Source organism: Rosa rugosa, chromosome 5, assembly GCF_958449725.1.
Source record: "Rosa rugosa chromosome 5, drRosRugo1.1, whole genome shotgun sequence".
In the NCBI taxonomy this organism is placed as follows: domain Eukaryota; kingdom Viridiplantae; phylum Streptophyta; class Magnoliopsida; order Rosales; family Rosaceae; genus Rosa; species Rosa rugosa.
Genome location: NC_084824.1, coordinates 31,763,243 through 31,835,331, shown reverse-complemented (window position 1 = coordinate 31,835,331; position 72,089 = coordinate 31,763,243). Strand labels below are relative to the sequence as shown.

Here is a 72,089-nt window from a genome sequence, read left to right as displayed (position 1 = left end):
TTTATTTTTTAGGGAATAAGAACCATAAACAGAAACCAAGGGTAAAACATCAGAACAGGTAAGATCCACTCCTAAACAAAAGAGGGACTTGGTAACCATCAAACAGTAAAATAATTCATCTAACGAAAAGCTTAGTGTTGTAGAATAAGAGAACTTGAGAGAATACTGAAATGCTTTCATTGATAATATGAGCATTTTTATATAGAGGATTACATGTACAATACCTTGAAGTACAAAGATATCCTAACCAAATATGGATTCAGAGATCTAGAATATTCTACCCTATTACAATTAGAAGAAGTAATCATATTTGGGCCAGACACACACAAATTGGGTTTCCTTCAAAAGCTTCTCCTAGTGCCATTCAAACATTGGTGCTCTTCACGTTGCCTCATTAAAAACCTTGCCGAGTAACAAGAACCCAGTGGGACAAAAATAACCTCGGCTGAAGTGAAAAATAGTCCAACACACCTTTCACATTTCGAGATCAAAACATTTAGCATCAAACCCCCTCCTAATGCCAACATCTCCCCCTGATGGCGGTGATTATGGGAGTTCAGATAATATCTGTAGACCAATATTTTTCACATGTTTCTCTAATGTGGATTTAGGCAATGACTTAGTCAATAAATCTGCCACATTGTCCTTAGATCGAGCTTGGTTCACCCTGATCTTGAGGAGAATTTGTTGTTGCTGATTGTAGAAGAGTTGGTGAATGTAACATTGCTTCATTTGCTCAATACAAGTAGCATTATCCTCATAAATGCTCATAGGTTCATCTGTGGTAGACTTCAAACCACAAGTACTTTGAATATGCCCAATTATGGATCTTAACCATATACATTCACGAACATCATGAAGAGCTATCATCTCTGTATGATTCGAAGAAGTAGCGACAATAGTAGACATCCAAGATATCGTGGTGTTTTTCATGGTAATTAAAGACATAATCATTTTGGGAACTACCTTTTTACGGATAAGAGAGAAACCCGACATCAACAAAACTCATCAAAATATCAATCAGATTTTGATGGAGGGAGGAAGCACGTAGGCCTGCGGTGGCGGGAGCGGCAATTCTTTGATATCACTACAAGAAAAATGGCCTTTTGCAAGGATTTTTTTCCTTGTAAAAAACCGAAAATTCGTTGCATTAATTCCTTGCATTTGAGTCCTTGCAAAAGAGCAAATACAACAACTTGAAAATTCCTTGCATTTGGAAAATCATTTGCAAGGAATTTGTCCTTGCATTTTACAATTTGGGGTCCACATTACTGACCATATGTAAGGATAATTCCTTGCATATCAGTCCTTGCATTAAACTATATACAAGGAATTTTCACTATTTTCCCAAATGCAAGGACTAATATACAAGGAAACTTCCTTACATTTTTGTAAAAGTATGAGTGTGCAAATATCAAATGCAAGGAAATTTCTTTGCATGTTGGTCTTTGCATTTGCTTTTGCGTAAGCTATTGGAAGGAATTTGAGAACTTCCATTCCTTGAATAATTATTGTTTTTTTTTTCTTTCTAATTAAATATAAATTGATTTTCCAGCAAATAAAAAAAAACAAAATAAGATGAATATAAAAGAAATTCTTCATATTTCACATTAAATAACTGCTTCATATATAATGAACTTGTTCATTTGTACATCAAAAGTTAGAAGCTACTCAGCCTACATTAGCTGCACTAATCTAATTAGATGTCCTATATGTGTTGAGACTTTGGGCTAAGTGAGGCACAAGGTCAAAACTCAAGTAAATCCACCAAAGTTCTAATATACTAGTTATATATGTGTCAGCTTGCATTACTCAAAAAGGACACATTGGATTTGCTTGAGTATTGCTAGATAGTACCATAATCAAGGTAAAAAGCTATAACTGCACAAAAAGGGACATCAGACCAAAAGTCTAGCAAATGCTCACCCAAACTACTCAAGCAAAGTCTTAGAAGTTGGTGCTAGGATGGGGGAAGTCATCCTCATTCATCTGCCCAGGAGATTGCCTCAATAAACATTTCACTTGAGCCTTTAATAGTCCATTTTGTTCCTTTATACTGAGCATGTTAAAGGTAAGTTGGTCGATAAGATCATGCAATTCAGCTACCTCAGAATTGTTGCCACCCCATGCAGATACTCTGCGTATGTTAGAACGTATGTGAGGGACGTTACCAATGCCATGGATCATCCTACCCTTCCTCCCAAGCTCCTTAGCCATTATTGGGTACTCAGCTTCCAAAGTCAGTTTGATAGAATCATGTGCAGTACCCTCGGGTGCCTCTTGGTACAACTTCTCTAAAAGGGCATTCCTCTCAGCCTCCATCTTCTCCTCCACAAGCAGAATTAACTAGATAATGCCTCCCGCGCGATGCCGCGGGTTTGTTCACTTGCTAAACTTTATACATTCGTTGTACAAATATTTACATAACCAGCAGTGATTTGCAAGCACTGGCTTCATTAAAGACTTGAAATAGGAGAAATACACAAAGCAATAGCACACAATTTGCAAGCCCAATTGCATACATTAAATCAAGCACAACATCTATTTCAAAGAAAAGTTCCAGATTTACCAACTATACCTCAAAAGATTAAATTGAGCAGTAGCAAGTTTGAGACTCTGAGCAGGAAACGTATTTCTATTTCTTTTCTTACAAAGTTAACAAAGAAAGAGAGAGTTTGCTTTGGTGACAGAAGATAAGAGAGCTGTCGAGGCAGAAAAACGATTCAACCGCCCTTACACCAAGGTAATCGTCACAAACTGTGGCCTGATGCAGTAAAAGAACACTTTTCCAGCCTTTTTCTTGTTCTACATTTTTTTAAAGAAGAGACACTTCCAGGCGATATATCTAATAATAGTCTAATACAAATGCAAACACGAATAAATAGGTGTAAACAGCCACAAACTATCTCCCTACTTCAAATAACCATACAGAACATCGTCACATTAGTACATTAAATGATTCATTATGTTTCTTTCCCTCTTGATAATTTAGCAAGCAATTAAACATTCTTTCCATAGATGATAATATCATGGTGTCATGTAGAGTCAAAAAGCAATCAATTTCCCTGTAACATGAAAATACATAATGATTAAGCATAGGAACCACATGTTTACAGCTTCAGAGTTTTACTGCTGGAGATTGTGAGTAGCAAAAAGAACAATGTCTTTGCTTCATCAACATCTCTCAGCCTTATTGAGCACGTAAGTTATGAAGGAATCAAAATCCAAATCAAACAAACCCATTTATATCAGTAGCAAAAAGAACAATCTTTCAAAATCCAAATCAAACAAACGCATATATACAAATCCAAATCCTACTGATCTAACACTCCAATTGAAGAAATTAAAATGAATAAATTTCATATTGATGTAACGAACCCCAGTTGTAGAAATCCAAATCAAGCACAGCAATAATTGATGCAACAATCCTAACACAATACAGCCATTAAATGATAATATACCGCAGTCAAGGCGAATACAAAGTGTCACGCCCCGAATTTTGAATAACAAATTCAAATCCGAAACATGAATTTAACAACTTAATCAAATAAACGTTCTGAATTTTTTCTCAGAACAAACACACCACTCGTCACTCAAATATAAAATCTCGAAGACCTCGAGTTTATTATTACAAATTCACTCTCACAAGTAAAATTGTAAAGCTCTAAATGAGCATAACAAACCTCTCAATAGAAAATCAGAATAACCCACTTGCAGCTACTCTACGCAACTCGATCACCTTCCTGATCCTCATGACCTGTATTAGTGCCCGCTACACAGTTTGAATAGTGTACCGGGATTGCAACAACACAAAACCCGGTAAGCTTTTGACAGCCCGTATGAGTAAACAAGAAAGAACTGTTGATTTATTAAATTACTATTCCTTTAACTCAAGTAAACAACCAATAATCTCAACATCTGCAAGGAAACATCAAACAGCACACGGAAATCCACAACGAATACATTTCCACAATCCTCTAACCACAATATCACCACTTTGGTCCTACAATCACTCAACCCCCTAAATCACCACTTTGGTTCATCCCAACAACACGTTAGAGCTCTAACTACGTTGTTACCTGTCACCTCGGCCAAGGTTCAAGTAAACGGTATACATCTCGGTTATTATTTAACCGGCGTTCTTCGGACTTTTCCCCTGTCCTCAGAGCACTACATCTCGGTTATTATTTAACCGGCGTTCTTCGGACTTTTCCCATGTCCTCAGAGCACTACATCTCGGTTATTATTTAACCGGCGTTCTTCGGACTTTTCCCTTGTCCTCAGAGCACTACATTCTCCACCTCTATACATCCCACAATGTCAACCATGAATATCAACATGAACTCATCAATCATCATCATCACATATAAATATGGTAATAAATCATATCTCAATCCATAATAATTAAATCATCACAATTCCACACTCTTCAATGTCACACCATTCCACGTATAATCATGTAAATATATATATACGTAATCACCCACTCAGGAATGACCACTAATACCAACTATAGTTCACACAAGAAAAACGTGAAATTCATTTTGTATAATTAAAATCGTTTTACTTACCTATGGACCGTAGTTGATCAAGTCCATATGATTTAAAACAAATATTTATTCCATAAATATTTTCACACAATTACGACAAAAATAAAGTAATTAAGAGTACTTGGTTCGTAATATGAACCACGTGAGTTTTACTCACCTCGATATTCCCGCTGCGTCTTCAATTTAACACAATTCACAACCGAACTTGCTCACCCAAGTATGACCGTCAATCACCTAATCAAACATGACCTTCACTTAGCCAATAATTCAAAAACATACTCAAACGACAATCCAACGGTCGGATCCTCACGGATCGCCTTTAGGATCACCCTCCAAAAATCATCACGAAGATCCAACGGTCGGATCTTCCTGAATCGTCCTTACTAACATCTTCACAAATTTATACGAAAATCCGACGGACGGATTCTCACGAATCGCCTCCCTAATCACTGTTTTGCATTTATACGAAGATCCAACGGTCGGATCTTCGCCCATGACCACACAAAGCCACTGGGACAGTCATAAGATCATCATATCAAAACTACAAGTCCATCTGACGGTCCTAACTTCACATATCACAAATCTAACGATCGAAATCGATCGAAACTTAAAAATTCATAACTTCATCATACGATATCCCAAAAATTGCGTATAATATATCAAAATGATCGTATTGAAATATAGAATCTGAAAATGTACAGAAACCATATTTTTGATCCCCGGAGGTGGCCGGAAAGGGCCGCCGGAGTTAGTGGCAGAGCCGCCGCCTACCACCACCAATGGTGTCGGGGCCGGGCTGCTCTTCTTCCTCTCATCAAGCCTAACCATTTTCGTAACTAGCATGAACTCTGAAAACGAAAGGAAGTGGTCGGAAATTACCTAGAACAGTTGGGTTTGGCCGGAAATTTTCCAGAAACCGGCGGGTGCTCCATTCGACGTAAAAAGTTCCACCACTCAGCTCGATCCCTTCATGAAACTTGTTCATATCCTCAATCTGAGTTCACCAGTCCAAGAATATTGAAGATTGGTCGCCTAGAACTCGAGATATCGGCGTTGACTCAAAATCGAACTCAAATCGGGCCGAGCTTCCCTCCGCCGCTACAGGCCGCGCCGCGGTGCAAGGCTGCCACAGACAGGTGCGCAAGGTCAAGGCGAAGCCAATGGAAGAAGTCTGATGAGGATTGGTGGCTGGAATCGAGAGATATCGGCGTTGACTCGGTTTTGAGTTCGGATCGGACTCTCTCAGATTCACCGGTTTTCGGCCCGTGCCGGTGGAAACTACCACGTCCAGCAGCTGCAGGTAGTCGAGGCGAAGCCGTGCAGTCCTCAGGGGCGGCTCGCCGTGGCCGGACGACGGAGAAAAAGGAAGGAGAAGCCGACAGGGGCGAAACGCAGGGAGAGAGAGGAGAGAACCGACAGTTTCCAAAAATGGAAATTGGAATTTATGAATTAATTTTAGGAAAATTCAATATATACTAAAATGTAAACGTTTTCTGATGGCCATAACTCCTTCATACGAACTCCGTTTTCCGCATTCCACATATGCACGAGATCTTATCGACGAGCTCTACAACTTTCATGAAGGAAGTTTTCTCCAATTATGAACGTATAAAAAGTCAACTCCTTTGACCTCCCCTAAAACGTTCAGTTTTCGAATAAAAATTGTTCGAACTAATTCCACAACTTCTCCGAGCCTCGTACTCGCTCCCACTATCATGAAATCATTTCTAAAAATCCACGGAAATTAATTTGGATTTTTTTCGGGGTATTACACAAAGTCTCAAACTCGGGAAATTGATTAGTTAAGTGACTTACATATTTGAGTTAAGTGACTTACATATTTGTTCTTGGCAGCCTCATTGATCCATTCATGATTATTATCCTTGTGTTTCTCTCCCCAATTCTATATGAGTGACAACTCCTTCCCACCATCCATTAAACAAATACACATATATATTAATAATCAGTTAACTGAACATTTAAGAGTGACTTTTGAACTTGAAACTAATTCATGTTTACCTTAGAGGCCACCAAAGCATGTTGCACGTATGGCCGTGCACCAGCTCTGTGAGTATGTTGTTACATATACCTGTTAGCAGAATTCTTTTCCGCAATCTCCTTCATTATGCAAATAATTATCAATCAAATCTATAAAAGTTCAGTTAGAATAATTGAATAATAAAATCAAAGAAATTAATGAATCCATACAATGCAAGACTGGTTGGTGTATATGTTGTCACAAAGCCAGTGCCAATGTGAGACAGGTCTCCCATTCCAATGTGACATCAAACCTTTTCCTTAGTTTCTTTGAGGACTGCACAAGCTCAATTTAACGACTTCACACAAATCGTTTCAGGAGGATTCTAATGACCTTAATGTTTCCTTGTACTGAAATAATATGTGCAAGATCAAACAGTTAAATTTTGACACAATAAGTATAAGTGACACTACTAAAAAAAAAAAAAAGCAGAGTAATAATCCTTTGGTCTTTCCTAGGAAGTGTCTGTCAATAATCCTTATCATAAACTAAGCCATGTCGAAATTGGCTGAGATACATGTAATTAAAGTCTAAGCAATCAAAATTATCTTTATTGAAATACCTGAGCTCTACTCAAAGCAAATGAAGGAATTAGCACTTTTCCCCTACTAGCAACACATGAATGAACCTGCATATAGATCAACAAAACAACCACCTTCAGAGAAAAATCAATATCTGAAACCAAGACAAAGCTATAACCAAGAAGTTTTACTAGTGTAGAAAACTAATTAAATGAGAAAATGATTTTAGAGGAGTGTCAATATAACAACTATTATAATTAAGATGCAAACTCGAAGGCTAGCTCTTCGGCGAGGAGCCGAAAGCAAGCATTAAACATGACCCGTTTTGGTCGCTATACTATGTCTAACCATACATGTGCATTTTTCTCCATTACTACTCACATCCTCTTTGATCCACCGGTCAATTATATCAATCATGCATCAATTTTCCTATTATGAGTAATAACTAAATAAGGACTCAAAGTGTGAAACAGAAAGTCAATGCCCCCAACTCTATCTAATTAAATGTTTAAAGTAACCTCTTGCTTAAGGAACCCATCTGTAACATGCAAGGCAGTTTATAAATCAATTGAAGGTCGGTGTATGAAATTCATCAACTATGACCCAGAATGGTTCAATTATAAATTCTGGGAGCCAGGAAAGAATTCCATATATTTATAGTGGCAAAACTCCATCATAATTTTACATTGATCATACTTCCAAAATATCATAAATTGATACTGATATACTGGTATTCATTATTCAAACACATAGCTCGATAAGAAAGTGCACAATTTGTCCAAGAGCAGAATGACGGTAAGCCAACCGCAACCTTTATTGTGTGTTTTTCTTTTCTAGTCTATTCATTTCCTCAGTAATTACAACATCTATCATACTTTGGTCAAAAATATCAAATTTTGATTTGAGTACATACTAATTGGATTACTGATCATGCAGACAATAGAGATGAGAGTGCATATGGACCACTACTGCATGCATATCTTTAAAAGTTAAAATGGAAGAGGAAAACAAAAAACTGGGAGCAGGTGGTAATTGATGTCTAATATTGTACTTCTGGCATATACTCATACATAACTTCAGTTAAAGGAAGCAATCATATAAGCGTAAGTTGTAATTCCGTCATCCCTAAAGCTCAGTTGAAGAAATCGAACACATAGCTCTTCTTGAAGCAAATCCAATGTATTTATCCAAAATAAAAAATTGAACTTTTGATGGAACCAAGATATCCAATTAATAAACCTATTAGGTTCAAAGATGCGATGTTTAGGATTATCCAGCACAGATGGAAAATACAGGAAGACACTAATTTTAATATCCCTGACACCAAAGAACTAAAATCAGCAAGATCCCTCTCACTAAAGTTCATTCTGAAAGTGAGATTCCACAAAAAACCTGGAATAATTAGGAGGCTAAGGAAGACTAAACACGATGATCCAAAGACGTAAAAGCTAGAAAACAGTAACTGAAAGGATGACCCCACAAGGCCACAAGCCAATTATCTTCCCAAGAGTTAAAATCAGATAGCCCGGAGATATATATGGGTTTCTACAAGCAACCTGGGAATCCCACCTATTAAGATGGCATCCCATACTTGCTATGGGTGACAGTAGCTGCTTATTGAGTTGAAAACATGACCAAAGCTCTTCCTTTGAAGTCCAAAAAATCCAGAGAACATGTTCCTATCCCAAAAACAGGGATCAACATCACAGCCAAGCCACAGACTCATGGTTTTGAAACCTTGCCTCTTTGCTTCCCATCAAAATACATCGGCATGTCACTAATACCCCTAAACTGCGTAATTATAGAATGGTATAAATGGACGATAATAGAAAAGCAATTTCAATCCAGCCCGGTCTTTCTTAAAATTCCAAATTCTCTCGATGCTGAATCCTTTATATATGGTTACTTGACCTCACTCTCATTAGTCAATATACACTCCACTCTGTAGGCATCAGACCCTAAAGCACATGTCCCCCTCTGACCAACAACAAATAGTTACAAGACACTAGTGAACAGAATCAACTCAAAAGAGAAAATTATCATGATGACAGTAATTCTGCAATAATTACCTAAAGCTCAGTTGAAGAAATCAAACACATAGACAGAAGCTTTTTATGTCGAGTGGACAGAAGTTCATAGTATGAAGTTTATTTTGTCTTAGCTTGTTTCTTTCACCTAAATATCTTGAACAATTCATCAATCTCAGAATCCACAAGAACACTTCTCATAAATGAAACCATTTTCGTCTTATAAAAAAAAAAATGAAACCATTTTCATTCTGCAACTCCCTATTCTGGTAAAGCCAGCAGACCATGAAAGCCCAACACTTTACCTTAATCCTCCTCTCCAACCAAACTAAGCTTATCTAATTTTTCTTACTTTCCCTCATTTTCTCACTTGATTTTCACAGAGTTCTTTGTTATAGAGCTCTGAGTTTGCAAAAAGGTATGAACTGTATCAAGATCTTTAGCAATTTTCATTCTTTAGATTGTCAAATGATCAATTTTGTATATTTGCAATTGAAAGCTAAATTAACATCGTCAGGCTAATGTTTAGCCAAACTAAAATCCTTTCTTGTTGCTTTTATACAAAGCAAATTCAAAACATTCTCATCACCACCAATCAACAGAGAATCATAAAAATCCCAAATTGACTTGTTAAAAGAGAACCCAGAGCACAAAGTAATTATGTATTTTTTAATATTAATTTTAATTTTAATTTTATGTTAGAACAAATAATTATGTATTTTGTTTTTTATTTTCTATTTTGTTAACCTCCCAACCCAAATGTACCTTTATTACTCTCCCTCTCTCCCCAAAACTGTCTTCCACGTCTCAACATCCATCTGCACACCTCTTTCTCTCTCTTTCATAATTACTGGCCCAAAGGGATTGACCAAGCAAAAGCCATTCGTACTTATCACCAAGAGAAAAACAAAAAACAAAAATTGCACAGATGAGTCCAGTGCGGGTCCCCAGAAATAAGGTCCTTCCTCTTCCTGCTTCTTCTTCAACCTCTGCACCGCCGGATTTGAGTACCAATGGCAAGAATTCCTCTCAAAAACTAGTCTACCCACTATTAATTTGGGTAGGTATTAGTGGCGAGAATTATTGTTTGGTGATGTCGAGGTCTTCTATAATCATATATGAGCAACGAAGCCATACAATGGTTAAAAAAATTTCTCAGCTCTTCCTCCTCAATGTCAATTTGATATTGCAGCAAACTGCCCAGACAGGCCGCCTAGCGCCCAAACCCAACCGCCCAAGCGTCTAATCGCCCGCCTAGGCTGCCTAGGCGGCCTATGCGGCCGATTTTTAGAACACTGATGAAAATGCATGGACATAATTATTATTGACACATCCCTTTCTAATCAAGTAATCACTTAGACAATTATACCACATCCATATGTATTATTTTAATCTATAAAGTTAGTGTCTCAATCTTATTGAAAATGCGTTTTATGGTTGAGAGCTACTTGATTCGGGTAATCGAAGTCCATCAAGGACCTTTATTTATATCTCTATATCTAGATCCCCATAGAGATATGTTGTGATCACATCCATAAGCTCCATGTTCAGTTTTTTAGAGGCTACCAAACTGACAAGGTAGTAGAACGTAATGACGTCCATTATGGGAGAATATGTCTCCTTTTAGTCGATTCCAAGGCACTGTGAGAAGCCTTGCGATCCTAGGAAGATTTTGTACCTTTTAGTCTCGTTTTTCCCATTACGCTTTCTAACAAAGACCAATTTATGTCAACAGGTTTTATATTAGGAGGTGTCGGCATAACTGGCCCGAAAACATTCCTTTTCGTTAGTGAATCAAGTTCAGCCTAGATCGCTTCTTTCCGTTTGGGTCAATCTTCTCTACGTTGGCATTCATCAACAAAGCGGGGTTAGATGACATCAGACTCAATGATCTCACGCGTAACAGAATACTCGAATACATTATCAATGATGTTGGAGTTTCTATCCACGTCCTATGTATACGAGTCTAATTTACAGATATCTCTATATTCTCAAGAATTGGTTCTGATGTTGAGGCGTCCCCAAATGATGTCTGTCGGACATAACCATAATTTGAAACATTCTCATGTGACAGATTTTGAGTATCAATGATCAAAGAATCAGGTTGTGCCAACGTCGCTCTCTTTCTAGAGCGAGTACCCTTCGAACCTAAAGGTCTCCCACACTTCTTTGTCCCTCAATCCTACAGGGAAGGTTCCACGTCCTTTAGTAGGGATGTGTATCCTTGCAGGCATGTTTGCAGTAGTTATATGTAATCTGGTCACTTTAGTAATGTAAGAAAATGCATCAGGTAAAGTATCTGCTACGTTTTGAATCTCGATAATTCTTCACACTTCAAGTTCAAATTGTATGGTGTGGCGATCGAGACTACTACAATTCATGTTGTTCTTGTTGAACGTTGACATTCTTATCTCTCCCTAACGACGGGAAGACTATCTCATCAAAGTGACAATCCGCACAACGAGCAGTAAAGAGATCATTTGTCAAGGTTTTTATGATGCAACAATGGTTGGAGATTCATATCTAACATAATACCCAACTGTATCTGAGGACACATATTGGTGCGCTGTGGCGGCGCAATTGGCAGATAAACCGCGCACACAAATATGCGTAAGTGCGAGATAGCTGGCTCATACCCAGTCACTATCTGTAATGCATGCACAGAATGGTTGAGTGGCGGTAGGTCGTAGACGAATAAACATAACTGCATGCAATATTGCATAATCCCAAGCAGAAATAGGAAGATTGGTGCATATTACCAATGTCCAGGCTACATTTTGTAGTCGTTTAATGGTGGCTTCAGTGAGACTATTTTGGGTGTATATATGAGGAATAAGATGTCAACTCAATATCGATGAACGTGCAATAATTATCGAAAGTGTTTGTTGTAAATTCTCCAGCATTGTCAAGTCGTATAGGATGATCCGAGTAGTGAGCCCGTAGATGAATAATCTGTGCTAAGATTTTAGCATAAGCGGATTACGAGTGGAAAAGAGGGCGACATGTGACCAACGTGTTGATACGTTAACCAATACCATCAAAAGAGTCTGCAAGTTGGTTGAATAGGTTCACAAAAATCTTTTTTGGATTCTGTGTAAAAATAGAATGGTATCTTTTGCATAGGATGGTCTTGGTCTTAATTTTCCTAAGGAACATACTTTGCGAAACGAGCAAGGTCTTAGAAGCAACCGATGAGCGTTTTGGTTGGACCATGGCACCACAAATGGTGTTAGAAGCATTGGAGGAAGTGATGACGTCACTATTGGTGCTAAAAGATGCAGGAAGTTACAGGGGATGGAGGCGGCACCAGGGTGTGCGGCGGTCTAAGTTTCTCTTTGAATCATTTTTCGATTCTTGCTTCTTGTAGCTCAAAAAGAAAGGATGTTTGTGTGAAGTTTTTAGTAAATGAATCATCATGTCATGACCAGGATGACAAAATCTGTCGTGCCAAAGCCAATATGTGACAGAATTCCATAAGTCATCTCTTATGATTGTTGAATTCAATAGCTCAAATAGTGGTAACATAGAGTCCACTGCAAAGAGACATAAGCTTCTTTAAGATGCGTTTATGTCTACAATCATTAGAGTGTGATGCAAAGGAATTCATTCACATTTTCACTATGCATTTTCGCATGAAATCTGTTGGCTCGAGTATCTCAAAAGCTCCAAAGAGTTCTTCTAGCTCTAGGAGCATAGAGAGCTTCGGTGACTAGATCAAGGTCCCATTGGGCAAGAGGAATTGGGTCATTCCACGGCCTTGAATCAAGTTGGATGGGCCTACCATCGTAGTCATGGATGAATATGTAGGCAATATCACCAAAATTAATTGCCATGGAGTAGTGTGCGTAGTCGCACTATCCACAACATAATGTACTTCTCTGGAGTCCATTCTTAAAACGCTCGAATAGAATCGAGAGACAGAATAAAAACTGAAATTTTATTCAGTAAAGCCAACTATTACATCAAAGTTTCTAACTAGAAGTCTAACCAAAATAACTAATGCAAGGAATGGTAGTCACTCAACTTCTTTCGCTAACTCTAAAATAAACACGACCATGTAAGAAATGAGAGATGTCGATGGAGCGAGACTCACTTAAGTACCACTAATGTCAACTTCTTGCCTTGACATCGCAACCAAGGTTTTAAATATCGGTATCTTCATATCTATCGGTACTTTGAAAAATGGAGATATCGGAAATATCGGGGATATATCGGGGATAGAGGAGAAAAATATATTGTTTTTGAAAAAAAGTCAATTTATTAGAAATTTAGAATTACATATAAATACATATGAATGTCAACTTCATCTACATCCAAAAAGAGACTCTAGGCGGTTGAAAAGCCGCTCGCTGGTCTACGAAAATGCAATAATCAGACCAAGACATATAACCCATATAGTGCGAATTGTAGTGATGAACATGATAGTTATAGATCTCTTTAGAGCTGCCGACTGTTTCCCATATAAGGGGATAATAAGGATGAACCCAACTGGATGACTGATCATATACTTCTCCATATTGATTATATCGCCACAAGAACAAATGAGAAAAAGAAATTCTGGAACACAGTCTGGGGTTTAAACCTCCCAAACAAAGTGAAGTTGTTCTTGTGGCGTACGTGCTATAATTGATATTCTCCCATGCTCCTTAAATCTTCACAGGAGAAAGATTAGTGGCACTGCCCAATGCATTAGGTGTGGAGCAATGGAGGAATCTGCCCTTCATGCACTTTCAGAATGTTCCTTTAGCAAGAAAGTTTGGAAGGTTTCTCTTTGGATGAAGTCTGGGAAGCATCATAACTCTTTTCTCCATTGGTTAGAGCATATCATTCATACCAACCCACTTGAACAAGTTGAAGTTTTTGTTGTAATTTGCTGGCAGCTCTGGAATGAACGAAATTCAAGTTGGCATGGAAAGGTAACTTGCAAAAATCCTTACCTCATCATTCAACAAGCTCATCACATTATTGAGGAGTTCTCTGCTGCTAACCATAAGCACATTGAACCAAAAGTGAACAGAAGTTGTACCTGGTCAACCCCTGCAATTGGAAGGTACAAATTAAACTCTGATGGAGCTTCGGAAAACAACGGTGAAAGAAGAGGGTTAGGTGCAGTTATTCGGAATGAGTTTGGCCAATTAATGGGAGCGATTGCCCACCCAATTAGGGGTCACTTCTCTCCTTTAGTAACTGAACTTTTGGCACTAAAAGCGGGCATTTGTTTTGCTCTTGAAGTGGGTATTATTCCTCTTGATATCGAAGTTGACAGTAAAGAAGTAGCTCGTCTAGTGAATTCTGTTGAACTTTGCTGGTCTGAGGAGGGTACTTTGGTAGAAGACATCAAGACTCTCATGCACGCTTGCGGTACCGATAGGGTCGTTTTTCAACCCAGAGAATGTAACATGGTAGCTCATGGTTTAGCTAAGTCAATTTTGTATGAAAATGCTAGTCTCTATTATATAGAGGAAGGGCCGGAATGGCTAATGAAGTCGATTGAGTCCGACTTACTTCATTGTAACTTTTCTTCACATTAATGAATGGTTACTGATTTGATCCAAAAAAAGATTTAAAATATAAAAAATGACTTATTAAGACTAACTCAAGTACATACTATATTATGACTCAATAAATAACTACACAATATAATAACTAGCTAAGAGCAACTCCAACAGCTTTCCCATATTTTGATTTTTCTCTACTTTAGGGAAAAATGAGCATATTTTGCTCCAACAGATTCTCTATAACTATCCCTATTTAGGGAAAGTGAGGAAAGAGAAAACCAAATTCCCTATATTTATAGCAATCTCTAAAAATTTAAGGAAGAATATGAAAATTTTAGAGATTGCTGTAAAATAGGGAATCTGTTGGAGTTGGAGAAGAAAAAGATGCTATAACTTTGACTTTTGCTTATTTATTATAGCTGTTGAAGTTGCTCTAACTAGCAAAGAAAATTGAGAATGCAACTTGCGTGGGATGTACAAAAATATCCTCAACAAGCTAGTAAACCAATGACAAACATTTTATCTAACTAATTTGTTTGGGCGAATTGGAACAATATAAAGTTAATACCAACTCGTGTGTGAGAGTCATTCAATTACAAAACAAATTAAGATAATTAATATTGACCAACGCGATGAACGTGAATTAATATATAATCCGTAGAACACTTCAAAGTTTCATTTAGTTTCCCAAACACCACTAAACCCTATAAGAATTTATTATGATGAATCTATACACAAGGCTTCTTAATTTAGAAAGCCACCTCGATCACACTCAAGTTGATGCATCAACAAGTTGCATGTCTACATGCATTGCTTTCTTGATTGTACATAACTACGGCACACATATGAACATACTAATTTATATACATACATGAATGTTTAAATAACGGTTAGATTTTTCTTTTCTTTGTTAAATAAGAATAAAATTAAATTACAAGTTGAAGCCTTAAGGACAGTTAGCGCCAAATTGATCTTTGCTACTAAAGTACTAAATGATATAATCTTCTCAACATTTAGATCCAACCACTAAATAATCAAACACCACAAGGGCATCTGTCGTAAAGTTTGCTTCTTTAAAAATAAGAATAGTTGTGCTTAATCTAATTGAGAAAATATTGAAGAATCAGAGCATTTCGTGTGAATCAAGTCACGTTTTTTTAGCTAGCATGCATGGTTCTATTGGGTAATACTTCTGGAGAATGCTAGCCAGCTAGCAATGCAAAGTTGTTTATTTCTGATTATTATCTACAATTTGTTTTTTCCCGAATGCATATTTCATGCTTCCTCTGAGCTGCAAGTCTAGTGTAGTGCGATTATTTTTTCTGCGGTCAACTAATTCGATGCTGATTAGTCAACAATATATGGCTTACTGAAGTGAAAAGAAAAGAAAAGAAAAATAAAAAATAAAAAACGAAAACCCTACCTCCTGCGTAAGCAATGCATGCGTCATGCATTGTCTAGTAGAACTGTGGAAGACAGAACTATATATATCGTATGCAAAGTTCACGCGCTATTCTTCTGGAGGGGTTCCTCCTTCAAATGCACAAGGTCTAAACACAATATTAATTAGGCTCAACGACCACGAGTCCTAAATATATATATTAAGCATAATTAATATATATATTTAGGACTCGTGGTCGTTGAGCCTAATTAATAAATTACTAGTTGCTAAATTTCCATGTTGTTGCTAACTGCATGTGACTGCAGTACTACCTTAACATCAGTCGTTCGTTTGAATGTTAATTAGCCATTAGCGGAGTTTAATTAACTACTTGTTTTTGTGTGTTTCTTATTCTCTTTCCTGGAGGTATCTGGTTGTCATGTAATTTGCAGTGGGTATATGATAAACTTAAATGAGCTCAATTGCAATTTGAATATGACGAATAATAATTGATAGTCCTTGCTCAACAACATAAAAATGTTATTGTAAGCATGCATGTTCCCTGGACGCGGCACTCAAAGTCAATACTTTCATAGTCATTCTATAATGTAAAGACTTTTTTGAAACAATAATGTAAAGACTTTTGATCAAAGGAAAGACTTCCCCCAGTTTAAAAAGAACCCGGCCGCGCGCACAACCAGACTATCTCACAAGTAGCAAGCGCTAGTACACCAGTTTCGTCAATCACAATGGCCAGCTATCCATACTATTCCCCGCCACCACCTTCGCCACCATCACCATCACCACCTCCACCTTTATCGTACCCTTACTACTCACCACCACCACCTTCACCACCATGTAATGAAACTACTACAACACTCCCACCTCCACCCCCACCACCACCATGTAACGACACTACTCCAACTATAGCACCACCTTTGCCGCCTCCGCTAGCACCACCACCGCCACCGCCACAATTGCCACTGCCACCACAACCTTCACCGCCGCCGCCGCCGTCTCCACCACCACCTCCATCATACTACTCCCCACCACTACTTTCACCACCACCACCACCACCATCACCCCCACCACCACCTTCATCATACTACTCCCCACCACTACTTTCACCACCACCACCCCCACCACCACCTCCATCATACTACTCCCCACCACTACTTTCACCACCACCACCACCACCACCTCCATCATACTACTCCCCACCACTACTTTCACCACCACCACCACCACCACCATCACCCCCACCACCACCGTCATCATACTACTCCCCACCACTACTTTCACCACCACCATCACCCCCACCACTACTTTCACCACCACCACCACCATCACCCCCACCACCACCACCACCATCACCATCACCCCCACCACCACCACCACCACCACCACCACCACCACCACCACCACCACCACCACCACCATCACCATCACCATCACCCCCACCACCACCTCTATCATACTACTCCCCACCACTACTTTCACCACCACCACCACCATCACAATCACCATCACCTCCACCACCACCTTCAGTTCCACTACCTACAATATCACCACCTCCACCATCAATGCCACCGCCCATATATCCACCACATAAACATCCACCACCACCACCACCTTCACATCCACCACACAAACTGCCCCCACCACCTTCTTCACCACCACCGCTGCCATCATCACATCCCACACCTTCACCATCATCACCGCCACCTAACACACCTACATTACCACCACCATCTCATCCATCACCTTCAATATCGCCACCATTATATCCACCACCTTCACCATCACCTTTACCACCTACTGTGTTGCCACCTTCACACCCACCACCTTCATTGCCACCGCCACCTTCAATGCCGCCACCAAGTCCACCACCTTCACCTTCACCACCCACACTAACCCCACCTCCGGTGCCGCCACCATCAAGTCCACCCCCTCCGGTGCCGCCAAGATCAAGTCCACCCCCTCCTGTGCCACCACCATCAAGTCCACCCCCTCCGGTGCCGCCACCATCAAGTCCACCCCCTCCGGTGCCGCCAAGATCAAGTCCACCCCCTCCTGTGCCACCACCATCAAGTCCACCCCCTCCGGTGCCGCCACCATCAAGTCCACCCCCTCCAGTGCCTCCACCATCAAGTCCACCACCTCCAGTGCTGCCACCATCAAATCCGCCACCTTCATTGCCACCGCCATTAAGTCCACCACCTACACCACTTTCACCATTGTCACCGTCACGATCACCACCTACACTGCCACCATCATACACACCACCACCTTCTCTGTTGCCGCCATCGTCCTCACCCCCGTTTCCTCCGATACTCACCCCAGAGCCACCAATTTGCCAGTGTGTATGCCCAGCACCAAGTCCTTATTATAATTCAATTGCCCCATCACCGCAAAGTTCACCATCTCATAGCCATCGCACTGTTTATCTTGCCACTTTTGTCTCTCTTGGTGGATTGTTCTTTCTTGCATTCCTTGCAATTGGTCTCTTTTGCTTCCATAAGAAGAAGAAAAAGTCAAGGGCAGCATACGGAGATCAAGGTGTTGCTCATGCAGAGGAACAAGGAGAAGTTCACACCTTTCAGAGCATCCCCGCAGCTAACCAAAGCGTATCTGTCAATATAGATGATCAAAATCCGAATGTTGAACCGAAATCTTATGGTGACGGCGGTGAGGAAGCAGAAGAAAATGATCCTGACAAAAGTCCTAGCCGTCGTAAACCTCCTATTCGTCGTCGTACTAGAGCACAAGGAAAAAAAGACTCCAATAATGGTGGCAACATAATTGCTGCAATTGGTGCTGGTTCAAATGAGGAATTAGAATCCGAAGATGACGATGAAGAATCAGATCAATCTAAAGATTCAGATAAAAGTTCTCGTCGCCGGAAACGTGGTTCCAGTGGTCGCACCCAAAAAAGAGAGCCTAAAATAAATCGGAACCGTGATCGTAATGGTGACCAAAGTGTGTTTGTCACAATTGATGATGATGATGAAGATCCGGATGTGGAACTGGAATCGCAAGAAGATGATGATAAATTAAATGGTTCAGATAAAGATTCTCGTCGTCGCGATAAACGTAAGTCTGGTCGTCGTAGTCGTGCGCGAGGAAACAAACACAAAGAGCCTTCCACGTCCAACCGTGATACAGATGACCGCAAAACTTCATAATCTATGATCACCTGCTTCCTCCTTCAAATTCCTATTGATCAAGTGTCTTGCTTGGGTATTGTGAGTTGTGATTGTACGAGCTTTACTACTTTAACGCAATTGTTTACCTTGTGTTTTTATTTTGAACGAATTGTTGTATTTCGTTTATTTATTCGATGTGAGTGAAAATAGGAGCAAGCATTCAACCTCGAAGTTCATTTTAGTTTGGACAATCAATAAATTTTTATTTTTGTACAAGTAAATTGGGGAAATTGGTTTACTCATTTCATTAGATAGTCCCTTTATATAGGGTGAGAATTACAATGGTAATAGCAATTACAATAATGACAATAATGGATGATTGAGCTGTAACCGCTAATTTCCTAATTCCCTCTTCGTCAGTTACTTTGACGAATGCACAAAACGTGTTTTTTCTTTAACACTCCCCCTTGTGCCAAGTCAAAGACGAAATGGTGTTTTTCCTTTAACCGGTCCCTTTACTCTTTCTTGGAGGAGAAAAGCTTGACTCAATACCGTATAACGGTCATTGTCATTGTGAGGCGTTGCCTTACCACTTGACGGCTGGTCATGGACCACAGACTCGTGGAGTCTAGACCCATTTAGGTCATTTTTCCCGTGGGGAGAGTTTGACAAAGTATGGTGCCCGGAGGCTAGAAAATATGTTTTACATATAGTGTACATGTAAATCTTGTTAATTGTATGAAGAACAATAAACAAGTATAGCAAGCAATATATGTGGATCTTATGGCCATGTAACATGCATACTAGATAGTTGCAAGTGTGATGGATGTCCATATAAAATTTGATAGTAGCTCCCGATGAATAGTATGAAGCATTGTGAACTTGGAGCTTAACTAAAGTATGTAACGTCCCGAACCTGAAATTACTGATTTACTAGTCATTTGGACGGTAAATGACAATTACTTTCACTTTTTAATTTGTTTCGATACTTTTAGTGGCCATAAAAGTTGACTTTCGTTCGGGTCAAAATTTGAGAAAATATCCTTCATGAAAATCGTAGAGGACGTTAAACCGAGAGCGTGCATATGTGGTACGTAAAAATTGGAGTTCGTATGTGAAAGTTATGGGCGAAATACGAAAATTACTGTTCATGGTAACTTTCTATATATGTGGAAAGTTACTGTGGGTAGGTTTCTGACCTACCCAGTCACTTCTCTCTCTCCTCTTCCCCGATCTCTCTCTTTCTCCCTCCCCTCCGCGACGACCTCTGTTCTTCTTTTTTCTATTTCTTCGCCATCCGGTGACCAATCGACGCAAAACCGGCTGGGCTAGGACCGCCTCCTCCTCCTCTACATGGCTTTGGTCGTGGGTCTCGACAATTTGGCCGGAAAACCATCAATTTTGGCAAAAACCGTTACTGTAGCAGTTTGGTTCTTCGGCGAAATTCTCCATTTTTCGGCCACCTCCGGCGGTGAAAACAGTTCTATTAGGAGCGCCTCGAGTCACTGATCATCTTCCCTCAAGGCTTCTAGCTGAAATTTTCACTGTAGAAGGAGAATTTGAAGGATTTCCAAATTGGTGAGTTTCAAAATTTCTGGGCTTGTGTTCACCGGCCAAATTCGACCCCTTCAAAGTAAAATTGGAACTTGTTGTAGTTGAGAAAAATGTTAGGTTTGTTGAGTAGGTGGTGCTGCCAAAATTTGGTGGCCATTGGAGCCGGTGGCAGTGGCGGCGGCGCTGGTGCGTAGGGCAGCTTTTTAATTTCAATTTTTTTAGCTAATTAAATCCTATATTTGTTGTAGAGGTTGGATATGTGATTTTGGTGAATTTTGGAGAAGTTTGACATTGATTGTGAATTTTTGAAATTTGGAGTTTCGGATGTCGATTTGTGGGAAATCTGACTTTCGGATTTCCCTTGTTCTCGCTATGGAATACTGTAATCGACGGATTGATATTAGTGGTGAAGTTTGGGTTGAATTCGAGAAGTATTAGAGATGTTGGTTTACGTGGAGTTTCGGGTTTCGGTTTAGAATTGTATTTGTGTCGAATTATTGTATGATTTTGTACAGGACGAGGTACCGACCCATCGCTCGACGAGGATCCTTACGCTTGGGTGCCACGTTAGCCGTATACGGTGAGTGGACTTTTGATTTTAAGTGATGCATGCAATATTGTTTCGTAATTAATTACTACGTTTATTTATTTGAGAATATAAATTGGTTTATTGATTTGGATTTCGGATTTTGAATTTGATCATGATTTATCTCGATTATAATTTCGGAATGATTTTGGCTCTAAATTTTAAAAGGATATTGGAATTTCGAATTGAAGTTTGTTATGATCGATTTTGAATTTGTGATTTATATTGAATTTCGACGAAGTATTTTCCGAGGTGATTTATGGAATTATTTATATTTTCATTCGTCGATTCTGAGATTTCTGAAGGCCGGGTTTTCGAAAATGGGATTTCAATGGAGTTATATTTCTTATTTGTTTATCGACCTTCGGTCTTGGCATTGGGAATGCCTTAATGATGATTTTGCATTTGGTTTTGTTTATGATTTACGATTTATAATTTGATATTCTCGCCTATTCGCTATTGATTTGGGATTATCTTGACATGTGGGACACGTCGTCGATTTTAGTGGAATTATCACGAGATTTACCGAGTACGGTTGGGAATCGTACTCGTGCTTTCTTTGGAGAGGTTTGGGGATGCTTTATGGATTTACCGTTTTTTGTATGATTTTAACCCACCATACCTGGGTCGTCATATTTATTGCTAGCTAGCCTATTAGTACTCCTCCCCACCTACTCTGTGTTTGTGGGTGAGTTGAGCAGAGCATGGGATGCTCAAGAGTGTGGGACACTCCGACCCGAGCCTGGGAGGCTCCCTTACTCGTATGGTGATTTCTTCTTCCCCATACTCTACGGTTGCTTGACTAGCGGGACTAGTCCGATTTTTCTTAACCAGCGGGGCTGGTATGTTTTACAAGACTTTGAGTTTAAAGAAATATGTTTTATAAACGTTGCATGCATCGAGGTTTTTGACTACAACAAATTGTGGGAAAGTATTAAAGCTTTGCTTTATTTAAATTATCTTGTTTATTTATTTTTGTCCACTCATGCTAACGTTTTTATGTACTTTCCCCCTGGGCCCTTCGGTTTCTTTTGCCCAGTATGCAGGTTAGATTAGTTGAGGTCGGGCGTACATGGAATCGAGGCATAGTCATCAGCATAGCTTTCGCGTTTTCATTTTATTTATTTTTTCCTTGGAGTAGAATTGCTCTGATAACCTATGGGATTAATGGTGTTGAGTTGAGACTTGTATTTGTAAAATTAGAGATGATATAATTTTGGGAGCAGGGTGGCTCCAGGGATATAAGATTGGTTTGTTAGAAGTGTGAATGAGTTTCTACAAGTTTTGGGTAGTCCATTTTTAGGGGTGACTCTGCTGAATTTTCGGTAGTAGTTAAGCGGATAGGCGCTGTGTGAGCATGCGGGGCGTCGCCCAAGCAAGTCGTGACCATGCTAGATACCCAAGCAAGTCGTTATCCGAGCATGTTTAATTAAGTCATAAGTGTCACAAGCTTCTAGACATGGCATAGTTTGTTTAAATGATTGATTTAAGCTTGGCATGTGTATAGCATGTATTCTTAGTAAAGTTGCTAATAACATTTTGTACTTGTGTAGACATTAAGGATCATGGAGACATGTTAAGGCATGGCAATAGTATGTAAGCCTAGTAGATGTGCTACTAAAATTTATATAAGTTGGGAACATGCTTGAAGTCATAGAAGTATGTAGATGCATATCAAGTGTGATATATTATAAGCATGCTTAAAAGTAGTAAAAGCATGTAAAGACATGACAATAACTCTAATTGTAAGAGCGTGTGATAGAGACTTATCTGGAGTCGATCGGACGAAGTTTTAATAGGTTGTAAAGAATTGAGGTATCCAATCGTGAGACTTTATTTGGAATGCATCAACTGACCATCTAGGTATTGGTTTCATTTTGAGAAAGTTGCTGAGAGAGATAATCGAACCTCAAGACAAAGTAAACAATTAGCATGTAATTAAGTTTGTAAAACTATTAAATATTTGATATGTGCATTGACCGGGGGTAATTGTAATGCGTTAATAATATGCACGTTTAAGTGGCATGGTGAATGGTGCTATACAATTTATAATGCATCACACTATATAACATGTTTTGATTGGAATGGCCTGCTAGTTAGTCACTAGCCGTATAACGTGTATGTGTAACAATATATGAAGAGAGAAGCATGTTGACTATGTGCCTCTAATTTGAATTTCAAATAGGTAATGAAATTAATTGACATATACATACGTAGACTTTGTAAGCATGTGTGGATGTAAAGGCCTGAATTCCATATATGATCACGTGACGTAATCTCATTTGAATTCGGTGAAGCCAACAATAAATGTGATTTTAAGCAAGGCTATGTAGAGTTTAGTACTCATGCTCATTGTATAATCGACCGACTTATTAATTAAGAGTGTGTGTTGTAGGTGTGCTACAGGTCAGGCATATGGAACACATAAATCAGCGACAAGTGTGTTGTAGATGTGCACAATCAGACAAAATAGCAGATCACGTGTATAAAAGCAAGCATAATAGGCGTGGTCTCATAGTCAGCACACATAGGCATATATTGCTTGACTGACTCTTATTATGATTATTCTATAAGTCAATATAGCGGAACAATGAGTAACTAATTAACTACTGGTTTTAAAAACTTAGCTCATTGGTCAGCTGCGTTGAGCAGTGTTCTTGCCCTAGGATGAGGATTTTGGATCCAGATTCTAATTCTTCGATGAATTGCAGGGGGTGAGAGTGCACTACTACAATAAGTTAATCAGACGACGGGTATTTGTAGTTGTGTGATGACCAGCCTCACTGTGGTCTAAACGAGTGTTGTGTGATTGAAAAATCAGACAACGGTGATTTCACCGTTGTGTGACAATACTTTACTAAACAGAATATCTGTTTCCGTTGTGTGAATTCTGCGCAGGCATGTGCCTAGCATGGCATGCACGGGGATGTGTCGGTACATTCAGCCAACAGAAGAAGGAATTCACCGTTGTGTGAGATTCATAACACACAACAGATATAACTCATTATTTGTTGTCTAAGGTTCATAACACACAACAGATATTACTCATCCTTTGTTGTCTGATATTAATAACACACAACTGAAGTGAAATTATCTCCCTTGTCTGTTGATTACTCAGACAACAGATATGATTTCATTTCTGTTGTGTGTTATGAATCTCACACAACAGAACTTTGTTTTCTTTTGTTGTTGGTTGTTAGTTCACACAACTACTCTATTTGGTTAGCTGTGGTGTGAATATTGTAATCAAATTGGGTGGTAATTACCACAAAAACAATACTCTAATTCATATCATTCCATTACCATTTTTCAAACATCCATACATTCAAGTAACTAGATAATGTACCAAACAAGAAATCATTCCTAGCTGCGTACACTTGAATCAAAAGCTGATATAAAATTATTCCTAGATATCATTCCAACTGCTGTTCCACTGACAACTACTTGGCGACCTAATCTGCAACTGCTTTGATGAGCCCCTCAATATCAGCATCTTCATTTTTTGCATCATTTTCTGCTATAAGATGCCAAAATGACATGCAATAAGCCATTTTGATACATCAAACAAACTTCAATTGATTCACCATATACAATTTTATAAGCATTGCAATAAATTTCAATTGATTCACTGTATTCTTGTTACAAAATTGAAATCACGAATCAAGACATGAACAAAAGTGAGGAAACCAGGAAGCAATTTTGGGTACCTTCCATCCATGCCAATGATCATGATGGTATTCTTCCGCTTGCCAAAGGCAACAATATGTTGCAGACCTTCCTGCAAGTGAAATTTGGCCACTGACCATTCTGAGCTGAAATACTTTGGCAGCACACTTGCAAAAGATGAAACCCAGAAAATGGCAGATCAATAAAACATGTAATGAGGTCTTGAGAGTTGGTAGAAGAGGCAGACTAGATAACTATCAGATTAACCAAAAACTTAGAATTGCAATCAGTTAATTTGTCAACTATACCCTAACCAATCAGAATAGTGGGAAATATTGATGTAAAGCAATGTAAAGGGAAAGTGCCATCATGAGATTGTTTATTGATATACAAGCACAATAAAGATTATGTAAATTTGGCAACATAATCTGCTGCTGAACATTTAAAGATTAATGACGCATGTAAAAACGTGACATTAACTGCAGCTTATTAACAAAATGCCAAAAATCCACTAGCTATAAGCTCCAAGGAGTAATTTTACATAAGAGTATTTATAAGAGTTCCTATCACATACATAGGCCAATAGACTCCAACAAGTTTCATTCATTCTGTCACTAAGGAAATGACAATCATATGCATATACTAATGAGCCTTTAATATTTTAAACAGACCATTAGTGACTCCATCAACCATAAGCTAGCTGTAAAACTATAACACCTAGTGAGGGCAGATCAATAATATATCTTTATCCAGAACTTAACATAGATTATTTACCAAACATCAGTTTAATTTACATGTCGAAGACAACATCACTTGTAAATGTTGTCTAGTTTGATATCCCTGCAACAAGCCAAGATTCAAATAGTTATTTCAATAATTTGAGATTCAAACTCTAGAGTCCAAGGAATAAAAAAAAAAAAAAAAAAACAGGTGAAATACACTGATAAATAGAAATCAAATACAAAATTTTAAGGGCCACAAAGGAAAGGAGAAGAGGGGAGGGGGGGGGGGGGGGGTTAGTTCACAGCTTTATGAAAGGTCAAACTAACTCTCCTATAAGAGCTGTTGCTGCTCCTCAAAGTGAATGCATCACTATGTATCCAGTTGCTTAAAATTAAATATATTTGGCTAGTAAATATATTGCTTAACAGTAAAAACATGTGAGCATGGAGACTTTGGCTAGTAATCTCAGGTTTAACTACTCATACCAATCCAGTAGGACAACAAACACAAGGGCATCAATTAAACTTATAGTTTTACCCAACATTAGCAACTAGAACAATTTCACTACCCAACTAATAGACTAAACTACTAAACTTCAAGAGAATAAGAGCCTGATATTTAGCAGTCTTTCATATATATCACACATCCAATACCAGAAGGGAAGGCACACAACAAAAAAAAAAACAATCTATAACCCTATTTCAAAAGCATGTCTAGGTCCATGTTTCATGAGAAAAGAAGCACAACAGAATCATATACACATGAAGAGACAAAAATACATACCGAAGTAGATATTGTCTTGATCCCTTAAGTTGCATGGATAAGACATCTGTATATCACTATCTTGACCAGCAGTTTTCATTTTATTCCTCTGCACCTTGGAGTTCAAGAATGCTGAAATAACAAGATTGAAAAGTAATTAGCCATTTGAAATAATACTACTAAGACAATTCTCGACAGCATTCTGAGGAGCTACGTACTAAGACAAACAGGTCATTAGTCTCATCTACATATTTGGCACCTGCACTTGCAAAAAAAAGAAGTTAAGGTCATGGCATACAATCATTTATTAGAGAGCTGAATGATGAACTCAACAGGAACACAAACACAAACACAACACTAAAAGAATGAAATCCTTGAAATCAAATAGGAACACAAAATGTCTATATACCACCTCACGAGATGCCACAATCCATTACCTAAAGAAATTTCTCTGAGTTGAAAAGGAACATCTCCAACAGAAAATTACCATTTGATATACTAGTTGCATAGCTTCTTGACCTAGGAGATATCTGCACATATAGCAACATGTCAGGAATTGACATAAGCTGGACATGCACTTCCAACAAAACAGAGGAAGGAAAACAAACGAGCTCACGCATTAAGATATTATCTTACGTGTAGTTTCTATGCACACATATTGTAATGGACAAAGAAGAAGCTTGATGTAAACCCAATAGAAAAAGCATACCACTTTAATCCTTGAGCTACAGATTCAAACTTATTTAAGATCCAAATAAGCCTATAGAAGCCCATATAAGTTTTAAATGGCAGCACAAGGCCTTAAGACTTATTTCAGATTCAAAGAAGCTCAGACCAAGCAAAAAAAGAAACTAAGGAGTTGCTTCTTCAGTCCAGACCATACTAGAGAGACAAGAACAACAAATAAAAGTACTTGAAATTTAAAAAGCATCTCAGAAGTTGATTACTAGGTTGTCCGGACTCACATTCTTTATCCCATATCTGCAAAGGTTTGCCCCTAATTATCCAGAAAAATGCACAGCTTAAGCATCAAAATTACAACAAGTATGATAAACGAAAACTAAAAACACAAGAGCGAAAGACGATGAGGCATACCCAAGGCTGCATAGAATGGAGAGAAACCCAGATTGGAATGTGTTCTTGAACATATTTAACTTGCTTCTAAGTCAAGCTGCAATCAAAGCCATTTACACAATGAACCATTTGAATGATAGAAAAAGGGTAAATAAAACTACAGTAACAAGGTAATAGTTGGATCTAATATCCAGTCCATCTCATTAGAAACAAAAAAAGAAAAGAAAACAAACAAACAAAGCCACAAAAGGTGTCAAGAAACTGCCTTTGGGGTAAATTTCTGCCAACCTAGTCAACTATGGACAACGAAAAGCACTAGACTCCTTTTGCTAGATAGCACATTCTATGTAAATTCATGTAAAACTATAATATAGTTTAAAGATAGAACTCTCACACAAATTTTAATGGCCCATATCATTAATACTCTTATATAGTTATGTGGCAAAATCATACAGCTTTCATTTGTGTTTTCTGCAATGTAAAGTATCAAATTATCACTGCAACCTAAGGGCCTGAATGGAAATGAGGTAATATAGTTTGAAACAAACCCAAAAAGCTTAACAACTAGATTGAATGCAATTCCTAAGTAAAGCTCCAACAATTCAAATTTATGCAATTGATTAAACAATTCCAATCTACCTCTCCTACAATGGCAGAACTAATGCAATGATCAAGAAAATGGTACGACCCATCATTCCTCTTCTTTTCATTTCTGTATTTGTTGTCATAGTGCTTCAATCACTGGGATTCTTTGTTTGATTAATTTGCAAATTGTATGGATTGTAGATTCGCTTGCTCAGTTCTTGGCGTCTGCAGTTGATGCGGCCAAGAAAGCTGGACAGGTCAGTTCCACTCGCAAAGTCTCATTCGTATTCTTTTTGTTGAGTAAATTTTTGTTCTTTCTCGTTCTTGGTTAGCAGTGATTGAAACAAAGTCTGGTTATCTGTTTGTATGTGATTTATTGCAGCTAATTTGAAAAGGGTTCTACGAGATCAAACATGTGGAACATAAAGGCCAGGTCTTTTCACTTCTTTCTTCTTCTTCTTCTTTCAATTGTGTAGTCAAACTGGTGTTAGGCCAATTTGGATTCTATAGGAATTTCATTTTGTATAAGAAGCAGAAGAGAAAATGGTGAAGAAGATGACTAAGATGGTTGAGAGCTGGTCGAGAGAGGTTTGGTTTTCTTTCTTTCTATAGAATCGGAGAAACTGAAGAGTCTTCTGCATCTCTTTGGATTTGGAGGGGAGGAGGAGAGAGAAAGTGGATCTAGGGCACTCTATCTCCTCCATCGCTAAAGAGGATTTGGATTTCAGGAGATAAAGAATAGAAGCAAGGAAGTTGGGGTAGGCGGACCTAGGAGTGGAGGAGGCGGTGAGAGAAGGCTTGGCTAGCGACGACATCTTCCTAGAGAGGAAGGTGGCGAAGGTGTGAGGGAAAGGATAGTGAGAGACTCCCTTGAGAGAGAGTCGGGGAAGACAGAGAAGTTTATTGAAAGCTAGTGAAAGTCAGACAACGTATGGTTAAGAATCTGTTGTGTAAATGTATATAGGTAAAAATTTAGACAAACAAGGGGAGGGAAAATTGCCGCCTATGCCTACATATGTTTGATTTGAGTGAAACTTTGCTGCGCTCTGCAACCAAGTTCCATGATCAGACAACAGATCTTTAACAATCTGTTGTACAAATTTGTGCATCTTGCACAAGGTACACCTAGTACGATTTTTCAAACTTCATACAACATTCAATCACACAACGAATAAGAAAAAACTGTTGTGTGTAGAGTTCAAATTCCATGTTGGTGAGCTTGTTCTGAGAGGGAATTATGAGCTCAGAATGGAGGGAAATCAGCTTCCCATTTACACAACAGAAACGTCTTAACTCAGTTGTGTGATATCTTCCTAATTTTTTTTTTTCAATTTGCTTACATTCACACAACAGAAACAGAATTGTACCGTTGTCTGACAGAGTTTGTGTTAACACACAACAGCGGATTTCTGTTCCGTTGTGTGATGAGTGTTGTGTGTTTCGATTTTTATAGTAGTGGTGGCATGCTCACAAAAGGACATAAGAATGAGCCCAGGTGTCCTTGTGGTAGGAAGACGGTAGCTAGCATCTGATTTTTTTTTTAATTTTTTTTTTTTTTTTTAGAGTAGGGTGTTTTGACATAAGCAACTTGGCGGTTGCTGATCATGGATGTCCATATCAGATTTGGGTGTCTCCGTCAATTGGGCTTGGCCCTGGCGCTGGCACTTTACCGCTGGCGCTGACATTTTGCCGCTGTCTCTGGCACTTTACCGCTGGTGCTGGAAGCTTTGCCTCTGACGTTGGGCGCTTTGCCGCTGGCTCTGGGAGCCTTGCCGCTAGCGTTCGGTGCTTTTTCACTGGTGCTCGGCGCTTAACATTGATGATGACCTATGATTGACGGAGTGCTGAGCTTGGCAGTGACCGCAAGGATTGCTTAACAGATTGAGTTGCTTGCCGTTGGCTGTGCTGGCGCCACGCGGTGCTGGGTTTGTGCCTGGAGCACTGGGCCTGGCTGTCGGCACTAGCAGTAGGGTCCGCTGGAGGTGGCGTTGTTGTTGCTGTTGGCGCCATCGCTATGCGCTAGGCCAGGCAGGCAGGCGCTGGTGTGCGTTATTGCAAAGAACATAATGCAAGGCTGGTGGTATGGTGATGGTTGTTGGCGCCGACTTCACTCAGAGCGTTAAGCGCTGATGATGATCGAAGAACTCCCCAAGAATAGAAGGCTAGGTGTCTAGATTTTGGCGGTGAGTGCTTGGCTGGCGGAGGGGTACCTAGTGGTTGGCTGGGTTTGCTCAGTGACAGTTGGATGAGCCTGCGCTGGCGGTTGCTGCATGAGCGCCAAAGATTGGCGGTGTTACAATCTGCTAGCGATGGTGGTGAAGTTGCAGGCACCTGATGGGGTTTGGCGGAAGCTGTTAACGAGAGAGAGCAAGCTTGTTTGGCGGTGTAAGGCTTGGCGCTAGTCTCTCTTGGCTCGTCAAGTAGCTAGATCCCGCTAGGTGTCATAAGTGAGTGGAGCTTAGCGGTGTCGGGTGTCCAGATTTTATGGGCACCAATTTTTTTTTTTTTTTTGTTACCGCTAAGTCGGCCAATGATGGGATTGGGTTTTACCGCTGAGTGAGTTGCCGCTGAGGATGGGATGATGATCAAACTTGGGCATAAGTTGCCACCAAGTTAAGTCAATGTTTTCACTGGGAGCTGATGATAATTCAAGAAAATTTAATGATGATTAAAGAAGTTGGGTGCTCAGTGAGCGACCAAATTTGATGACTCAAAGAAAAAGAAATTTTTTTTAGCTCCGTTAAGCTGAGTTAACGCATGGTAAGTGACAAAGTCATTGAATCGGCTTCCCACAGACGGCGCCAATATCTAACATGAAATAGGTGAAGTTCAACCTTGTGCATGCATCTAAAGGTACAATACCTCCTTGTGTTCAACCTCCTCTCTAGACGCACACTTCCTAAATTTCTCGAGCCTTGCAGGTGAACTCCTAATAAAGTTAATAGCATTCCTACTTGCATCGATGGAGGAATCAAGCTCTTCCATCCCATCCCTCACAATAAGACTCAAAACATGACAGCAACACCTAACATATAGAAAACTTCCACCTAACACTAACTGCTTCCAATTCCGAATCTTCTCCTTCATATACTCAATTGCAACTTGATTACTCGATGCATTGTCAACTACAATGTTGAAAACTCTCTCAATACCCCAATTAATCAAGCAAGAATCCACAAATTTCCCTATTGTCTTACCCTTGTGATTTGGAATAACTGTGAAGTTTATTATTCTCTTGTGCAGTGCCCAAGTCTCATCTATGAAATGAGCTATCAAGACAAGGTAATTGATATTTTGGACCGAAGTCTAGGTATCGGTGGTAAGAGAACCCTCATATTGTTCCTAGCTAAAAACTCTCGAATCTTTTCCTTCTCAAATTGGTAGATATCCCTGATATCTTCACCAATTGTCCTCTGAGAGGGAAGATCAAATTTTGGTGATGCAATATTAATAAAATCAATAAAACCCTGCCCTTCTATATGACTAAATGGCAGCTCATCCCTCACAATCATTTTAGCACAAGCTCTTCTACATTCATCTGGGTCCTAAGCCCTAACAACTAACTTCCAAGCCCTAGCAACTAACTTACCACCACTTTCAGCAGAATCAAAGGAAAGATACTTTTGCCTCTTAGCCGGTTGGTATGCCGGACACTTCTTTCATTGGTAGAGCATATGAGTCCTCATGGATGTCGTCCCATTTGATCTGGAGTCGCAAGCATACGTGGTGGGACAGTACTTGAACTTAGCCCTTGGTTTCGCCAATGGAGTACCATCTGAATTCTTCATCTTCTCAAAATGGTCCCATGCTACAGACTAGTTCTTCTTCTTCACATACTCAGCTTCACTAATTGGAGCAGCTGCTGCAGAAGATGGTGGGGGAGGAAGCATAAGCGGTGCAGCAGCTTCACTTGTACCAATTGGTGTTGTTCCGATGCTTGACCTAGTTGGTGTTGCATTGAGAGTTTGCGATGCTCCACTTCCCTAACAATGAGATCAAAAACAATATTAGCAGAAAAGAAACAACAAGCAGCAAGTAAACAAAGTAAGAAACAACAAGCAGAAATAGCAAAAGTGCATAACAACTCACAATACAACTCTCAAACAGAAATAGAAACAAGCTTAAATGTCTGTTAATGCTTTGTGACCGAGGGGTCTCTAGTTAGCTTTAGAAAGAGAGGGAGAGAGAGAGAGAGAGCGACACAAGCGAAGTATAGTGGTTCACCTCCCGCCTTAGCGGGAGACTACGTCCACTTGAATGTGTACTAGTGTGTCGAGCCTTGCGGCCTAACAAGATTACAAGAGATGTAATGGAGTGTCTTTCTAAGTGGGAGGAGAGTTCCTTTTATAGGTGAAGGAGTGCTCTTCCTTTACATTTTCTTAGATGTGGGACAAGAACCCACTATTCTAGTATAGAAATGTATATTGTGGAGGCAACTTGGCAAGGCCGGAAAGGTGTCTTCCCGGCGACGGATTTGCGACTTCCGGATACCGTAGCGTAGCTTGAACATAGGGCTACAAGATGCAAGTAGCGGTTGGGTCTCACCATGGCTTGTGGGTGTCCCAAAGAGGGTGTTACTTATGCTTGGTGATGTAGTAAATACTCCATATTGTTGGAGGTATGTACAATGTCCAAAATAGAAACAACTATATCACAACTCACAAGGGTAAATCAAAACAGTTTAACTCTCCTAACCAAAATTAAAATTGAACCAGTTGTTGTAGAATATCAAAATCAAATTCCCAAGTCCTAACCTACAAATTCAAACTCAAAGACAAAATCAAATTCAAATTCGAACTCAAAATCAAGAGCACCAAATGAACCTACTGATTCCATCCAGAGAGAAGAGTGAGCGTCCTTCGTTGGCGTCCTTCGTTGGCGTCGTTCGTTGACTTCTAGAAATGAGGGGATGAGAGACTGAGAGATTGTCGGTGTGCTTGGTTGGCTTCCATCGTCGGCGTCCAAAAATGAGGGGATGAGAGATTGAGAGATGAGTCGAGAGCGGCTAAGGACTGAAAAGAGATCAAAATGACCAAATGAGAGAGGCAGCTAGGGTTCTCTCTCATTGAAGTAATCCAGTGCATCTGGGAGCATGTGTAATCTCATTTCCACCAAAACCAATTCGACAACCATTTAAAAATAATATTAATTAAATAAAATAATATTAATTTAAATAAATATTAATTATCCAGACCGGTTCGGTTATTTCTGGTCAGTTCAGCTTCTAAACCTAGTCCCGAACAGAAAAAATCTGGTCCAGTCCGATCCCGTTGAGTCATTTTTTTAGCCTTGTTTCATCTTGTTCGATCCCTGAGCTGGCTTTCCTGGCCGGTTCAGCCAGTTTTGGAGGTCTGGTTCGGTTTCTACCCCACTCCTAATAATAAAGATGAATCCAACTGGATGACTAATCATATACTTCTCCATATTGATTATATTCATAAGCGTCATAGCCAAATCGATTGTTGCCTTCATGAGATTCATTTGAGGTCACAGCCAAATACTCCTTACCCAAATTCCCTTTGAGGAGATTTCTCCTCACCCATATTTGCTTTGAGGAGATCTCTCCTCACACAGATTTGCATTTAGATAATCATTTCTCACACAGAATTACCTTGAGGGTATTTCTCCTCACGTAGATTTCTCTTGATCGAAATCTCTCTCTTCACACAGATTTGTATTTAGAGAATTACTGAGTTTTTTCTATTTTTTCCATCAGATTTTGCAGATATTTCTTCAGTTTATCAGGGATATATCCTAAATATCTAATATATCGTGGATATTTGATGATGTTGGAGAAATTTATGGAACTAGTAGAAGATAAGATATATTAACCCCTTAAGATATATCGGTCTGTCAAAAAAGAGAAGTTATCGGAGATTAAATTGAAAATATCGCAGATATTTCAATCCTTGGTGACCAACAAACACGAGTTTAATTGAAAATGATCATGGAAGTAACTAATTAAATAGGAACAATCAGGGAAAGAGCTGAAGAGTAAGAAATCACTAGAAAAGGGGGTTTTGGGAAAAACATGGTATGCATTCTTTCCAATACCCATAATTTCCTAACAGCTTTTCTCCTATTCCCTCACTCCTCACTCGAAACAAACTGGAAGAATGACAAGAAAAAAATGATTTGTATTGGATGTGCCCGGAATCAATTTCCTCTCACTGCAACAAACTCTGCTGTAAATTCACAGAATTCCCAAATCTAAAATTCTAATCAAGTGTACACTCAACACTAGAAAAAGTTACAAAGGTCGCTGGAAATTAAAACTCTTCTACATGAAAGAACCCACTCACCTAAAATTTCATAAGATGAAAATCAAACCCACAAATGAAACGATCTATTGTTGATATTCCCAAATCAAAAGCACACAATGAAAACCTAATTGATCTTGAAAAAGAAATTAAAAATTGAAATCTCAAAACCAAAATCTACTGGGAGAGCCATGATTGATGAACTCACTGAGATTTGAATGGCGTGGTGATTAGTCACCGTTTGAGGTTCTCATCCTTGGAACATGGATGAGTAGGCGAGATATGTCGCGCCGGATATCACAAAGAGAAATGGATGAGAGAGTTGTAATATTTCTGATATTTAAAGTTTCATTTAATTTGTTCGGCTCTAGTAGGATAACTGGATAAGCCGCTTCCCATAAGTTACTCTTCATGGGCATCTGCAGTTCTGCTTATGGCTCTAAAAAAACCTCGACTTAATAAAAAGGGAAAACATCATCAATGGTCACTGAGTTATGACTTATTCGACACTTAACTCACTGTATTTTCAACAATATCACTTAACTCACTCAGTTTTACATCCGTCTTTCACTAAACTCACTGTCGTTAATTTTGCCGTTAAAAGCTATTAAAATTGAGGGTATATTTATCTAAACACTAAAAAAATGCATTTCTAACTTTTTTTAAAAAAAAAAAAGACAATTTTTTTTTCAAATTATATTTAAGTTAAAAAAATCATTTTTTATTAGAAATCTCATAAATTTAAAAAATTGAAAAAAGTCTAATAAATGTAAATTGAGGGTATATTTATCTAAACACTAAAAAAATGCATTTCTAACTATTTAAAAAAAAAAAAGACATTTTTTTTCAAATTATATTTAAGTTAAAAAAATCATTTTTTATTAGAAATTTCAGAAATTTAAAAAAATTAAAAACAAGTCTAATAAATGTAGTTTTTTTAAGTTAAAAATGATTTTTAAGTGTTTTGACAAATATACCCTCAATTTTAACGGCTTCTAACGGTAGAATTAACGGCAGTGAGTTAAGTGAAAGACGGATGTAAAACTGAGTGAGTTAAGTGATATTGTTGAAAATACAGTGAGTTAAGTGTCGAATAAGTCATAACTCAGTGACCATTGGTGATATTTCCCCTAATAAAAAAGCAAGTGTTAGAATTTAAGCTTCAATTTGTAATGAACAAACAACAATCAATAACACATATATGTTTGATTGAAAAAACTGCAGTAGCAGTTTGAAGCATGAACTGATGAACAAAAACTCAGCAATCTTGTGTACTTGAATTTTTGATCTAGTTCACTCTTTTACATAAGCCAACTCTTCTCTTATATAGGGTACAAGATTAACCTACAAAATATCTAAAATGGGAGCTTATTAAACTAGATTAAACTAATACTTTACATAAATAATATCTAGCTTAGTGGTGTTAGCTCAGTAGTTAGAGCACTCACTACCTAAGATCGAGATCATGGGTTCGAATCACCATGGGGGTAGGAGTAAAATCCTTTGATCATCTTTTAAAAAAACAGGAAAAAAAAAAATGTTGTAGGAGAATTGTAATGTGTTTATTAGTGATAATAGAAGCCCTTTATATAGGGAGTTACAAGGTACACAATAGGTAATAGAATCCGAATTCAATTGAATACCTAGAACACTTTCCTATTACAACTCTAAACCCTAGTTTGTAGAGGCACACATTATGTCGACATCCTTCAACACTCCCCCTTGTGCTGCTCAAACTTGGTGATGACGTTTTGCTTGTCGCCTCATTAAAAACCTTGCCAGGTAACAAAAACCCTGTGGGACAAAAATAACCCTGGTCGAAGGACAAAAAGAGCACAACACGTCTTTCACTCTTCGAGATCTAACATGTAGACATCATACCTCCCCCTGATGTCCATATCTCCTCCTGATTGCTACAATCATGGGAGTTCGGATAACTTCCTTAATCCGATGCTCTTCACATGTTTCTCGAAGGTGGATTTTGGTAACGACTTAGTAAATAAGTCCGCTACATTATCCTCAGATCGGATTTGGTTCACTTCAATATTTAGAAGTGCCTGTTGTTGCTGATTGTAAAAGAACTTAGACGATATATGCTTGGTGTTGTTGCCCTTGATGAAACCTATTTTCATTTGCTCAATACAAGTTGCATTATCCTCATAAATGCATGTAGGTTCATCTGTGGTAGACTTCAAACCACAAGTTCCTCGAATATGTCTAACTATAGACCTTAGCCATATGCATTCTCGCACAGCTTCATGTAGAGCAATAATCTCTGCATGATTTGAGGAAGTAGCAACAAGGGTCTGTTTTGTAGACCTCCAAGATATCGCAGTGCTTCCCATGGTAAAGACATAACCCGTTTGGGAGAGACATTTGTGAGGGTCAGAGAGATACCCTGCATCAGCAAAACCCATCAAGACATCGTTGTCATTTTGATGGAGGAGGACGGAAGGTGGCGTTTTGCCTTGTGGAGTCTAATCCCACACTTCAGTTATTTCTTTTCTCTCTGTAGGGATAGAACAAGCCCATATCAATCGTACCTCTCAAGTATCGAAGGATTGTCTTTATGCCAATCCAATGGCATTGCGTTGGCGCGGGGCTATATCTAGCCAACAAGTTCATAATAATTGAGGGGTCCGTTCTTGTATTGTGCTAAGTACAATAATGCGTCTATTGTACATAAGTAAGCACTTCTACTATTAACACGTCTTCGTCATCATCCTTGGCACAAAACGGATCCCTTTTAGGGCCAAGACTACGGACGACCATGGGAGTGCATCTTTGACTTTATCAAAATGCCTATTGACACGGTATACAAGTTCTAAATCTAGAAAACTGTGTTCTCCCAAGGTGTTCAGCGGTTATCCTTAACTCACAAGGGTTCCAATTATGTTTATCAACATAAACCGCGATAATTGCAAATCCGGAACTTGTCATGGAAACGCGTGGGCATAGTTCATCATATCTCTTCCCAATCAAGTAGTCACTTTAGTGAGCGTTTCAACCTCATTGCAAACGTGCTCCGTGGTCTAGAGCCACTTGACTTGGGTAAATGAAGTTCACAAGAACCTTCATTATATTCCGTATCTAGATCCCCATAAAGATACGTAGTGACCACATTTGTAAGCTGCATGTTCAGTTATTTGGAAACTACCAAACTGACAAGGTAGTGGAGTGCAATGACATCCATTACGAGAGAATATGTCTTCTCGTAGTCGATTCCAGGGCGTTTTGTGAGAAGCCTTGCACCATAAGGCGAGATTATCATCTCTTTTTCTCATCACGCTATCTAACGAAGACCTATTAATGTCAACAGGTTTTATGTTAGGAGGTGTTGGCATCTCAGGCCCGAAATCCTTCCTCTTCGTTAGTGAATCCAATTCAACCTGGATCACATCTTTCCATTTAGGCCAATTTTCTCTACGTTGGCATTCTTCAACGGAGTAAGGTTCAATGTCATTGGTCTCAATAATTCCACGTCCTCATGTACACTAGTGTAGTTCGTAGAGATCTCTATATTCTCAGGAATTGGTTCTAACATTGAGGCGTCCCCCAATGATGTCTCTTGGACATAACCACAATCCAAAATATTCTCATGAGACGGATTTTGAGTATTAATGATCAATGGATCAAGTTGTGCCAAACTCGCTCTCTTCTTAGGGCGAGAATCCATCGAACCTATGGGTCTCCTACGCTCTCTAGCAGAACCCATGGCCTATGACGCCATTATGCCACCTTGTGGCGTCACCATACCACCATCCATGGTGGTGGTGCCGTACCCATCTTCTCTGGGTGGCACCATGTCCTCTTGTGGGGACATCAATCCTTGCAGACATGTTTGCAGCAGGTATATGTGATCTCGTCACTTTTAGGGGATCAAGATGAGACATAGTGGGGACAGACCACGACAATTCTTGTTGTTCCTGTTGAACATTGACGCTCTAATCTCCCCCTAACGAAGGGAAGACTGTCTCATCAAAGTGACAATTCGCAAATCCAGCGAAATAGAGATCGCCTGTCAAGGGTTCTACGTAGCGGACTTATATATATATATGCATTCGTTGCAATGACTCATGTTGATGCGCTGTGGTGGCGCAATTGGCACATAAACCGCACACTCAAATATGCATAAGTACGAGATATTAGACCCGAACCCAGTCACTAGCTGTAATGCAAATAAAAGTTGAGTGGCTGCTATGAGTCGTAGACGAATTAGCATAGCTGCATGCGATATTGCATAACCCAAGAGGAAATATTGGTGCGCATTACCAAAGTCTGGGCTACCATCGTAGTCTTTTAATGGTGGCTTTTCCGCCAGACCAATTGGGTGTGTACATGGGAATATGATACTTGATATCAATACCCGATGCTATGCAATAGTCATCGAAAATTTTCGATGTAAACTCTCTAGCATTTTCAAGTCGAATTGACTGAACGGGATGATCTGGGTAGTGAGCCCGTAGCCATATGATTTGGGCTAGGAGTTCATCTTAAGCAGCATTACGAGTGGACGATAGTGCGACATGTGACCAGCGTGTCCACATATCAACCATCAGCATAAAACATCTAATCAGTCCGCAAGTTGGTTGAGTCGATCCACAGAATCCCCTTGGATTATTTGTAAGAATGAAATTATTCCTTTAGTGTCCTTTGCATAGGATGGTCGTGATCCTTAAAAAAATAGGCTTTACAGAACGAAAGATTGGCCTTATAATCAACCAATGAAGGTTTTGGTTGAGCCAGAATGTCACAATTTATTTTGAGAAGTAGAGAGGAGCCAAGTCTCCATACATGGCGTCAATGCCATGTATTGGCCGCAGGGGGTAGGCGGTGCTGGCCATGTGTGGCCAGTCTTGCACAATCATGGCGCCATGAGGCGCATGTGCAGCTCCTCGAACCAACTCTTGGTTCTTACTGCTTTTCGTTCTGAAAAATGGATGTCCATGTGAAGTCTTTAATACACGGATCATCATGTCACGACCTGAGTGTCCCAAACGGTCATGCCAAAGCCTATATGTGTCAGAATCCCATAAATCATCTCTCATGACATGGTTGGATTCAATGACTCGAATAGTGGTTGCATACAACCCACTAGAGCGACACATAAGTTTCTCTAATACTTGTTTATGTCCGTAGTCATTAGAGGTGATGCAAAGGAATTCTTGTCCATTCTCACAATGTGTTTCCACATGAAAACCATTGGCTTTTATATTTTTCAAATAAAGTTCGAATTAAGGTATGTCCAAGACATTAAGTAAAAGAATCAACACTTTATTAATAGCCAATGATTACATCAAAGTTTCTTAACCAAAGTCTAATCCAAAAATAAAAGTCAAACTTAGATAGATTGTAGTCACTCAATCCGTTCGGTTACTCCAATCAAATATGACCAGGAAAGTAGGAAGAGATGTCGGTGGAGCGAGGCTCTCTTAAGTACCACTAATCTCAATTACTTTCCTAGACATCATACTTAATTAGGTGAGCCAAGTGAGAAAGAGTTAAAACAAAATGTCATTTATTGATTTAAGACATAATTGCCATTACATATTTCTTGGAAAATAAAAGACTATTCGAAAAAATCTGCGGCATTTTGTCTTCATCGCCAGATTTAAAGTCTTTTTGAACTCGATGTCTTGATCACCATGACGCGGCTACCTTCTTAGGTACATTGCAAATTCGGGTCCATTGATCAGACGTTCCATATCAGAAATAGACACCATAAAGAGGATTCTCCCTTGATTAAGGCGCATTGGCGCAATTTGCATGGTTCCTAGGACCAGTGCCGTTGGAAAGTGATGACCATGGCCAACGTTGGCTCCATGGTTTCCAACCCTTCTTCCCTCAAAATCACGGCTCCTACGGTCGCGTGATTGTCGCCTTGGGCGATTACCTTCTCGAGCATTTCGATCGTATGGATCATGACGTCGATGGCAACTTTCTCTAGCGATGGGACGATGCTCTTGATGGCCATCTTGAGGCCTATCAATATCTCTGTTCATAGCTTCAATAAGCTGTTGAAAACTTGTGATCCGTCTTGCATTTATATGAGTCTTAAATAAATCACAGGATCTCATAGCATAGACAGGGAAGGTATTGAGGGTTTTCTCAATCAATTGTTCTTCTGTGATCGTCTTGCCACAGAAGTGCATCATTGCTCTGATGCGGAGGGCTTCCGAATAAAATTGCATGACTGTGTCAAATTCAGAGAAGCGAAGATCTTTCCATTCTGCTTCTGTATTCGGAAGGATGGAGTCACGAACATTGCCATGCCATATCGTTCGCGAAGCGCTTGCCAAAGCTTTATAGCGCTATCCTCATTTATGAACTCAAACTGGAGGTCACTATCCATGTGACGTTTCATGAAGGCAAGTGCCCTGGAAATATCTTTCTCAGTTTGAGGGTCTGGAGCTGTTTCTATAGGACAAAGCTCTTGGATTGTATGCAATAAGTCACGGGCAATAAGGTGGAGCTCAACATCCTGAGCCCACGTTAGGTATCTTTTGCCTGCATAATCCAATGGAAAAAAATCGAGTATGTTCGAGTTTGACATCCTGAAAAAGGGGTGAAACAAGAACAAATTAGTTTCGGAGCTAAACTTCCACGAAAACTAACAATAATAAGATTTTCGAGCTATGCTACCAAGAAATCGATTTCCAAGAATTTCTTTTGGATTAGACCAAACAATGATGTTTTTAATATGGTCACAATTTGATGCTTACGGACGCTCTTAGTCCAAGCATTATGAACACTCTTAGTTCATACGAACGCTCTTAGTTCGTTAAGCGTGAATCCCCACAATTCCGCTTATTAAATACTCAAAACCACACATGTTCATATATTCATATATTCCAAAATTCTACAGAAAATAAGAGAATTTAAAATACATGAAAGCAGCAACTTTAATTACAAAAACTTACGTGATGGTTCTGGGCTTGAGAACACGCGCGTGTTGGAGCAGGCGTGTTGGGGCAGCAGCAGCAACAAGTGGCAGTAGTTTCTACAGCAGTTTGGACAGCAGCAAGCAGCAGTTTCAGCAGCAGGTTCGGCAGCAGTTTCTGCAGAAGTTTGGACAGCAGCAAGCAGCAGTTTCTGCAGGCTTGCGGCAGGAGCAGCAGAGAGGCAGCAGGGGCTGCAGGCTTGCGGCAGGAGTAGCAGGGGTGCTGTGAGGGTTGCAGACTTGCGGCAGGAGCAGCAGAGGCTGCAGATTTGCGGCAGGAAACAGTAGGGAGGCTGTGAGGACTTGCGGCAGTGGGTTGGGGCAGCAGGCTGCAGTAGGAGGCTGCGGCTAGGGTTAGAGGCTGCAGCAGTTTTAGGGTTTTTTCTTTTTCTTTTGGGCTTGAGTTAGAACTCGTACTGATAACGTGTTGTAGGAGAATTGTAATGTGTTTATTATTGATAATAGGAGCCCTTTATATAGGGAGTTACAAGGTACACAATAGGTAATAGAATCCGAATACAATTGAATACCTAGAACGCTTTCCTATTACAACTCTAAACCCTAGTTTGTAGAGGCACACATTATGTCGACATCCTTCAACAAAAAAAACTAATTTGAGCGGAGTAAACAGGGGGTAGGAGTGAAATCCTTTGATCATCTTTTAAAAAAAAAGAAAAAAAGAAAAAAAAAAAACTAATTTGAGCGGAGTAAACAGTGGCAGGAAAATATCCTTCACTACAGCTAAGAGCAAGTGGCAGGAAAATATCATTCACTGCAGCTAAGTATTCTAGAGCAAGTGGCAGGAAAATATCCTTCACTGCAGCTAAGTATTCTACAGTGAACTCGCTGATGCAGTTACCTAGTTGGACTAGAAAAGCATTAATTCCAACAGCAAGTGTTTTCAACTTTACCAAACACCAGCTTGTCCATTCCTTATAATTTAAAAAGCTTAAAAGCTCCCACAAGCTTACAAGCTCCCTCAAACGCAGCCTGCTAGGTCCTGATGTCTCATCTTGAGAAAATCGTTTTAGTCCACTCAGGCCTTGTCGAGATGAAAAGTCCAAGTCTCTCAGATAATCTATCGAGGATGGTACTTCACTTATGGCTGTGCCACTTATAAGAAGAGTTCTCAACTTCATATATGCAATATCCTTGCTCAATTTCTCAAATCTCGAACAGCCAGAAAGAACAAGAGTCCTAACAGAAGGCAACTTATAAAAATCCTCCGGAAGGTCCTTGAGCTTAGTGCATCCTTTAAGATTTAGCAAGGCAAGCTGATGAAGATGTCCAATGGACTTGTCAATCTTTGGCAAACTCACACAGTCTTTAAGGATCAAATACTGTAGATTTGGGAGTTGTGAAAAGTCTGGTGATTTTCTTAGGTAATGTGAATGACTAAGATTAAGTATCGCCAATCTCCAAAGCCGCTGTTAGACAACACCAAAAGAAGAAAAAGAAAAAAAATCAAGAATCCAAAAAGAAGAAAAGGAGAGCGTGATGTAATGTACTAAACCAGAGGGGAGATGTTTGAAAGTTTCTTGATATACCCTGGAATCCTCCAAAACTCGTAGGAGGTTGCTGTACCGTAGGTCGACAGAAACCAAGTATGTTTCATTAAGAAACTCATTACGTATGACCTGTGGAGAAAACCCTCGTAAGCAGAGCCAGCTTAACTTTTTGGGAAAATTGTCGCAGTCTCCAGTGAGATGTACATACTTGAGTTGGAGCAATTTCAGTCTCTTCATGTTTCTAAATGCTTTTGTACTGAAACTCATGTTGTCAGATCTTTGTAAATTTAGAGCGAGTCCTTCAGTCTCTTCAGTTCCCTGTTAACGGAGGGCACTAAATTAATAAAAAAACATTATTAGCATGTGAGAAATTGATTTATCTATAGGCGTGCGGAAGAGTCATGAATGCATGCATTTAAATTTCTTACTGCCCCAATGAAATGACTGGATTACGGACACTAGAATATGAAATTAATAAAATACATTAGAGATGGGATGGTTTTGCGTTATTGAGCACTGCCTCTTCACTATTCAGTATTAGAGATGGGATCATTGGGATGCCTATGCTAGTCTTGATGGGGCTGGGAGTACTTACAGATTCATCTGTCAATACATCTATTACATCTTCCTCACGCCACAATCTACTACGTCTTTCAGGACGGTTAGGGGATTCTTCACTAACAACTTCTCTGCCCATGTCTCGAAGCAAATCATGCATCATGAGCTTGTTTTTTTCATTAACAGTTACAAGACAATGTTGGAGCAGGACACTGATTTCTATTTCTGCAGAAAAACCGTAGCTGTTGAGAATTTGTATGACGTAGTTCTTGTCCATTCCGATGAAGAAACAACATATATGGAGGAATATGTTCCTCTCGCTCTCATCAATTGCATCAAAGCTTATTCTGAGCTTTGACTGAATTTTGACATGAGGAATCTTTTTCAATTTCTTCAATGTGCTATTCCAATCTCCTATGCTCCTTCCAAAGAGGAAAGACCCTAAAACTTCAAGAGCCAGTGGTAAACCCCCACAGTAAGTAACCACTTTTCTTGAGAGTTCGATATAGTCTTCATCAGGAGAATGATTTTGGAAGGCATGCCAACTAAAGAGCTCAAGAGCTTCTTCTTCATTCATTTCTCGAGTTAGATGTATTGTATCCACTTTCAGTAGTTCCAGTAAATGTCGATCTCTTGTTGTTATAATAAGTCTACTTCCCGGACCAAAGGAATCATGCCTTATAGCCAATGCGTGCAATTGGTCCTCATGATCTACATTGTCGACAATGACAAGTACCTTTTTGCTTCCAAGTCGTTCTCTTATCACATTGATGCCTCTGGAAACATCACCTACCACTATCTCGGCTGGTTTTAAGACATCAGAAAGAAGTCTTTCTTGCAGAGCAATCTTACCACTTGAATCCTTTGCTGTTTCCCTAACATCTGCTAGGAAACTTCTACTGTCAAAGTTATGATAAAATTTGTTATAGATGGCTTTGGCAACTGTTGTTTTGCCAATTCCACCCATACCCCAAATTCCAACCATGCGAACATCATCATCTAATCCAACACCTAAACAGTTACAAATATCATCAACACGAGAATCTATTGCAACTGGGTAGACAGCTAAATTCAAGTGTGTGTTGGTCAGCTGTCTGCATATCTCGTCAACAATGCTATTGACAAACTCTGCTTCATGTCTGTCAATTAGATTCAGAAGCAGAACTAAGAAGTAGAACGAAATTACCAGGTTTAAACTGTAGGTTTAAAAAAGGACCAAACTGAAAAGAGATCAACCAAAAGGATAAGGGGTAACAACTTGCAGTTAAAAAAAAAAAGGAAAAAGAAAAGTATTACCTATCAGCAATATCGAAGCCAACCAAATTCGCCGCTTCTCTGAGAGCAACTCTCCACCTGGCTATCTTATCTGTACCTTCTTTTTGTTTTTCTGAGAGCATCTTTTCTGAAAATATGGCTATCTCATCTGTACCTTCTTTTTGTTTTTCTGAGAGCATCTTTTCTGAAAATATGGACGAATTAAAACCTTGAGCAGACAATCGATTAAGAAATTCAGCTTCTGTAAGATCAGCTCTTGATTTTTACCTTCATATTTCTGAAACGAATGAGCAAAGCTACCGGTCTGGTTTCTGACATGTGAAGGATCAACATGATAGAATATGGGGAAAACCAGTTGCCTTCGTGTTCTTCTACACTCCATGATCTGCACCAGCTCCTGGAGACACCATCTCGAATCCGCGTACTTGTCTGAGAAGACTATGAGAGAGATCCTACACTCTTGGATTATCTGCACCAATTTCTCCGCTATGTTTTCTCCCCATCTTAGTCCCTCGGCATCCCTAAACGTAACGACTCCGGCACGAACTAGTGCCGCGTAGAGGTGGTCCGTGAAGGTCCTGCGTGTGTCTTCACCTCTGAAGCTCAAGAACACGTCGTAGGACGGCCGGTATTGTAAGAACTTCCATGGGAATGGTGGCTCCGATGGCGACGGCAGTGGCGGCGATGGCTTCATTGGAGTAATTATTGAAGGGATATGGAATGCAGTGAAATGAGTCAAATGACAAACAATTGGCTTCGCTTCTCACATGCTCGCCCTCAACCGGTGAGAAAGTCAAGGTCAAGTAGGCGTCGAGTTTGTCTTTTTATCCAGAGTTGGTGGCTACAATTTCCTACGCGTTTCTTTCACCGAAAGTTGGTAACTTTTCTGTTCCTTTCTCTTATATTTTACTTTCCAGTTCTTGTTCATGGCCCCATATTAGTTTCCACGAACCTTCTGTTTCGACCCAGAATTATTATTCTTGTCCAATTTCAGACTTCTGTATTTCTGTTTTCCTTGGTTATTTTCCACGAAATGACTTGTTGGACACTATAGCTATCCCAGCCTTCATGAACTCCAGTTCAAATCCAAGTATGCTGTTATCAAAAGGAAGGGACTGATTAAAATGAAAAGTTAACTCTATACGAAATTACGAATAGAGAAATAAATTTAAACAAGTAATTATTAATGTACAAGTTATGCATGCGTCCATACATATGTGCATCAGACTCAGACTAGTACTAGTGCATGAACAAGTGCCAAGGATTTAGTCATTTAGATATACAAAGAAGCATAGAGATTTTACCACATATCAAGCAAAAGGTCATCAAGCCGAGATACGTACGTGGAGATAATAATTGGAATCCGGTCACCTCCCAGAAAGCAGGTTTCCCCTTCCAGTTGTTGAAAGGGGTACGTCAAACCACATAAAGGTTTATGAGTCCAAGGCTATTAATTGCCTATGAGTCCCACTAATGACCTGAACGAAAAGTTGGATAATCACTTCATTACTTTGTTTTTGGCATAGTATCAGTTTCAGAATTTATATATAACCTTATGATGTATCTTTGGATGTAGAGATAAACTATAGATATAAAATTATTCCCCATCAGACGCCAAGTCATACCTAGGATATATAAGATCATCAACAATAACTATGATCATTGAACAGAATAAACATGAAGCAAAGAGCCATTTGGATACCCAATTAGACGATATCCGGTAAATATTTCATTCAACTCCATTCTAGCATGAACCAAATGAGTAGTGCAATACCATCCGAAAACCATCAAAGAGCAAAAATGGCATCATCAACTAGAAATACAAGAAAAACGAAGCCTTGCTACTTGCTAATGGGTTCCCAGCCATTCTAGTTTCACTACAAAGAAAGACTGCAGAGTTGGTCCTACACTAAAACCTATGAATTGGAGATTTGACTTTCTAAGATGCAGAACAAAAGGACAACCAAAAAGAAACCTAAATTCATGACCGATCAAAGCACAAACCAAGTCTGATATAGCTGTAGGTTGTGCTCAGTTATTTTTCAGGAACATGTAAAGGACTACATCATCCAATAGCCATAAGCCTTCAGATGTTAAACTCCCAACAGTTACTTAGAAATATCAGAATAAGTACAACACTCAAAACTCATATAAAGCACACCAACAACCTTCTACTCCTCATCTACAATATATTAATTTCCAGCACCCAAGTAATAAGAAAGCTAAAAAATATTGTTTTTCCCACCCAATTAAAGTGAAGGGTTCTGTGAGGCATAGCATTGAACAGGTGGTGTGAGCTAGAAAAAAGAAGACCCCTCTAAACACAACCTAGTTCTAAAACAAGCAGAATATTATATGTATTTCAATTCTAGAAACTGCAAATTTACAAATGAATCAAAATCCCAATAATCAAGCCATATGAAAAGGATGTATTTCCAGACTCATACCAGATATCACCCAAATCCGATGAAACTAGGCTGCAATACTATAAAAAGAAAACAAAAATTATAAGCATATCTCAATTCACAGTACCAGAAGCATATCCAATTCAGCCTATGACCATATCTCAATAAACCAGAAGAATGGGATCTCAGTAAACCATATGCAGAATGATAAAGCATTTACCCAAGCAACAGCATCCTTGTTCTCCCTTATCCACTTGAAATCTATCACTTTCCACTGCGGTTTCACACCTACACCAAACGAACAAAGACAATTAATGAACTTATTCGCAAAATTTAAAACCTGAAGAGCAACAATGAAATCTCAAATTTAACTCACCAATCGCAAGGATTTCAGAAACTCGAACCCAAATCGATTGGTGATAACTCGAACCTCCTTCTCAGCAGAATGTAATGAGAACTCAATCCCAACTAGAACCCTAATCGAGTAGAACCCCAATCGAGTAGAACCCAACTCGATTAGTGAGAACTCAATCCCTCTTTTCAGTAGAACTAAAACCCCAACTCTAACCTTAATCTAACCCAACAAAAGCTAATCCAGACTACAAAGCTCGGGGTTTTGGAGAAGATGGTGATTTGTGATGGTTAGAAGTGTTTTCGTATGATGGTGAGAAGATGGCATGAACAAAAGCTCGGGGTTTTCTCTTGAGTTGAAAGACGGCTAAAGCAAATACTGAGGCATCAAGTGTGGCCTCAAGTTTTTCTCTCGATGTCGAGTTGTCTAAGGCATTAAAATTGGTCTTTTTTTTTTCTTTCTTACTCAGACAACGTATAGACACATTTACATTGTCTGATTTGTTACATCATTGAGGGAATAAAAAATGGAAATTTCCCGCCTCTGCAATCGAAATGTTAGGTTTGGCGCTTAGGCTAGTCATTTCTCAAAACATGACCAAAACATTCTGAGGAAGTCTTCCATTTTTACCCTATTAAGTTTTTTTAATTCCCCCTTACCCAAAACATTCTGAGGAAGTCTTCCCTAATACCCCATTAAGTTTTTTTTTTTTTTTTTTAAGATTATTTTATCCTCACCCCTTTGTTACTTAGAGAGAGAGAGAGAGAGAGAGAGAGAGAATGGAAAAGAGAGAAACCATAAGAGACTTCTCTGGATTCTGGTCATCGATCACCGGTCGCCGGATTCCGGCCAACGCCCGCCGCCCACCGGATTTTTCTGAAAACCTCGCCGGAGGTGTTTGTTGGTTAGTTTGTTTATTATTTGTTGATTTGTTATTTGAATAAGTACTAGTTGTTCTAGTCAACTGGAGTTTATCTAGTCAATAGCAGTTTACCTGGTCTTTAGGAGTATCTCAACAGTAGACGGGTTTGTTTACTTGAGAGATTAGGATTCCAGTTTTTTCTGAGAAGTTTGTTTTATGTATTGCTATTTATATTCCCCTCAGTCAATGAATAATAGATCGAAGTCATTCAGTAGCCACTTTGTGTCAATTATAGCTTTCAATCAAGTTTTCCAACATTGTGGTATCAGAGCCCCCACTGGGCCTGAGGTAAAGAAAGCAGAAGCTTTGTGACTTGCAGCAGCAAGTATGTCAGCAGACAACAACTATTTACAACCTTCCATCCCTCGCTTCGATGGTCACTATGATCATTGGAGTATGCTAATGGAGAATTTTTTGAGGTCAAAGGAGTATTGGAGCCTCGTTGAAACCGGAATCGCAGAACCCCCTGCCGGAGAGGTGATGACGGCTGCACAGAGGAGAACATTGGAAGAGCTGAAGCTGAAGGATCTCAAGGTAAAGAATTACCTATTCCAAGCAATTGATCGTTCTGTCCTTGAGACCATTCTGGTGAAGGACACATCTAAGCAAATATGGGATTCAATGAAGAAAAAGTACCAAGGGAATGCAAGGGTTAAGCGTTCGCAACTCCAGGCACTTCGTAGAGAGTTTGAGACTCTTGAAATGAAACATGGTGAGTCTGTTTCAGATTACTTTTCAAGGACTATGTCAATTGCCAACAAGATGCGGATACATGGTGACCGGATGCAAGATGTCACCATAGTGGAGAAAATTCTCCGTTCTATGACTGAGAAATTTAACTACATAGTCTGCTCCATTGAAGAATCCAAGGATATAGATGAGCTGTCAGTTGATGAGTTGCAGAGTTCGTTGCTTGTTCATGAGCAAAAACTCAATCGGAGTACTGAAGCGGAGCAGGCTGCTTTGAAGGTTGCAGCTAATGGTGAATTCTCAAGGGGCAGAGGTCGAGGTGCATGGACAGGAAGAGGAGGTAGAGGCAACCGGGATGGCAGTGGCAGAGGTAGAGGAGGTTTTGACAAGTCCAACATTGAGTGCTACCGCTGTCATGGGTATGGTCATTTTAAGTCTGAATGTACTGCTAATTTGCGCTATGACAGAGGAGAGAAGTCCCACTTTGCTGAGAAAGAAGAGAAAGAAGAAGAAACCTTGTTGATGGCCTATCATGATAAGGAGGCAAAGTCGAACTTGTGGTACCTGGACTCTGGCTGCAGCAACCATATGTGCGGTAACAAGTCTTTATTTTCTGAATTGGACGAGTCATTTAATGAGACTGTGAAGCTTGGAAACAATTCTAGAATATCTGTCATGGGGAAGGGAAATATCAAGCTGAAAATTGGTGATCACATTATCAAAATATGTGATGTATTTTATGTTCCAGAGTTAACAAGCAATCTGATAAGTTTGGGTCAGTTGCAAGAAAAAGGGTACACTGTCATCATGCAAAGAGGCTGCTGTCGCATTCAACATCCAGTAAGAGGTTTAATTGCACAAGTCAACATGACTGGTAACCGGTTGTTTCCATTACATATTGTGAATGATATTCAAAGTTGCTTTAGTACAAAGGTGGATGACGCAACTTGGTTATGGCATCTTCGCTATGGACACTTGCATTTCAATGGCTTAAAGACCTTGCAGCAGAAACATATGGTGAGAGGCCTTCCTAAAATCATTTGTCCATCAAGAATTTGTGAAGAATGTGTTATTGGGAAGCAACATCGAGATTCCTTTCCAAGAGGGAATGCATGGAGGGCTAAGGATGTGTTGCAGCTGGTCCACTCTGATATATGCGGACCGATCAGTCCATCATCAAACAGCAATAAGAGGTATTTCATTACTTTTATTGATGACTGTAGTAGAAAGACTTGGGTTTATTTCTTGCAACATAAATCAGAAGCTCTTTCTATGTTTAAAAGATTTAAAGCCTCAGTTGAGAATGCTTCTGGGAAGACCATTAAGATACTTCGTACAGACCGTGGTGGTGAGTATAACTCACATGATTTTGCAAACTTTTGTGCAATGCATGGAATACGAAGACAACTTACAGCGGCATACTCACCACAGCAAAATGGTGTATCAGAGAGGAAAAATCGCACAGTTTTGAACATGGTGCGAAGCATGTTGGTGAAAAGAAATATTCCAAAGAGTTTTTGGGCAGAAGCAGTTAATTGGAGTGTTCATGTTCTGAATAGAAGCCCCACTCTTGCTGTTAAAGATAAGACACCAGAAGAAGCTTGGACTGGGAACAAACCATCTGTTGATCATTTCAAAGTCTTCGGTTGCCTAGCTTATGCACATGTTCCAGATGAGAAGAGACAAAAGCTTGATGACAAAGGTTTGAAATGTGTCTTCCTTGGAGTCAGTGAGGAATCTAAGGCGTACAGGTTGTTCGATCCTGCTACCAACAAGTTAACTATCAGTCGTGATGTGGTGTTTGATGAAGAAAACTCATGGGAATGGAATGAAATGGAGCCGCAGCAAGTTTCTGTGTCCCCTGATGAAGAAGAAACTGAGAGAGAGTCAAACCAGCAGCTGCAATTATCTAATGAAGATTCATCTGCTAATAATCAAAATGAAGGCCAGTCAACAGATCCATCTAGTACAAGAATTCAACGCACAAGAAAGAGGCCGGCATGGATGATGGATTATGAAAGTGGAGGTGAGTTGTCTGATGATGATACTGCTGCTCATTTTGCCTTATTTGCAGACTGTGACCCTATAGCATTTGAAGAAGCAGTGAAGGAACCTAAGTGGCAGAAAGCCATGGATTCAGAAATCAAAGCTATAGAGAAGAATGATACCTGGGAGCTGACGGACCTTCCGAAAGGGCAGAAAACAATTGGTGTGAAATGGGTGTATAAAACCAAGCTCAATGAAAAGGGTGCAGTGGACAAACATAAGGCACGGTTGGTTGCAAAAGGGTACAAACAGAAGTTTGGAGTGGATTATAAGGAAGTGTTTGCTCCAGTGGCTAGGATGGATACCATTCGACTTGTGATTTCGATGGCTGCACAACACTCATGGCCTATTTACCAACTTGATGTGAAATCAGCTTTTCTGCATGGAGATCTTCAAGAGCAGGTATATATTGATCAACCCCTTGGTTATGTGAAAAAGGGAAGTGAGGAGAAGGTATATAGGTTAAAGAAGGCTCTATATGGTCTAAAACAAGCACCACGTGCTTGGTATAGTCGTATAGATACCTACTTTTCTAATGCTGGCTTTCAAAGGTGTCCATATGAGCATACGCTCTACATTAAATCTGGAATTGCAGGAAAGTTTTTGGTGGTTTGTTTGTATGTAGATGACCTCATCTATACAGGCAATGATGATGATATGTTCGCTGAATTTAAGAACTCTATGATGGCTGAGTTCGAGATGACTGATCTGGGAAGATTGCACTATTTTCTTGGTATAGAAGTACTACAATCATCGGCTGGAATTTTCATCACACAAAGAAAGTATGCTCTGGAGGTTTTGGAGAAATTTGAGATGAAGGATTGTAATGCAATTGCAATCCCAGCAGAACCGGGACTGAAGTTGACTATGGATCCTGATGGCAAGAAAGTTGGTAGCACGTTCTTTAAGCAAATTGTTGGAAGTCTGATGTATCTTACAGCCACAAGGCCTGATATCATGCTTTCAGTAAGTCTCATTAGCAGGTTTATGGAACGTCCAACAGAGCAACATCTCTCTGCTGCAAAAAGAATCTTGCGCTATGTAAAAGGTACATTTGATTTTGGTGTTCTTTATAAGAGGGGAGAAAAGTCAGAGCTTGTTGGATTCACAGATAGTGATTATGCTGGTGATGTTAATGATAGAAGAAGCACATCTGCTTATGTTTTTATGATGGGGTCAGGACCAATTTCATGGGCTTCAAAGAAACAGCCAATTGTGACCCTATCAACTACGGAGGCTGAGTTTGTCGCAGCAACAGCTTGTGCTAGTCAGGCCATTTGGCTGAGGAAGTTACTTGAGGAGTTGAGTTATGAGCAACAAGGTCCAACGACAATTTATTGCGACAACATATCTGCAATCAAGCTCTCAAAGAATCTGGTTTTTCATGGAAGGAGCAAGCATATAGATGTTAGATACCACTTCTTGCGTGATTTGTGCAAGGTTGGTGTGATTGATATGGTTCATTGCAAAACGGAAGATCAGTTTGCAGACATACTGACCAAGCCTCTTAGGTCAGCTGTGTTTGTAAAACTCCGAGGTCTACTGGGTGTATGTTCAAGGAAAGAAGTGGTTGGCAATGGAGCAGATGAAGGTTGCTGGAGCTTTCTATGTAAACTGATACTTAAAGAAATTTAAGGCATCAGTTTAAGGGGGGATGTTTGTTGGTTAGTTTGTTTATTATTTGTTGATTTGTTATTTGAATAAGTACTAGTTGTTCTAGTCAACTGGAGTTTATCTAGTCAATAGCAGTTTACCTGGTCTTTAGGAGTATCTCAACAGTAGACGGGTTTGTTTACTTGAGAGATTAGGATTCCAGTTTTTTCTGAGAAGTTTGTTTTATGTATTGCTATTTATATTCCCCTCAGTCAATGAATAATAGATCGAAGTCATTCAGTAGCCACTTTGTGTCAATTATAGCTTTCAATCAAGTTTTCCAACAGGAGGTCCCCAAAGAGGTCGTCGGAGATCTCATAGGTCACCGGAATGGTTTATTACCCCAATAGACGTCTATTGCCCCCTAATAGAGTTTTCGGTCACCGGAATGAGAACTAATCTTCTTAAAATTAGACAAATAAAACTTTGATTAAAGAAAAAGAAAAGAGGAGATTACATCAATTCAAAACGTCTATTGCCCCCCAATAGACCTTTAACAGACTTCTATTGCCCCAATAGAACTTTCTTTTTCTTCCATTTTTTCTTTCCTTTTGGGCATTCTGCCCCCATTTTACCAAAAACATAAAAAAAAAAAAAAAAAAAAAAGCGAGAGAGTTGCAGCTCAGTCACACAATAGATAATTAAAGGAAAGAAAAAGAAAAGCAGCCATTAGTTGGTCAAATGTCAAAACCATAAGAATCTTCTTACTAAGGAAAAAAAAAAAAACAGAAACAAGCCATCAGTCGCTCCGGTTTTCCGATTGTGGCCTGATAGTGAGGCAAAGCTGAATTCTGGAGCAGAAAAAGGCGTCGCTGCAGATGGAGAAGAGGTCAGTGAATTCTTAGTGATGAGAGAGGAGGACGGAACCGGAATCGGAGATGCAGTCGAGGTGGACGGCAGAGGAAACTGATCCCAGTTCGTCGAGGTTTCGGCCCACGGCGGCCTGGGCATGGGCGAGCCACTGGCGTTAAGCGAAACCGGATCCGGCTCCTCATCCTTTGCAGAAACAGTATACAAAGAGAGAGAGAGAGGCATAAAGTAGTTGTTTAATTAGATGGAGGGCAGAATTGTTATTTTATTTTAAATCGGGGTAGTGGGAATAAAAATCTGTTGTTGGGGTAAGTGAGATAATTTTTGTTTATTTTGGTGCTTTGAATCAAGGACCTTAAACTAAACATTCCCAAAAACGAGCACCTGACTTCGTGTATTACATAAGAGATACTATTAATAAGGTATAAACTCTCCCATCCATTACTTCAAACAATAACATTCATAGTCACAGAAGTCAGATAACTACATCATATTTTCTAAAGCAAAGTTCCCAAGAAACATAAAACAAAGATCCTTCATCCAAGTTCCAACACAGACAAGCCTTGGATAACTATTTACCTTACTTCAAATTAGTTATCCATTCCCATTTTGTTCTCTACTTTTCTACAAACCAAACACATCTAAAAACAAAATTCCAAACTTTGTGTTTGCTTCTCTTCTTAATTCAATTTCCTAGCAAACACACTTTGCTTCTGAGAATGTCATTAAAACCCATGGGTGTGGGTATTAGTTAACGAGTATGGGTGTTAGTTTATGGGTATATATGGGTATGGGTATGGGTAATTACAAAATACTCATATAAAAATGAGTTGGGTATGAATAATATTTTACCCAGATACCGTGTTAGTTTATGGGTATATATGGGTATGGGTATGGGTATGGGTATGGGTAATTACAAAATACTCATAGAAAAATGAGTTGGGTATGGATAATATTTTACCCAGATACCCAAAATTTTGGTTTTTGAAAATTAAAGCCGCGATTCAATTTATGGCACAACCTTCTCAACCCTATCTCTTCGCTCTCCATTCTTCAGTCTCAATGCCGGTGAATCTCAACCTCGCTGGAGATCGGATTCTCCAGCGTAACCAGTGAAAATCCAATCCTCGGTCTCTAGTTTGCGCTGCGAGCAAGACTTTCAGACTCGTCTCCCTCTACTAAGCAGGCTCGGGTGTGTTCAATTTTGCTTTTTTGCTTTGTCTGTATTGATTGAATTAGCAGTATGTTTATCATTTCTAATTGGGGTTTTGATTCTGTATAATAGTTTATGTTCCGAAATGTTCATCTTTAGCTGCATGTTAAAAAATTGATATTAATTTGCTTCTGCTCCAATGGGTTTGTTCTGAATGAGTTGCTTTGCTCTGCTGGCCGGGTTCTGGTTGTTTATCTTTTCTAATTGTAATAGTTGTGAGCTATCATGTTTTTGTATTTGCTAGTTTGATTGTGCTTAGTTTTCTCTATTGGGTTTCGACATTGGGGGTTTTTGTCCTATCTGGTGCTTAAAGAATTAGCTTAAGATCGATAGTTTAATCGAAAGTCCTGCCAATATGATCACTTCCTTAATTAGCTGACTCTTTGCCGATTTCAATACCTTAATTATTAGAGCTATACTATATTTGAACCCCCCACCACAAATACCTCAATGAATGAATTTCCTTAATCTTACCTTTTATATTTGATTGATATTTAATTTTGTAAGATATATATCAAACAATGAATATTTTTGATCCGGCAAGAACTTCATTGAGGTATTTGGTATTAATACCAAATACTTCATTTAGAATGACAACGAATGTGTTCCCCTCCCCCCTCCCCCCCCCCCCCCCCCCCCCCCCCCAAAAAAAAACTCTTAATCCTGGTTCCGCCCCTGGTTGCTATTGTTTTGCATTTCAGCCTCAAAGGCTCTCCCGCTTTGTGTAACTAATTTGTTTAAGATGCTAGGACTTGTTCTTCTTTCTGTTTTCATTGAAACCTATATTTTACTTCTTGCAGCAAGGAAGATGTGTCATATAGCTGTGCTAATAATGACATAGTGGATGAGGATGTGGAGCAAAGTGTTCCACGCAAAAGAAGGAGGAAAGCGGCAGTATGGGGTACAATTTCGAAGTAAAAATGATCAAGGGGGAAGAGAAAGCAATTTGTAAGCATTGCGGCAAGATCCTAAGTGCAAGGTCTTAAAATGGAACTAATTCCTTGATTTACATGTTAAATCATGTATAGGACTAAAGCCTCAGTCAACAAGGAGTGAGGGGAGAGTCAGATTTGGTCATTTTGATGAGAGTAATCCAAAGACTGAGCTTTGCCAATATTCAGATCAAAGAGAAACAATAAGGGAGCTTCTATTCATACCTCCAAAATTAACATTTGGACCTCTTACTTTTTTGAAGTAATGATTGACTTTGTCAACTCACATAAAATGACAAATAAAGACACAACATGAAAAAATGATAATAATAAATATAAATTCTCTTCTTACCTCCCCACCGTCTTTGACAAACCGAGCTATGTATTCATGTTTCATTTTACCCGGCAAAAAAAAGAAGAAGAAGATGAAGAAAAAGCTATTCTTTTTCTGTCATTTAGATTTCACATATTACAACTTCAAATTTTATCGTAATTATATTCATTTTTTCGTGATTCAAGAATCAATTTTGAAAACCTACCTAAAATCATATGCAGACAATTTCGTAAAAGTGATGTTTAAAATTGTATCTATTATATGGGAGCCTGGTTGTGGCCATTAGTCTTTATCCAGATCTTTAGTCTTTTCATTACCATGTAATTGTGCATGCTCATGTTCTTAAGTTTTCATCTGCATTTTTTTTCATCATTTTTTGTCGTCATGTTAGAATCCTAATCAAGATGAATGGCATGTTTTGAACCTCATGCAACACCTTTGTTCAGACTTTCAAAAGAAATAGTATAACAATGGGAACTTTCTCGTTGAAATGAATTCTGACTACCCATTCCTGAGGTTAAACCTCAGTTTTAATATGAGATGCGATCATCTTCCTATTACTCAAAGCAGTGACGTTCAAATAGGTATAAATCCATTGCCATAATCATTAGCTAGCAATAGCTCTCCTTAATTGTGTTAGACTCTCAAGAAAAGTTCTTTACGTTTGGTGGTTGAAGCATGGGAGTGGAACTCACCCGGTGGTCGCTTGAAATTCAATGTTTTTGTTGAAGAACCCTAAGTTTGATGATTATATGGGCTAATGGCATTTAGGGAAAATTAGGGAGGTGTACTTAGCAAATTAAGTATTTAAAAAAGTAAGTTAGAGGTCTAATATACAAGGAGATCCAAATGCTAATTTTGGAGGTATGAATAGAAACACCCAAACAATAATAATAAGTATTTGTCAAAAAAAAAAAAAAAGTAGTAAGTATTTTAAATTAAAAAAAATACCGGCCTTCAATAGGATGAAAGCCTTAAATTTATTAAAAAAAAAAGGGAAAATTTCACAAACAGTACACCAAGTAAAGGCCACTAATAATTCTTATACATAAAGTTCCAAACCAAACATTTCGGTACACGAAATCTGAAACTCGACCCACTATCAGTACACGACGTCAATTTTTGACACCAAAATGTCCATTATGCCCTCAGTTCTTTTTATTTTTAATAAATTTTTTTTTCTGTTATTTTTTTTTCCTTCGTTTTTTCTGTTATTTTTTTTTCCTCCGTTTTTATCTCTTTCTTCTTCCTTCTTCCGGGCTCACTCCCTTGCTTCCAACGCCGCCCTTGCCCTCCAATTAGTGAGATTTATGGTCCTACAGCTTATATTTGTAACTCAGCTAATATTTAGTCATGTGAAAAGAAAGAAAGAGATAAAAACGAAGGAAGAAAAAAAAATAACAGAAAAAACGAAGGAAACAAAAAAAACAGAAAAAAAAAAAAAAAAAAAACTGAGGGCATAATGGACATTTTGGTGTCAAAAATTGACATCGTGTACTGATAGTGGGTCGAGTTTCAGATTTCGTGTACCGAAATGTTTGGTTTGGAACTTTATGTATAAGAATTATTAGTAGCCTTTACTTGGTCTTGGTGTACTGTTTGCGAAATTTTCCAAAAAAAAAAAGTCTATATTGAAAGCAGGTAAATGGGTGGGTATGAGTTTGACCATTTAGAAATGAATTGGGTAATACCAATACCCACAAATTATTTGATGGGTATTACCCAGTGATTATTACTCACGAACTATTATTGAGTGGGTATTACCCAATAAGTACAAATGTCAACCTTCTCTTCTTAATTCAATTTTCCTAGCACACACACACAAATTAAACAAGTAAAATAGGCAACAAACAGCACCTATATCTATCCGGAATATAAATATTTTCTGGATTTGACTGGGATATAAATACTTTGCATAACTTGATCATCAGTTTCTGCTCTCTGATTTTGAGCTTTAATTCAATTATTGCTTGAATTTCTACCTTACCTTTCAGCTCTTTCATTGCTTTTTCTCTTATCTGTACTCATTTTGATACTGGAATCAAACTATTGGGAGAAGAATTAAAAACACAACAAACAAAGATGAGAACAAAATATGTGGCAAAAAGCTTGCTGCTGTTATATTACTCAGAGTACTGATTTGTTTACAAGGTGAAGGTAGGATAAGTCCGATAAGAGAGCTGATAGTACTTGGACAGCAACAAAGAAGAATAAACTAAACATTACAATCTTCAAAATTAAAGAAAGAAATATATAATTATATGTCATAACATTAAACAACAATTAGCCATCACACCCCAAAAAACCTAGAACACAGTTGAGGAAGGTGGTACGTATTTACGAATTGAATACTAGCGAAAATTTGATCAGTACGTGGGAGCTTACAGATTTATTGACTTGCAGACCCTTAAGACTGACTAACCAATTTGTAGCAGGTGGAATCGGTAATAGGACAGATTAATTGAAAACATCCAAAGCTAACTAAAGTTTTGTGTGTAGCTGCTCAAAAAACAAAATGAAAAACTGAATGAAATCCCCTGTAATTGAGATTGATCTCTGGTTTAAGCTTGTAGTTCTATGCTTTGTCGATGATTTAGCATGCAGCAAAAGTTCAGAATCTTCCAAGGTATTCTAGTGCGAAGCCAGAATCACGTACTAGATCAACACTTTGGAAATACAAACTCTGCTATACCACCAGCATGTCTCAACCTTTTTAATTGACATCAAGTTCTTTTCTACCACAAGTCCCTTTCTATCAGACCGACTCTGTATAATAGCACAGATCAATTGAAAACATCGCATAAATCGAAGCTAACTCAAACTTTATCGAATTCAAAAACAAAATGATTTACTGGATGAGATCCGTGTAATTGAGATCCTTTTTTGGTTCAAGACTGTAGTTATATGTTTTGACAATGATCCCTGCATGAAGCGTAAAGCTTAAACTCTTCCTAGTATTGTGAAGCCAGAATCACTCGATCAAAATTTTGGAAATAAAAACTCTTCTAAACCGCCAATATCTCTCAACTTTTTGGCATCATGTCTGTACCAAGTGACAACTACATGTCACCATCTTGAGTAACTCCTTTTAGTCCTCAATCCTCGTCCAAATCTTTATCCAATACAGTTTGAGCTTGAATCTCATATATATTGATCCACCCTAGTTAAACATCAACCAAATAATTAAACACCTATCTAGGGCACCGAGATTAAAGACATTCATCTTGATTCAATCGGCAAAACCTTTGATATTATATCCACGAAATAAATTTAAAACGACGTTAAAAATGAGCATTTTTCACATTTTAAACTTCACCATTAATTTCAATACAAGAAGTTTGGATCCTCCCGTGTATATATTAAAGGTTACACTATTTCCTTTAATTATATATACCCTACGACTTTAAACGCATAAACACATGATCAATCACAAAATATCTAATTAATAACAAATGTCTAATGACATGAAACATGTCCAAGTCCCCCAAACTATCCTCTATCCATATCTGTGCACGTTTGGGTTCTTATCCTTAAGAGTGAGCGTAACAGCATATGTGTTGAATTTTTCTACTTTAGTTTAATTTATGATGTACGTACAACAAATTATTTGATATAACAGATTGAGCTGATTATGTTCATAACTATTGTTTAATGAACGCTCACTAGAACTGAACCAAAGCTGTAAGTAGCTTAGCCATTTCTGTAGTTTGGATCTCCAGATGAAGAAACTTGGGGAAACAAAGCACATAGCTTAACCACATTCATGTATACGAAGACATCAGAGATTTTTTTGTTTTTTCAATTTTTCGCACAAAAAAAAAAATGCTTTTCCTTTTTGTGTTGGGATGTAATATTATTCTTTCCTGGTTTGTTTAGCAAAGACTTTGTCTCAGCTTTACTAGCTAGGAATCCGTTTGGATCTGGTAAAGAAATTATCTATATAAAGAGGTCTTGGGCTCTGTATTCTTCACAATTTATTCTTAAAGCACTTTGGGTTTGAAACTTTGATTGGTACTTAGCTAATAATCTCACAAGACTAAATCGTCGCAAGAAGACAACAAGTGGACGATGGCCGGAGACAAGAAGAAAGACCATTCACATGAAGACCGCTCATGTGAAGGCCGTTCGTGTCCACCAGCTCCAAAAAAGAGCCAACCTTCTCCAAGATACAATGACTCTTTTGGCGGACAAAACTTGAACACGAATTTCGACCAAGAAGCTCGAAGGAGTAGTTAGATAATATCGCACTAGCTAGCTAGGAAATAACAATTTCATTTGTTGTGCTTTGATCTATTGAACACTTTCTTGTTTACATGTTTCTCTGGCTATATCTTATGTAATCATTGGTTTGTGTTTAGTGATGGAAGAACTTACTATATCTTAATACAGAAATTTTTTGTTAGAACGCATGAGTTAATTTTGACAATGCTGGTTATTTGTTTTGAGAAACTTACGTTTCAATTTACACTTGTCGATCAATCATGCGTAGACGAGCTGAAGCTAAGAAAAGGAGATTCAGAAGGTTTCTTTCCCATTTTCTTTGGATCTTGGGGGATTTCTTTCCTATTTTCACTTGCATGGAATACCATTTGTTTCGCCGAAGCAATAATGCTTCTTGCTAGGTTTTCTGCAAGGAAAAAAAAACAAATATTCTTTACCATATACTCTGTAGACAGGTAATAAGTTAAATTTCTTCTCGATCAACAGGAAAAATTCATGTGATAAAATACAATTAGTGTTCTGGGACGTCCAAAGAATTAATGCATGGCCAATATTCAAAGCTGCTAATTCGTAAAACTCTATCATCTTGATGTATGGCCCATCTTGAATTCTTGATATAAAAACTTGTATAAGAATAAGAGATTCGAGAGAATTGTTGCGTGTATTCATTGATAATAGGAGCCCTATATATAGGGATTACAAAGTACAATTTCTTGGAGTAGAAAGATTTTTATTCTAATTTGAATTGAGAATTCTCTCATATTACAACTATAGAACTAATCCTAGTTTGACAAGGCACACAAAAGTCAACATTCTTTAACACTCCCCCTTGTGCCGCTCAAACTTGGTAATGACGCTTCAATCGTTGCCTCGTTAAAAACCTTGCTCGAGTAATAAAAACTCTGTGGGACAAAAACAACCTCGAGGAGGAGAAAAAGAGTACAACACGTCCTTCACTCTTCGAGATCGAACATTTAGACATCATGTCTTCCCTTGATGTCGACATCTCCCCCTGATTGCTATAATCATGGGAGTTGGGATAATTTTCTCAATCCGATATTTTGAATATGTTTTTTGAAGGTGGATTTGGGTAACAACTTAGTGAATAAGTCTGCTACATTATCCTCTGATACGATTTGATTCACTTCAATCTTTAGAAGTGATTGTTGTTGTTGATTATAAAAGAACTTAGGCGATATATGTTTGGTGTTGTCACCTTTGATGAAACCTAACTTCATTTGTTCAATAAAGGCTGCATTATCCTCATAAATGCATGTAGGTTCATCTGTGGTAGACTTCAAACCACAAGTTCCTCGAATATGTCTGATTACAGACCTTAGCCATATGCACTCACGCACAGCTTCATGTAGAGCAATAATCTCTGCATGATTTGATGAAGTAGCAACAAGGGTATGTTTTGTTGACCTCCAAGATATCGCAATGCTTTCCTATGGTAAAGACATAACCGGTTTGGGAGCGACTTTTGTGAGGGTCAAAGAGGTACCATGCATCAGCAAAACTCATCAAAACATCACCATCGTTTTGATGGAGTGGAAGGGGTAACGCTGGCCACGCCGCCGGCAACATGGCCGGTCACACGGTCTTAGACGGCACCACTTGGGCCAATGAGGTCCAATCTCATTCTTCCATCATTCCTTTTCTCTCTATAGGGATAAAACAAGTCCATATCGATCGTACCTTTTAAGTATCGAAAGATTGCCTTTACACCAGTCCAATGGCGGCATGTTGATGCAGAGCTATGTCTAGCTAACAAGTTCACTGTGAATGAGATGTCTGGTCTTGTGCATTGAGCTAAATACAATAATGCACCTATTGCACTTAGATAGGGCACTTCAGCCTCTAAAATGTCTTCGTCCTCATACTTTGGACTAAACGGATCTTTTCCAGGCTCAAGACTACGGCCAATCATGGTAGTACTCACGGGCTTCACTTTACCTTCATTAAAGCACCTTAATATTTCTGAGCATATGCTGACTGCTGGATCAATATCCCATCACTACGGTGCTCGAGTACTTCTAACCCGAGACAAAACCGTGTTTTCCCAAGATCTTTCATCTCAAATTCAGATTTCAAGTACTTAGCAGTTTCCTTTAACTCATCTAGAGTTTCAATTAGGCTCATGTCATCAACATAAACTGCTACAATTGCAAATCTAAAACTTGTCCTTTTAATGAACACGCATGGGCATATTTCATTGTTGACATATCCCTTCCCAATTGCAATCAAGTAGTCACTTAGATGGTTATACCACATCCATCCAGATTGTTTCAATCTATATAGTGAGCATTTTAATCTTATTGAATATGTGCTCTGTGGTTTAGAGCCACTTGATTTGGGTCATTGAAGTCCATCTGGAACCTTCATATATATCTCTGAATCTAGATCCCCATAGAGATATGTTGTAACCACATCCATAAGCTGCATGTCAAGTTTTTTGAAAACTACCAAACTGACAAAGAAGAGGAACGTTATAACGTCCATTACGGGAGAATATGTCTCCTCATACTCGATTTCAAGGCGTTGTGAGAAACCTTGCGCCACAAGGTGGGCTTTATATCTAACAACTTCATTTTTCTCATTACACTTTCTAATAAAGACTCACTTATGGCCAACAAGCTTTACACTTGGAGGTGTCAGCGTTACTGGCTCAAATACCTGCCTCTTTGCTAGTGAATCCAATTCAGCCTGGATCGCATCTTTCCATTTAAGCCAATGCTCTCTTCGTTGACATTCTTCAACAGAGCGAGGTTCGATAACATCATACTCTATAATTCCTTTTGCAACAGAATATGCAAAGGCATCATCAATAGAAATAGAGTCTCCATTCAACGTCTCATGTACACTAGTGTAATTCATTGAGATCTCTCTGTTCTCTTAAATTGGTTCTGACATTGGAGCGTCCCTCAATGATGTCTCTTGGACATAACCCTAATCCAGAATATTATGATGAGACAGATTATTAACGTCGATGATTAAGGGATTATTTTGTGCCAAACTCGCTTTCTTTCTTGGGCGAGAATCCATCGAACCTGTGGGCCTTCTGCATGGGGTGGCGTCATGTCCTCTCTTTGTAGGGGCATCAATCCTTACAGGCACATTTGCAGCAAGTATATGTGATCTCGTCACTTTAGCGATATCAGTAAACGTATCAGGCATCGAATCTGCTACGTCCTGAAGATTGAGAATTCTCCGCACTTCAATGTCGGACTGTGCAGTTCGGGGATCAAGATGAGACAATTAAAATGGAGACAGACCACGACAATTCTGGTCGTTCCTGTTGAACATTTGTGTTCTTATCTCCCCTAAAGACGGGAAGACTGTCTCATCAAAGTGACAATCTGCAAATCTAGTGGTAAAGAGATCGCTTGTCAAAGGTTCTAAATAGCGGATAATTGTTGGAGAGTCATATCCAACATAAATGCCTAATCGTCTTTGAGGACCCATTTTGGTGCGTTGTGGCGGCGAAATTGGCAATTGGTACAGAAACTGCACACCCAAATATGCGTAAGTGTGAGACATCAAGCTCATACCCAGTAACCATCTGGGACGCAGAAAAAAGCTGAGTGCTAGTGGGCCTCAAACGAGTAAGCATAGCTACATGCAATATTGCATAGTCTCAAGTAGAAACAGGGAGATTGGTGCGCATAACCAATGCTCTAGCAACCATTTGAAGTCTTTTAATAGCAGCTTGTGCGAGACCATTTTGGGTGTGAACATTGGAGATCAGAAACTTACCCAACATCAGTTTCAACCCAGAAATCCAAACCTCGATACGTACGTGTTTAAAACAAAATGTAAGGAAAATTACGGATGCTCAAATACAGATATATAAATATCAATATATCTTATATGTAGTTAATATGACTTCTAAAACACAAATTTGGAAGAAAAAGATCAAGGTGAACTATAATTTTCTCCAAATATTACCATTTGAATATACAAAACAAAGTTGTTTAATAAATAAAAAGTGTAAATAATTACTTTTGAGATGTTTGTGACTATTAGTTGTATAATCTTTTAATTAAAAAATATAAAATTCAAAATTAATCTTAAAGTTGATTTTTCATTAAAAAATCAGAATGAAAAAATATTTTCTTTTATTATTATTTTTGTATAATTTGGCTTATTTTTAATTGAAAAATTCTAGAATATGTATAATTCGGCTAACTTCAAAAAAATGCAAATTGACTGCCTAGTTCTTTGTGTTGAATGCAATATTGTAGTATTCATAACAACCCTAACACTGATGCGGTTTTTACACTACTTCTCTCTTTAGATCAACCCTAATTTCACATTAATAGAAGTAATCGAACTTACCAGAGAATCAAGTACTAGATCAGAGCAAGGATTCAAATATCTATGATATTCCCGATATATCCCTCGATATCTCCCTTTTTGGAGAGACCAATATATCTTATTTTCCCCCGTTTATGCGAATTTTCTCCGATATCGTCAAATATCTTTGATATATAACATATTTAGGATATATCATGATAAAATAAAGAAATATCTGTAAAATAATATGAAAAAAAAACAAAAAGAATAGAAAGAAAAAAAAACTTAGTTATTAACAATAAACATACATTATGGAAAATGGAGGTTATGTGGGGGTGTAAAATTTTAACCATGGTTTCTAGTCAGGATATGACCTAATAAAGAGGCAAATTAAATTGTTTGGGAAAAATATCTCGAAATTAAACCTCTGAAGGCAGATTTGGGTGAAGAGAAATTCCCTCAAGGCGAATCTAGGTGAGGAAAAATTCTCTACTCAAGGTGAATCTAGGTGAGAAGTAATTTCCTAAATGCAAATCTATGTGAGGAGAGATCTCTTCAAGGCGAATATGGGTGAGAAGAAATCTCCTCAAAGCGAATCTGGGTACGTAGGAGTATTCTCTTCGAGGGAAACCCGAGTGAGTAGTGGAATCCAGGTGAGGAGAAATTCCCTTAAGACGAATCTGGGTGAGGAGAATTCATGATGGAGCTATTTCAACAAAAAAAAAAAAACAAACTTGATGGACCCATGTTTCAGAAATTAACTCATTGTAGTTCAAAAACTTCGTGGAAGCATTTAATTAGAGTTTTTTTTTATGTAGTTGAAGTTGATCATATCTATGTATATGTAAATCCAATAAATTGACTATTTCAAAAAAGATATATTTTTCAGAATAAATCCGATATCTAAGATATTTCCGATATCTCATTTTTTCAAAATTTTGATAGATATGTAATAACCGATATTTTAATAGGGAAATGATGGAAAATGTCACATTAGAGTGTGAAATGATAAAAAAGTCACCTAGTTTCCCCCTTGATAAAAAGGTCCATTATGAATTGTTAGTAATATTAATTTAGTCCTTATTAATAATGAGTGCTGTTAAAAAAAGTCAGTTTTTAATTTTTTTGATTCCTATTCTGCCCTTAAAGCCTAATACATGCTTGGAGAAGCTTTGTGAGAGAATCTTAATATCTACTTCCTCGTGATCTTTCTTCTCTTTCCTCTCCGTTAATCTCACTGCATTATCTTCTACACTTTCCTCAGGTTGAACCAGAGATCGGAGATAAAATTCCTCAGAGAAAAAAGTCACGGTTCTTTTCTCTTTCGCTCTCTCGAGATCTCAAACAATTTTGATCGGTTTCTTCTGCCGTGATCCGCCAAAACACGCTGTCGTCGGCAAGAATGGAAGGACTAACGTCTCCGGGAACGATGCCTTCGCCGCGATCTGCAACAAGTACGACCGATACGACATCTACAAGTAGAAAGACTCTAACGTCTCCGGTGCCCATGCCTTCGCTCACCTCTACTCCGCCATCAAGTCCGACATTGAAGATGCTCTTCAAGTTTGGTCTCTTTCTCAGTCTCTCTCGATTCTCTTAATTTGATCTCTGTTTGGTTTCCGGAAAAGTTCGTGAAGTTGAAACGCGATAATGTCATATCCGGACGTAGGTGGATGAAATTGAGTAGAATTTTAGTTATTATTTGGTCCTATTTTTCAAATTGAGACTGAAATTTGAGTAATCTTAATTTGCAGAAAGCGGAGCTTGCTTCAAAAGAAAAAAGTATGGCATCTGCAGGTGCTCTGACTGCCAAGATTCGCCGGACCAAGGCTCCATTGCTTGAAGAGGTTCCCAAGTTGCAGAGATTGGGTGTAAAGAAGGTTGGCATCCACTGTTTGAATCAATTCTATTTTCGTGCTTCTTCGTAATTGTGCATTTCATAAAATTGTTTGATAAATTGATGTTTAGTGCAGTCATCTGCATATATGCTAGAACTTGTTTAGCGCTGGAAGGTGATTTTGGATGGGTATTGATTGGAAAAAAGATGATTGCTTTTGAAGAAAATTCTTGGCAGGTAAATGAATATACATATGCCTATTGATTTCTCCGCTTCTATGCATCACATATCTACATCCTGCTAATTAGCTCATGAATGGTGTGGCCTTCAATTTCTGATGGTCCCTATAGGAAATGGAATTTGTGAAATAACCTACCATGTTACCTACTTTGAAATAGATATATTATATATGAAAATCATGCTATAGCCGGCTATTTGGCAAGAAAGAAAACCTGAATATTCTTAGGCTACTTTTTTGCAGAAGACTTTTACTATGCGTATTTAAAGTGTCAAGTCATTTAAGTGATTAAATTAGGGGATTTCTGTGCGAGACTTGTCCCTTTCTGTAATACAGTTTGCCAGAATACAAACTATTGGTGAAAGGCAATGATACCCTAGATGTGACGCCAGTTGTATCTATGAATTATGACTCGAATTGGTATTAGCTTACATTTCTTGACATTCATCGAGATTCAAATGTGATCTATCTGGATAGCAGTTTAATATTTGAACTGTTCTGTAGGTTAGGTGTTCCCCATATGTTTTGTGTTACTGAAAAGAAATATGCACGAGTGAGTGGTATATATCGTATGATCTCTCATGCCTCCTTGTAGTTCTGTTTGAAGTTGAGTCAAGACCTGCACGTGTTTAGGAAGAAGTTTGAGTTACAAAGTTTTGAGTCAATGCCTCCTTTTAGTTTACTCTTTTACCTTTCTTTTCACTCATTTATTAAATGTTTTGACTTGCCGCCTTTGTTCTTGTTTCAGAAAAAAGTTGAATGCTAACTTTAGTCTTTATCATTTACTTCAATGTGAGGTCAAACTTTAGTCTTGTTTTTTATTCATATTCGTTGTACAATTTTACAGCATTATTTGAATCCTTTTTGTGCTTTCCCTGAAATGAATCATAGCTGTGCTATATTCCATATATATCAAATACCAATCCTCATTCACAGAGATTAGAAAGTTCCCAGATTACATGCAATGAACCTTATTTGATACTGATCTACCTTGTTTTCTCGTTTCAAAATTGTTGTTAAGCAAAAGCCCATTAAGTACATATACTTTTTGGCAGGCAAAAGGTACATCATCATCATCTCTCGTCAATCTTTATTTCTGGTGTTTGCTTCCCTCATTCTTCAGGGATGATGTTGAAAAGATATCAGATACTTATTATTTGGCTGCCCTATGCCGTAATTTTTATCATGTCATTTTTAGGGTGATTTAGGCCATTTGCATACTTCCTCTGGATCAAAGCCCTATTGAGTAGTATCTACATTTTCAGATTTAGTCCACCTCGAACATGAATCAGATTATTTGCTTAGTTGAAAGCAAAATAAAATCCCAATTGCTTTTTATATACCTGTTTTGTAGCTTTTGTCATCACATCTTTCACCACCATTTCTTCTACTATGCTTATATTGCTTATATTGGTATCACTTAAGATCTTCAATAAGCATTTTTAACTCATTTTGGATCCTTGTTGACTCATTGTGGCAGGTTCTTGGCCCAGAAAATTTGCAATCGGAAAAGCTGAAGTGTGTAACTGTGTATATTTGAATCTATAAGGTTCCTAGTTGTTGACCATGTACTACTTTTGTGTACCATGATCCTTGGTGGGTAACGTTGGTGGTTGTACACTTTTTCGTTTGAGGTATAATTAATGTAATGCAACCATTAGATCATATTGCAATGATTTTATAAGTGACTTGGCTAATTGCAATGGTTTTGCCCGTGACTTGACAAGAGATTAACATGTCACTGGCTAGAGATTGACAGTGACATGATCATGACTGTGACATGGCAGTGACATAGACATGACCAGTAACTTGGCCAGTGACTTTGACCAGTAACAGTGGCTTCTGACATTTACTTGGTTAGTGACATGGTCAGTTACTTAGTTAGTGACATGTGATTAACAGTGACTTGGCTATTAACTTGTGACTTGGCTACTGACAGTTACTTGGTTAGTGACATGGTCAGTTACTTAGTTAGTGACATGTGATTAATAGTGACTTGGCTATCAACTTGTGACTTGGCTACTGACAGTTACTTGGTTAGTGACATGGTCAGTTACTTAATTAGTGACATGTGATTAACAGTGACTTGGCTATTAACATGTGACTTGGCTTCTGACAGTTACTTGGTTAGTGACATTGTCAGTTACTTACTTGGTTAGTGACATGGTCAGTTACTTAGTTAGTGACATGTGATTAACAGTGACTTGGCTATTAACTTGTGACTTGGCTATTGACAGTTACTTGGTTAGTGACATGGTCAGTTACTTAATTAGTGACATGTGATTAACAGTGACTTGGCTATTAATATGTGACTTGGCTTCTGACAGTTACTTGGTCAGTTACTTACTTGGTTAGTGACATGGTCAGTTACTTAGTTAGTGACATGTGATTAACAGTGACTTGGCTACTGACAGTTACTTGGTTAGTGACATGGTCAGTTACTTAATTAGCGACATGTGATTAACAGTGACTTGGCTTCTGACAGTTACTTGGTTAGTGACATGGTCAGTTACTTAGTTAGTGACTTGATCAAGGATTGATAGTGACTTGGCCAGGGATTGACAATGACATAGTCAATAACTTTGCCAGTAACTTGTAGTTAACAGTGACTTTACTAGTGATTGACAGTGACATAATAAGTGACTTTTCGTATGACTTGATGAGGTTAACAGTAACTAGGCGCTTGAGCTGGCCAATGACTTCACTAGCCAGTGACTTGGTCAGTGACGTGTATAACAGTGACATGCAATGTGACTTGGTTAATAATTGGTTAGTGACGTGTATGACAGTGACATGCAATGTGTATAACAATAGTATTTATCAATCAAGATGAAAATCACCCACACAAAAGTGGCTCAAAATATCCAATTCTTTCCATTCATTTGCGATACCTGAAAACTGGAAGCAACTCCTAACATATGATAGCAATAGTAATAGGGGAGGGATTTTCACCAATTTGATTATGAAGCAAAAAATGACACCCTCAAAGCACAGAAACTCGAGCTTCAACTGAAAATCTAATCCAAAAAAGGTTCTGATGCTAAAATACAAATTTACCCACTAAAGCAACAAGCACAATTTTATTTGTCTACAACTAAACATTCATCAAATTGAAACTGAAACAAGTATTACATACTGAACAAAGCTAAACCCAGCAAGAGTGTGATTATCAGGAGTAATGAAGATTGGAGATAAGAGCAGAGCTGCAGCCATTACAGGTGGAGACAAGCTCTTTAAAAGCTTCCATGTTCTTGCTTTTAGGGAATTGGGTTGTGCTCTTGCTTCACTGCACACTTTAAACAATATGGTAGCAACATGAAATTAGGCATTCGTGCATTAGATATAAGTGTCATATAATTTAGTTTTACTTCCCATGCCCAACAAACAAGATAATCAATCTACTTTACCTTACCTGCCACAAATTCATCAAAATGTGAAGAGTGATGTAGGGCTGGGAAAAGTACATAACCACATCACTACTCATGAGGATTTGTTTATGAAACATGCAACTACGTACAAACCAAACTATAATAAAAGTAAACAAGAGATAAATTTACCATGATGCTCCCATATCTACTGGACAACCAAATGAGTAATCAGTATGAAACCGGCCACCAAGTCTATCTCTTGATTCGAGGAATGTCACCTGAAAAATGATAACGAGAATAATTTAAGAAGCCGACAAATACAATTTTTCCATTAGTCAAGTTCATCAAGAGCATGTGAGACACTTACGGAATTAGTACTACCACTTTAGTCATGGCCCTGATACTTTATGGACCATTTTACTATAACTAGACCTAAAGTCCGTCCTTTCTCACAAATGATAAAACAAATCCAACTAGAGTAATGTAGATAGCAATTCATGCTAAACCAACAAATATACCAAGAAGATGTCTGACCTGATTGGTACCTATAAAGTACAGATGGAAGCCAGTTAGTCCACCAACAATGCATGCCCTGACTCATGGTAGGCAACAGTGCGGCGTTCAAGCTTGCTAATAACCTGCATGTTCAAAAAACAAGCACAGATAAAGAGAAAATAATAGAAACTTCAGGGATCACACCAATAAGGCCTCAGGAATAGACTATATATCTATACTAGTGAGGCTAGGAATCAAGAAACTTTCTTCCCCTTCCACTTACAAGAGAGGATGTGGACTCCAATGATCATTAAGCATGGAAAATGAGTCAACTGAAGATTAATACTCAAATTATTTTCTTCTAAAACATATGTCCCTTCATGCAACACATATTATTATAGCAACCTGCTTCTGGTTTTGGTGAAAAGCTTCAAGATGCGAAGAGAGAAGAGCAGTCGATCGCCAAAAAGAACACAGCCATGGTAAAACGCCAAAGTCAATCGGAAGCTAGCGGCAGTGGTTGGTGAATTTGGCTGGAGGAGGGCTCTGATTGGAGGCGGTAATTGTCATCGGGTCCGAGCTCGAACGAAATCGGAATTCTCGAAGAGGACGCCGGAGTGGAGGAGGCCAAAACACACCATCAATTGCAGCCAAAATGAACTAATTGCCTATAACAAAGAAACACATCATTGTCATCATCAAAAAGAAAATCACACAGAGCAAGGAAGCAGAAAGCTTAACATATTTGAAAAGGCAGAAGAAAAAATCTATGAAAGTGAACGAGCTTTGCATCGAAAAGAAAACTTAAAAACAGAGGATTCTTAATCGACGAAGATGAAATGAGAAAGGAATTCAGAAATTAGAAGGATTTCGATTAACAGATCTGAACGAGTGAGTGAAAAAAAAAGGAGAAAAAGGCGTACTTGTGGAGGGAGGACCAACTGGAGGCGGCGGCGGAAACGAGATCGGAGGGGACGAAATTGCAAACTGCAACTGTCGAATGTGAAATTGGAGAGGCCTAGCGTCTTGAAGTGAGTGCTTTCAGTGGCAGTTTTTGTAATTATTTGTATTTTCAGTGTCAGGTTGTTAATAGGTGACCTTAATTATCATGGGGATATTTGTGCATCCTGAATTATAATAAAGTACTTCAGAATGACCTTTTTTATCATTAACCCTATTTTAATCCTTGTTTCGGAGTTAAATAGCAGTCATTATTGGGATATCCACAATTGAATATTAAATAATTAAGTTCAACAGTAAAATTAATTAAATAACATAATCATTGATCATAATCATAATTACTTCTTTGATTCCTAGGTATGGTGCCACAGCGTTACCACTAATTCATACATGATATCTGATCTATCAGTGCTTAGGAATCTTCATTATGTTAGCCTCCACTTAATAATCTGATCGGCTGATCCAGAGACAAACCCAAAATCGCCTTAAAAAAATGGCACCTCGAAACCGTTAATTATGTAATATAATTGCTTCTTCAGACACAGTCACACAGACATTTGTCATAGAAAACTGCTAACCCTAAAATGTTATACTTCCAAAACTCTAGAAGCTAGGGTATGTAATTCTTCAAAAGCGCGCCCTAAATTAACCCGAGTTAATTTGGA

At 38.6% G+C, this 72,089-nt stretch overlaps 2 protein-coding genes and 4 long non-coding RNA genes across 13 annotated transcripts; 2 read left to right on the top strand and 4 right to left on the bottom strand.

Moving 5' to 3' along the window:
• Window positions 1–1,862: 1,862 nt before the first annotated feature.
• LOC133712175 (uncharacterized) lies at window positions 1,863–6,524 on the bottom strand. The gene is made up of 2 exons (XR_009847217.1): window positions 6,388–6,524; window positions 1,863–2,328 (listed from the first exon to the last, which is right to left on the bottom strand). It is a non-coding gene; the product is annotated as an uncharacterized LOC133712175 (long non-coding RNA).
• Window positions 6,525–17,598: 11,074 nt separating this feature from the next.
• LOC133711540 (uncharacterized) lies at window positions 17,599–19,200 on the top strand. Its single transcript, XM_062137645.1, has one exon. The coding sequence runs from the start codon at window positions 17,599–17,601 to the stop codon at window positions 19,198–19,200; it is 1,602 nt and encodes a 533-aa protein (XP_061993629.1).
• A 5,378-nt stretch (window positions 19,201–24,578) lies between these two features.
• LOC133709488 (uncharacterized) lies at window positions 24,579–25,127 on the bottom strand. Its single transcript, XR_009846301.1, has 2 exons — window positions 25,009–25,127; window positions 24,579–24,818 (listed from the first exon to the last, which is right to left on the bottom strand). It is a non-coding gene; the product is annotated as an uncharacterized LOC133709488 (long non-coding RNA).
• A 14,745-nt stretch (window positions 25,128–39,872) lies between these two features.
• LOC133708779 (disease resistance protein RUN1-like) lies at window positions 39,873–47,812 on the bottom strand. Of its 6 annotated transcripts, XM_062134303.1 has the most exons (10): window positions 47,434–47,810; window positions 47,278–47,345; window positions 47,100–47,137; window positions 45,957–46,130; window positions 44,920–45,747; window positions 44,674–44,836; window positions 43,415–44,516; window positions 42,859–43,137; window positions 41,292–42,738; window positions 39,873–40,925 (listed from the first exon to the last, which is right to left on the bottom strand). In XM_062134303.1, the coding sequence occupies exons 5-9, from the start codon at window positions 45,344–45,346 to the stop codon at window positions 41,908–41,910; spliced, it is 2,802 nt and encodes a 933-aa protein (XP_061990287.1). In that variant the 5' UTR covers window positions 45,347–45,747; window positions 45,957–46,130; window positions 47,100–47,137; window positions 47,278–47,345; window positions 47,434–47,810; the 3' UTR covers window positions 39,873–40,925; window positions 41,292–41,907. The 6 variants fall into 6 exon arrangements, with proteins under 6 accessions (XP_061990287.1, XP_061990288.1, XP_061990284.1 ...); XM_062134304.1 differs by lacking the exon at window positions 47,100–47,137 and having other exon boundaries at window positions 44,674–44,779; window positions 47,434–47,812; XM_062134300.1 differs by lacking the exon at window positions 47,100–47,137.
• Window positions 47,813–65,673: 17,861 nt separating this feature from the next.
• Window positions 65,674–68,288, top strand: LOC133711069 (uncharacterized). Its single transcript, XR_009847053.1, has 4 exons — window positions 65,674–66,191; window positions 66,281–66,406; window positions 66,495–66,600; window positions 68,082–68,288. It is a non-coding gene; the product is annotated as an uncharacterized LOC133711069 (long non-coding RNA).
• Window positions 68,289–69,142: 854 nt separating this feature from the next.
• Window positions 69,143–71,621, bottom strand: LOC133713097 (uncharacterized). Of its 3 annotated transcripts, none has more exons than XR_009847780.1 (5): window positions 71,388–71,621; window positions 70,870–71,132; window positions 70,488–70,607; window positions 70,159–70,247; window positions 69,143–69,894 (listed from the first exon to the last, which is right to left on the bottom strand). It is a non-coding gene; the product is annotated as an uncharacterized LOC133713097 (long non-coding RNA). The 3 variants fall into 3 exon arrangements; XR_009847778.1 differs by having other exon boundaries at window positions 70,504–70,607; XR_009847779.1 differs by having other exon boundaries at window positions 70,515–70,607.
• Between the last annotated feature and the right edge of the window lie 468 nt (window positions 71,622–72,089).

What these genes read in the sequence shown, in the direction of transcription:
- LOC133708779 (XM_062134303.1), bottom strand. Translation starts at nt 45,346, where the DNA reads ATGAAGCCATCGCCGCCACTGCCGTCGCCATCGGAGCCACCATTCCCA. An exon ending in TTCGTTTCAGAAATATGAAG is followed by an intron (nt 44,837 to 44,919) that starts GTAAAAATCAAG and finishes CCATATTTTCAG; the next exon opens with AAAAGATGCTCTCAGAAAAA. An exon ending in ATGTATTGACAGATGAATCT is followed by an intron (nt 43,138 to 43,414) that starts GTAAGTACTCCC and finishes CTCCGTTAACAG; the next exon opens with GGAACTGAAGAGACTGAAGG.
- LOC133711540 (XM_062137645.1), top strand. Translation starts at nt 17,599, where the DNA reads ATGCCACCGCCCATATATCCACCACATAAACATCCACCACCACCACCA.